The 60,948-nt window shown below is 40.7% G+C and overlaps 1 protein-coding gene and 1 long non-coding RNA gene across 7 annotated transcripts; one reads left to right on the forward strand and one right to left on the reverse strand.

The window, feature by feature from the left end:
* Positions 1 to 3,436: 3,436 nt before the first annotated feature.
* Positions 3,437 to 57,081, forward strand: LIFR (LIF receptor alpha). 6 transcript variants are annotated; one of them, XM_027634746.1, is made up of 22 exons: positions 3,442 to 3,552; positions 4,028 to 4,280; positions 11,818 to 11,924; positions 23,982 to 24,136; positions 24,843 to 24,963; positions 27,290 to 27,441; positions 29,175 to 29,338; positions 30,131 to 30,305; positions 30,578 to 30,847; positions 32,922 to 33,051; positions 34,871 to 35,034; positions 36,281 to 36,426; positions 38,986 to 39,151; positions 39,305 to 39,375; positions 39,816 to 40,029; positions 48,009 to 48,188; positions 49,781 to 49,882; positions 51,462 to 51,629; positions 52,289 to 52,450; positions 53,493 to 53,586; positions 54,120 to 54,198; positions 54,856 to 57,081. In XM_027634746.1, the coding sequence occupies exons 4-22, from the start codon at positions 24,055 to 24,057 to the stop codon at positions 55,492 to 55,494; spliced, it is 3,279 nt and encodes a 1,092-aa protein (XP_027490547.1). In that variant the 5' UTR covers positions 3,442 to 3,552; positions 4,028 to 4,280; positions 11,818 to 11,924; positions 23,982 to 24,054; the 3' UTR covers positions 55,495 to 57,081. The 6 variants fall into 6 exon arrangements, with proteins under 6 accessions (XP_027490548.1, XP_027490547.1, XP_027490546.1 ...); XM_027634747.1 differs by lacking the exon at positions 4,028 to 4,280 and having other exon boundaries at positions 3,437 to 3,552; XM_027634745.1 differs by lacking the exons at positions 3,442 to 3,552; positions 4,028 to 4,280 and adding an exon at positions 3,833 to 3,959.
* Positions 35,900 to 43,339, reverse strand: LOC113943235. Its single transcript, XR_003526253.1, has 3 exons — positions 43,217 to 43,339; positions 40,614 to 40,620; positions 35,900 to 35,909 (listed from the first exon to the last, which is right to left on the reverse strand). It is a non-coding gene; the product is annotated as an uncharacterized LOC113943235 (long non-coding RNA).
* Positions 57,082 to 60,948: the final 3,867 nt, after the last annotated feature.

A 60,948-nucleotide genomic window follows, 5' to 3' on the forward strand; every position in this document is an offset into this window, starting at 1 on the left:
TTCAAAGAAAAGCTCTGCACCAACTTGACAACACCGGGATGCTTCCACTGAGACTTTATAGGAAAGAACAGTTGTTTTTGCGAGTACCAAAATACTTGCACTATCCACAGTACTCAAGGTTATTCTTGGCACGAACAGAGGTTACTCCTGCGTTTATCACAGCCCATGTGAGTTTTGTTATTGGCTTTTTTGAATACATTCAGTCAGAACAAAATTTGCTTTGTTGATTCTATTATACAATCCTTTTTTTTCTAAGAAAACAGGAATAGATAGTCCATAAAATCAACCACTGGCAGACCTTTGTTGGCACTACTACATATTCAGAATCTCTGGCTTTTGTAAATGCTCGTAGAAGTACTACCTTTCACACTTCTGGCTAAACTGTATGGTTTGTAAAATGCAAGCACAACTTCTCAGTAAAGGAAGTTCTTTAATATTCTTTATTGCCTGGAGGAAAGTGGGTGCCAAATACAACTATGAAATGGGAAACAATGCACAAAGGAAAAGTTCCAGAACATCAACACATCCGTTCCTTTTCCCTGCCATAAATAACCAACACACCCTTAAATACAAGACTAAATGGCTCCAGGAAACTCTCATTAATGAAAATGTCCTAGCAGGGCTTCTCACTTTCATTTGGAATTTACGTGCCTCAAGAAGTTTTTTCTGACCTAGACAGCAGTTCTGTTGTTCTCTAAGTAATACTAAGCCCTGAGACAGACTAAGATAAACTCAAGCTAGCCTACTCTCCGCAGAGATTAAAACCTTCCTCTTTCACTGTCCAAAATATTAATGTTGAAAGGCACAGCCCTGCTGCTGTTGACATCAACAACAAGATCCTACACTGAGTATATAAAGACACAGTTGTGCATTACAGACTTCAGTTTTCTGGAAAACTGAGATAAGGCAGGAAGCACAATAAATGGCCTGCATATATGTCCTATGTGCAGATAAATTTCATAATAAAGTAGAGCAGCTATGATATTTTATGGGGAAGGTGTCATGATTAGATTGGATGCATGGATAGCATACTTTCTGCAGATTAGAAGTAGTGGTGTAACTAGGCCAGTCTTTTGCCTAGTCTAGGGGATATTTATATTAAAATTAGTATATTTCACTGTATAAAAAAGAGATAACTGATACCAACCACTTGTAGGCTTCTCACCTTGAAACTTGTGCTATATAATCTTGTTTTAAATAGTATCAAATCTAAAAAACTTCTTAACTTTCAACTGAGTCATTAAAAATTGAGTCATCAATACAATATCAAAATCTTTAAATAACTTCATGAACTACCCCTACCTCTGATTTCTCCTGGAAGCCTCTTCTAATTTCACAATCACATTTTCCTGCTTAAAAAAAATGCAAACACTCCCAAATCCTGTATGGGATGTCTGTAAATCACAGGGAAGCTACCTTACTATTTAAAAAGAGAAAAATAGTAAAAATGCTTGGGTTTATGATCTAGAAAATTTTCCAGATCTTCCACAACTACTGATGGCACCATATACATGATGGTACCATATATAGGGCTTTCTAACAAGTACAATGTCTGTGAGCCTTTACTAAAGTTGAAATAACAGGAGCTGCAGAAAAGAAAGGTGATACAATTTCATGTAATGTTTTCAATGCCTTTGAAAAAAAGTCCTTGTTTCATCTGTGGGTCTGTAATCCATGGCACACGTGCATTCTGCATGTCCTGAGCCTTGGCCGCAGACTCTAGGGAAGGCAACAGGTTTCAGTTAGTGAGATCTGGAAATGGAGAAAGGCAGAGGCAGTCCTCTCTTGGACAAGGGTGTACAACGCAACGTCCACCTTCTCTCCAAGCTTTATGGTGCCGTGAGTATTCCCAGTTTCATTGTGATCTGGCTGCTGTTGCATGGAAATAGGGTAGGAGGCCTTCTAGGCTTGAATGGGAACTAAAGAGAAAAATTTTCTTAGGTAACTGGTATATCAAACCTCTTTGTGCCTGGAGTGAAGTCTAGACCACAGAATTAGCCATCCAGCAGACCTTTTCAGGGGTGAGAGATTTGGCATTGTGAAAGGCTGACTGAGGTGCTGGAAAGGCAACTGCTTAAACCTACTAAATAGAAGATGCCTAATAGGAGTCTTCTCTTAAAGTCTGTCCATTGGCAGAATTAAGAGTGTTTCAATGTGCATCAAGAGAAGACACTACGTTGTGGTCAGGATTCACAGCCTAGGGCTTTTCTTCAAATCATGTTTAAAAAAATCCAAGAATGGTATGTGGATAAGGAGACTCAATCCCTCTTGAGGTCATGCAGGCCAACCCATGGACAAGTCTCAGCGTTCAAGGTCTGAAGTCATGAGTGTCCTTGAGTCAGAACAGATCTGAAGTCACATATCTTGATGCATGACCCAACCACAAGGTTCATAAGATGAAATTCTGTTTGCACAAGCAAAAATACTGGAAAGAGGAGGAAACGGGGGCAGATTTCTTCTCTACAAAATAAACTGTATTCACTTAGACCAGGTAAGCTATATGCAGGACAGCAGGACAATGTGGATTTGGGGACCTGAAATCATCTACTTATCCAAGATGGAACACAAGTCTGGCCCAGGATTTTCATACAATGCAGTTCCCTGTAATATGGGTTCTGAGACAATCAATCTGCAGCAACTTGGAAGCCACAGCAGGAAAACCTAGGCAGAAAAACACAAGGAAAATCCAGTAGTTACTTTTTCTCCCCATTCTCCTGTGGTTGACTCAGGCACAAGAGAGGAGCCACAAGCTTGCCAACTTTACTGATTTTATGGGTCTCGTGGTATTTTTTTCTTTTTTTTTAATTGCTAGACTCTTGAGACTGCGGGATTGTGAAAATTTCAAGTTTAATTTAAAAGAGAGGCTGGCATGCAACTGTTGTGGCTTCCATGAAATGCTGGAGGTCAAGCCCCAGACCTCAAAAACTAGAGGCAAATACAAAAATAAAAGGAGTCAAGAAGGGCCTGGGTCTGGAGGGCTAGGCCCACTGTGTCAAACCCTGGAGGGCTGGCAGCGCTGGAGGCATTCAAGACACTTTTCTAAGAATAATATCTGACCGTGTCACAGAGAGAACCTGAAAGGCTCAGATCATATCCGCGACTTCACCTTCCCCCGCAGGGCGCTCGCCACAGCCCGCCGGGGACCCAGCCACGCCACCGAGTGTCCCCAGCAGCTCAGTCCCCACCACACCCTGGCGACACGACTAACGGGGCCCTGCAGCCCTGGGCAGCTCCGACCCGGCAGCACCGGGGCTGCAGCAACGACAGGGCCGGGCCGGGCGGCGGGAGCCGGCGGTGCCCGGGGCAGGGCCGGGGGCGGTGGCGGGCGGTGCACAGCGCAGGCTCCGCCCGCGGGCAGCCCGCCAGCCCCGCTCCTCTATCCCTCACTCCCTCCCTCCTTCTCTTTCCCTCCCTCCCTCCCTCCGCGGCTGCATCCCTCCTTCCTGTCGGCGCTGCGCACTGCTGCCCGCCGGAGCTGGGCCGCCGGGAGCGCGCACAGCCCCCGCACCCCGCGGAATGCGGCCGCCACAGGGCACGGCGAGGCGGCGGCGGGTGAGTGCCAGGACCCACATGCACCTGGGAGGGGGCGGCCCGAGGGGCGCAGTGATGGATGTTCCCTCCATCCTTCCCTCCCTCTGCCCGCCCCGGGGAGGTGCCGGCCGGGAGGGGCGGAGGGGGGGTGTCTGGCGGCGGAGATTTTCGGAGACCCTGAGCTCGCCTTGCTGGTGTCCTGCGGCTCGGGACTCGGTCGGGGCTGGGGACAGGTGGGGGCGGGGGCGCGGCGCCGTCGGAGCCGGTGCGGGCGCGGAGCGGGGCAGAGCCTCCCCCGAGGGCGCGGGGGGAGACCGGCAGCTCCTCTCCGCCGCTGCCCGGAGCCTGCGACTTAAATAGAGGCTGTGTTTTGTCAACAGCTCATTCTGCTGGCCGGCAGGTTGGCTGGTTCAAGGACTGAGCGGCGGGTAAATACTATTTATACCTCTTTCTGTGATTTTATTTTATTCTGGTTTATTTTATTTTGAATAAGCAGCACCCTTTTGAAAAATGGGACCTTGGGAGGACAATCCAGAGTCCCTTCTGCGTTTGGGGAGCATCCAGACATGCTGGGCGCCTCGCTGCGCACTAGCTGTGCAAGGACTCCGATGCAGTGGAGACACAGCTTGCTGTGTCTGTTTTGGGTGATTGAATTTCTGATGTGTGCAGAGATCGTGTTTGAAAACGGATCTCTCAAAGCCTCTGAGGTAGTTCTGAAAAGGTTATTCCCTTGTTAAAATTCAACGTGTGTAAGTATATTTGGATGAGGCATATTGTGCTTGCATGCTGTGTTTTGCTTTGGTAGGAATTGGTTATATGCATGGTTTGTTTTTTAATTGTAGTCAGTGTTGAGTGTCTGGGAAGTTTGCTATCAGTGGGAGTAAAGCTCTGGATAGATATTATAATCATCTAGTACTGGGGAAACTTGGACCATGGGCTGTTGTTTAGGAGTTGTCACTTTGATTCTTTTCCACAGACTTTCACACTTAAAATCACCATTGAAAAAATAGTCAAATAGTCATACTCAATAATCAATCCATACCTTGACAAATTCCCTTCAGAGAAGCATGGGCGTGGGGTAGATTTCTGCTGTTTTGAAACCCAGCTTGACCTAAGTAAGGCAGTGTGACTTGCCTTTGACATCTCACCTGGCAGTCCGTTCTGCCTTTTCTCCTTAATGTAGAAGAATTCTTCAAATTCTTCTCAAACCCTTAGTTCAACCCCACAGCATGAATCCAGAGTGTTAATCAGACTTAGGAGGTTTAGTAGCTGTGGGAAAGATTAAAGGGTATGTCATGCCATGTTCCCTCTCAAATCAGCATGTGGCAATGCCAACTGAGACAGTATGTTGCTTGATGTAGATCCATCAGTGTCCACGTGCTTTATATATAAAGCTTTGCACATCCTGTAGGGAAGAATGCATGAATACCTTGATCTGCAAAAAGTCTGTGCTTGTACTTAGCTTGTCAACCATTGTATGCTGTATGCTTTTGGTGATAAAGATAAGCTTTGATTTCTGTTGAACTCTGTACATAAAGCTAAGCACAGACATAGAAGTCACTTGGATTTGACCACAATGTGAATCAAGGTCAAAACAAAAATCATTTATTTGATGAGGGGAAGGATTTGGATGTGGAGGAGGCAGAAGCAAATGCCGTAAGTTGACCCACAGAATGAGTAGCGCCATATCTGCAGTTGGTTGGTATTTCTTGGCATGAGTTGCCTGTCATTACCGGAGACAGGGCTGCAGATTACTCCTGAGAGGTCTAAGGAATGACAGTCTAGTGTCAGTAGACTGCAGGTCTATGATCTAAGCTGGAAAATGTTGCAGAAATTGAAGGCTTAAAAATCCCTGAGCTGGAGCTGATTTGGAGTATAACTTTTAGGGAGTCACCTTATTTTATTTTCTGTTTACCAAGTCTTTGCATCCTTTCATCTTATTGCTGTTTCACCTATTCAAACTTTAATCAGTGTTATTAACTGATAACAGTTTCCATTGTGCACTCTCCAAACACGCAGCTTTAGTCACCTAGAGCAACCCATGGCAAGCACTATCTGTGAGTAAGATTGTGCAAAATCCCTTTACAGGTGTGCTGTGGAAAGGGAGGTGAGGGCATTCTCAGAGAGTTGCCAAAGGCAAATAAGGAATACATGGGAACAGCAATTTGGGTGGAGATGCTCTTCTGAAAGAGAGGAAGACTTTTTCGCAGGTGGCAAAGCTGTTGCTGGTATTTTAGCAGGTATTCATAAGGCTTTAATTTTCAAGTGCTTGTTAAGTTACAGTCTATGGCTATAAGGTCACATCTGTTTCAACATCATGCAGCTCAGGGCTTTAGTAAATGTTCAAAAAATATCTGAATTTATTAGCATCCATAGGTAATGCTAGAACAGAGTTTCTCAATGTATTAGAAACAGCTCTCTTAGAGTATGAATGTTGGATTGTTTAATCCAGTGAGTGACTGACAGCAAATTTTGTGCCTTATGACGATGTGTTTAAACTTCATGCGTTGGTAAGAATTCCACCTGAAAGTTGAAACCTCCAGAAGACTGGCAGTTCTTAAGCGGTCTAGATGTGTGTAAATACCAACTCTGTCTTGCAGAGTGCAGTGCATCACAAGGCTGATGAAGATGGATTATTTTTCTGCAAATGACTTAGTCGATGATGTGACTGGGTGAATGAGGTTCTTTTCCAGTTAAGCTGTGTGCTAGTGCTCAAAGAAATGCAGAGAAAATTCAGCAGTCAGTATCAGTGTTGATACATTAGTTGGATGAAAGCAAAAATGATCTGATATAGTTTTAAATTATAGTAAGTATTACCTTGCAATGTTTTTATTTGAGCTGTTGAAAGACAGGTTTTGGACAACGGAAGGGAAATCTGAAAAAAGAAACCAGAAAACTTCTTGGAATTAGTTTTGTTTCATTTTCAGTAGTACATACTGATCTAGGATGCAGTACTAATTGAAACACTGGGATCTTAGATTCAGATGTGTTGAAATACAGAGAGGATTCAAGTGAAGGCATGTTAGCAGTAGAAGAAAAGGTCTGCTGAAGGAGATTTAAAGATACTTGAATAGGTGGGAGGGTTGAGAACGCCAACAGAATACTGATGGCTCTTTGAGAAGGGATGCTGTTCCTCTGAGTTAGCCACTGATTCATTTGCAGGAAGACATGGAGAATGGGTATGAAAGGCAGTTTTACTCTGTTTACCATAAGTAGCTAGAAATAATTGAAATTATTCATGTTTTGGTGTCTCTCCCCCTGAGATTCAGTTATGACTACTTTTTGACTGCCAGGCATCAAATTTCTGTCTAAAAATAAGAAAAATAAATTGCTTCTATGTACGACTTAAGAGGTGGTTGTGCTCTGTACTCCCAAGCTGTTGGATGCAATTTGTTCCATCACCAATTAAATGTAAAAGACCAAAATAATCCTTGGAAGCAGGACCTAGAGTCCGTAGTCCTTGACTTCCAGTGAGTGCCCTCTCACAAGGACATGGAGTCCTGCTCTGAGACAGTGGTTACTTAAGCCTCAGAGAGAAATGCCATTGACACTTTGAGTAGTCTCTGGAGGTGGTCAGAGGTGTTTGCCATACCCCAGGGAGTGCTGCAGTGGCTCAGTTGCCTTAGGAAAGGGAACACTCCTGCTGCTTTCTTTTTCTATGACTTAATACAAAAAGCTTCTCATTTTTCTGTGGAACCTGATTCTGTGGTCTGTGCACTTTTTGTCAGCAGATACAGGCAAGGAGTAATTTCTTTGTGAATCTTGAGTGTCTAAGCATCAGGCAGGTGGTGTGGCCCTGTCAAACATGAGAGCATGCGTCTGTGCATGCTGATGCCTACAAAATTTATCATCACCTCTCCTTTTGTTTTCTTTTTCCCCTCTCGAATACTTAGCTGCAGTTAAGTGGGATTTTTGAACATTTCTTTTGGTTGAAGCATCAAAAGTGTGGGGTTTATAGGTGCTTTAATGTCACCAGGGCTCATCTTCCAGGATCTTATAGATTTCTTCCAGAATTATTAGTATGGCAATGATGAGGGCCATAGAAGTTCCTAGATGAACAGATCTCTTTTCTTACCTACCCTTTGAGGGCTTTAGGGGCAGCTAGGATACAGAAAATGCAGAGGTTCCTTGTGTTCTTTGTTTTCCTTCCTTACTGACTTATTGTTTTAGAATGAAGGATGTCTGGAGGTTCTTATTGCTCTCTGAGAAAAATATCTGGGGACTGTTTTTCGTATGTACCATCAGGTTTTTGCTTATCATTGCTATCCTACTTTCTCTGGAAAATGTGCAGTGCCTATATTTACAGACTGCGGGAGCCCTCCTGTGCTGTGTCTGTAAGGTCCTTGCACCAGAAATTCTCAGCAGGGGGTTTTGCCACTTTGCTGCTGTCTGCCTTTCCCTTCTGCTGTCTCTTGGAATCACTCCTAGTAGCAGGTTTCACTGCAAGCAGAAAGTGCTTAAACTAAAAATAACTCCTAAGCCATTGGTATGAATGTTGGTCAGGGTGTAAGGTTTTGAAGGGCATATGTCTGCCCTCCTTTCCATGCACTGTCTGGAGCTGGCACTGGAGTGGGGTCAACTGTTGCTACAACAGAACCAGCTTTCCCTTATCCCACAGGCAGAGAACTGCTGAGTTGTCAGCTGTTGAGTCCAAATTATGCCTTTTACCTCAGGGAGCACAAGTTATAAAAGCACGTGTCATGGAAACAAGGACAGCACTGTAGCAATTCCCTGCTCCTTCTGCCTCACTTCCTACCTTGTGAAAAATCAGACTCTCAGCACAGCCCACAGCATAGGATGGACCACCTCTGTTGGCAGCTTGCTGTTAGTACCAGCTCCTCGCTCTCTTGGGCTATGTGTCGTCAGGGAGCAGAGTCTCCTTTCTCTCCTGTAAACCCAGCAATTCAGGGGCAGTTTCCTGCAAAACCAAAAGCACAGCCTTTCAGCCAGCCTCAGTCTCCTGGTGTTAGTCCTTTAATAGATAAAGTAGCACTTTCTTGAGGTTGATTTTTATGCTGCTGCATCTTCCTTGCCAGTTGGCTGCTTTTGGTTGAAATGTTATTGTGAGGGTTTTTTTATTTTTTTTTCTTTTGTGTTTGTTTGTTCATTTGGTTTGGGTTGGGTTGGGTTTTTTTGGGGGGAGGGCAGGGGATAAGGGAAATGATTCCATATTGATGAATAACGTTATACCCATGTTCTCTACCAGTATTGCTTACTACGTTTTGATCATCAGTCAAGAGTACTTTCTTTTGGAACATACACATATTCTAAAATTAGAGGTATATATTTTTGCTTTCTTTATACCTACAGCTGCACTGATAACAGCTTTGTAATATTGACTGAACCTTGACAGTTTCATCTCAAGGTTGCCTGGTAGTTCGTAGTGCCTAATCATGGAATTTAAATAAAGCAGTGTATTTAGGTGATAAACACTGTCTGAAAAGTATGCTGGAATGCTCCTTATGCTTGCATAATTTTGTCATTATTGCACAAGTTGCTTAAAGGTGTAATAAAAGTACGAGTAGCAGGGATGATTGAAGGTGGTTTACACTGTCAGTCTGGCTCAGAAATTGTCCCTATTTTACTTCTGGGCCACAGCCAGCCATTTAAGCTAGTTTTGCTCACTGAAGAAATCAGTTACTTCCCTCCAAGAGGAAATACAAGCTCAGTTCACTAGATAGCATAGTTAAGGATAGTTAAGCATTTATTCTGGATGGCGTGGATATGGCCTATGGCAAGCTTGGCTAGGGTGGTGAGCAGAGCGAGCCAGCTCTATTCAAGCTGGCTTTATGCCCTTGAATGCCCCCCACATTGAGGCCTTGGGCATGACACACATTTCAGCCAAAAGCTTTAAAAACTTCTTTCTTTTCACTTCAAGGGCTTTGAACTCAGAAGTGCAGGAAAAGCTCTTTTGGAGCCAGATGGTTACCCAGGCCGCTTGCTGCAAAGATGTCTAGTCCAGATTTGAACATGGTGGTCTCAAATAGTGTGAAGGTGAGCCCATCTACAGCATTTAGGCTGTGGGTGAAGACATCTCAACACTGCTGTCCTTCAGGGTGGTCTGAGCATCTTTAATGTTCATATTTTCTGTAACTTTGTAAGCTGCATTTCAAATTACTTGCATAATTGAGAGTTGTATCCCACATGCCTTGGAGAACCCAGATGAGAGGGAAATTTGGACAAGGGGAACAAGAGCCATGACTCTGCTCAGCATGTGGCTGGTCTGGACAGGCAGTTTCCTTTTGGGGTTGTTTGGTGGTGTCTGCCTTAGCCTGGCAACCCTTCTTCCTTCCAAACAGGACTTAACGTGGTCATCCAGAAGCTCTTGTACCAAGACAACAGTGCTGCTCATCCTGTTATGTAACTGTTTGGATGGCAGATCATGGTTTTGCACTTCTTGAACCGAGTGATCTAATGGCCTCTCTTAACTGTAAAATCGGTGAGGACAGAGCTTAAAAATATCTTTCTTAAATAATTGGTTTTAATATTACTGCTGGGTAAAAAGGCTTCTTAAATCAAATGAATTTCAGAAGAAAATTATAGTGGTCAGTATTACAGGTGGAGCTTCTGCAGATTCTGAAGCCCAAAGGTGAATGTGAGTTATAAGTGTTCCAATTGCAGCTAATTTTTACAATAATTCATGTTTTGGATCAAGTTCAGCACTTGCGGCAAAAGATATGTTTGACTTTTGAGGTTTTACAGCTAGTCTGGAGCTAAAACCAAGGAGATAAGCTTTCAAAGTTTAATTCTAGGCAGAAAAAAAGAGAGGAGAGAGAGAAAAAAACAAAACAAAAATGAGATTTATATTGTAGACGTCAGTGTTGTCTTGAGTTGTGTACAACAAGAACTGAAGTACTGTGTGTGTGAGGTGACTGTAAATGTCAAACTCTTTTACTCCTCATAGGGTTTCTTCTGGTTGTGAGGATAATAATATCTGTTCCCTGGAGTCTACCTGTTCCTCTTCCTTTTCCCCTTCTTCCCCCTGCTCCAAATGCTTCCCATGGCTCTGGGAAATCTTTTAGTGCACAGGTCTCAAGGCACGTAACTCATAATTCATCTGCTAGAACAGCATTGTCACAATTCCCAATATAGAACAGCCTTCTGCTCCAAGTTAAATGTGACTGGCCCGTCTCTTTTTCAAGATGATGGGAAATTTTTGGAAGAAAGTATTTTTGACCACATGTTGCCACATATTTCAAATGAATCAGAATCAGTCTGAATGTAAATCCAGCAAGGTGTCATGTGACCCTTATTTTAAATCTTACCTCAAAGTCTGTAGTTTGTCCCTTGTACATTGTATTTCTTCAGCATTAAGATGCATATTTATGTGAGATCTCTCCATGATTTCTGCTATTCTAGTCTGACATTGGTGTAATATGAACTAAAGGCTTTAATATAGGAAGCCCTATATTTGTAGTGAGCCCATATTTAGAAGATTTTTTAGGAATGCATCTAGTCTTATTTTTTGTTAATCAGTTCCCCCCTCCCTTGGAGAGTTTTGCCAATGCTTAATTAGTTTTACTTTTTACAATGTTCACTTTTCAGTGGAGGTCTACTATGTGGCATTTCCTCTGGTGTCTTAGGTGGTGGGTTAATTTAAATCCTTTCTCTGTGCACGTAATTGAGAGCTGTGACCAAGCAACCTCACTGAACTAAATAGTTGCATTGTTTTAGCCTTTGTAACAACAGATAATCTCTTAGACCCAAACTACTCAAAGTAATCATTTGATCCTTTGTATAAATCAACTTTGTACTGGATGAAACTACTTCCACTGCTGGTGAATGACTAGTTTTTCTCTTGTGCTGTTGGATCAAGTACTTTTGTAAGGTAACCTGATCCATACAGATTAAGTTGTGAGAACTTTTATTTTTGCTTGAGCTATGATAACTGATAGTTTGAAAATTGAATGTTTTCCGGTTGCTTCCTCGTATTTCAACTAATGAGTGGTGCAGCTGGTGTTAATATGTGAAGAACATATCCTAGAAAACATTAGATTCTTATCTGTTATCCTTTTGCCCTGCTGTATGCATGCTTGCTAATCAGTAGGTAACTCTGGGTTGGAATTTGGGCAGTGATTGCTGCAGACAAAAATGGGAGCAAACACTCAGCATCACAATAGCTGCCCACAGAATTAGGTCACTAACAGGCTTTCAGCAAAATAATGTTGATTTTTCTCTCCACACACTCAGACACTGAAGGTATATTTGTAATTCCACATCTTTTCTGAGTGATCCTCTAGTGTAGCATTCTTAGCAAGATATTATATATGAGTCTTTTAATTTCAGGTACCTCATGTGGCTGTCCAGTACAGCATTCAGCTCTCCCAAACTGAAGACTAAGGACTGAGCCTGTCACAGGCTCCTGCAGTTGGGCTCCTGCCAACAGTACAAATGTAAGTTTATGCATGCCTTTATTCATAAGCTAGAATTAGTCATCTACTTATGTGTTTGCAAATTCAAGAGCAATATGTGTGTATATGTGGTTACTGAGGCTTCTTATCTTGCTTAAATCTGCAGTAAGTCAGTCAGAGGCAGCACTCCATGGCTTTGAAATACCCTCTCATCAGAGGGCACAGGTGATCTCTGATGGCATTTAACTGCTTGTTTCATGGGGCTTAAGAATTAAGATGAGTAAGGTGCTGCAATATAAACCCAGCTATTTGATGAACTGGCACTTTAATAACGGTTTAGCAGGTATTGGTAATAATTGCCCCGAGTCTCTCTCTTCTTTTGAAATAATGTGCATTAATTTTCTGCCATTTTTAATGATAGTCAGTTGGTTTGGTTTTAGGGTTCTTTAATTCTCTTATTTGGAAAAAAAAGGATACTTGTTACTTGCATTCCTAGTACTTACATGTATCTCTGATCTTTTTAGGCCCTTCTTCTGTGGCTTGCAAATATTTCCTGCATATATATTGTTTTAAAGTTAAATACTTATGTCCCTGAGGCATATGCATTTTTACCTAAATATGTTTTGCATATATGATCCTTGTACAGATTTATTGAGTAGCACTTTAGTATGGAAAGTTGCAGAAATGGGAAAGCATAGAACTCTCCAAAGTTATCTTAGGTGGTGTTATTCTTATAATACTGTGTGAGTTCTAATGACTTGCTTCATGGTGAGATTGGCACAAGCTTGTGTAGAAGAGGTTTTCATAAAAGAAAGAAAAAGTAAGATGTTGGTGTTTCATACCATGAAATTTACATTAAAGGTTTTTCAGGTCTCTGGATTTAGACAGGTAAACTTGTAAGAATGTGCTTGGCCTTGTGCCTCATGTATTATGTATCTGGATGGGCCTGTTTTAGGTGCATGAAGAGCAGAATTTTTCCTAAGGAAATTCTGTTCCTACTGGAATAGAAGCTAAAAATAAACTGAAGCAGAACATGTCATTCATGTACTTACACCAAAAGGTTAGTTCTTCAGTTGATGTTCTCTTCAGGTTCCCCTTGCACCCATGTTCTCTCCCCCATGTCTGGGCACCTCAATCTGCAGCCACCAGAGAGACCATTGAGAATTGCTGCACGTCTCTCATTCCCACAGTTGAACTTGCTCAGCACTTTGGAAACAATAGCTGTTTCATTGCTGAGTTGTGAAACAAAAAAGTTAAACTTATCAGCAACAATGCATGAAAAATGTGATGAACAGCCTTCCACAGGAAGAGATTTTTCCATTCTGCTGTGTAGGTATACAGAATTTATTGGTGTCAGAAGCTAATAAGTAAGAAATCCTTCTTCTTTTGTACGTTATCTGCCAGCTCAGCGCTGAGAGAAGTAAACTGTAAGATTTACTAATAATAGCAGGAAGGAAGAACCCTGTTAAGCAAAGATAGAAAACTTGGACTGACTTGTGTGTGTAAAATCCAAGGTTGTTTTTTCCTCTCCTCAGCCTTTTTTTATAGTCAACCTTCAGAAGAGAAGCTAAAAAAAAAGAACTTCAGGAGGTGAGTCTCACTTTCAAGGGAGGATTGAGGGAGAAGGAGCAGATGCAAATTACAGATGCTGTAGTGATGGTCATGTGAAAGTGATGTGAAGATGTGAGATGTGACCCTGAAAATTTCTGGTTTGTTTTCTCATTCGAAATGTGAATCACCTCAAGAGACACTTGTGGAACTGAATCACTCTATGTTCTGTTAGTAGCAGTCTCAATTTTGTGTGAGCTGCTTTCAGTTTTAAATGGGGTGCAGCAGACACTGCTGTCTAAGCACTTGCTGGTGGATTATACACAGGTACTTGATTTACTGCTTTTCCTAAGCTCTAAAAGAGACAGCAAAACATTGGTTTATTTTACAGCAATAAAAATTATGGGTCCTAACCATCTTGCATATTATTTTAAAATGTTCATATCTTCATTGCTTTGTTTCTTTCACTGAGCATTATTTTAATGATTCAGAGTTTGCTCTAGCAGAGAACTTTTATAACAGTCCATTCTGAGACCCTCCATGAAACATCTAAAGAGCTTTGAGGAAAATAAAGAAACTTCCTAATATAAGAAAACTCCACCAGCAGACAAAACGTAAACTTTTCATTTAGATTATTCCGAATATACTTAGGAAGTTTTTTGCATCTCTTTTTTAGTGGAACTGAGAGATCTCAGTCTATGTTTGAATCTTATTTGAAATAATTTAGCAGAAATTGAAAAGAAAATTTGAACTTTATGTTTTCTTTTTATGCAATGCTCTTCCTAAACTGAATGATCGGTCTAATTTATTTGACATGGAAAGTCAGGTGTTAATTTAATTGTAAAACAACTACATCTTGTGCCTTTGGCATTGCAGTAAATTATTTATTTTGATTAGGGCAACACAGTTAAGGAAGTGCTGCATGTTTTTAGAGGGGATAACGTCAAGGAGCACACTAAAACTGAGATGAAATTCTCTGTTTTTTAGCAGCATCTGAGTGTATTAGAGGGATAGAAAGGATGAAATGAATGAATCAGTTTATATTGAGATACTGGGTTGCTAGCTGTGCTGCTAGAAGATACACAAGTGCACTATAAATCCTTTGCAGGGATCTGGGGACCCCTGTGAGAGGAGCAGAGTGGACAAGGAGGAGTAATATTAGCTTCAGACAGCTGAATTAGGTGTCCCTGCATGACTTTTGGGTCCATAGCTCCAGTGAAGGCTGTGAACAGCAAGAGAATGAGGGGGTACTGGTACTATGAGCAACTGTGCATTCTGAGTACTTAAGATTAATTTCTACAGTTTGATGCCTTAAAAGGAGGATATGCATGTATATGCATAAGAGAAAAACTCGAGGGGAGTAAGGTACAACTAAAACAGCCTGTAAAAGAAATAAAGAAGTTCAACTGCTGTCTAATTACACATGGACAGGCTTGTTCTGATAATGTCATACTATATTGTAGACCTTCCTTTTTTGTCTTTGAGAGTGGAATGGCAGCATTCAGGGCCACTTGGGAGCGGAGCAGAGAGTAAAGCATTTGCCCACCCTGGTGGAAGGCTAGTCTACACATAATAACATTCTGCAGTATGTCGTCATGTGATATGTCACATACTTACTAAGAGTGGAAATATAGCAGGGCATGAGAGCTTTAAAGTCTCAACAAAGATTAGTACAATGGGAATTTATCAGAAAATATAGATCTATAGTTTCAGGAATTGCCCATTTCCTTGATTAGTAAAAGAAATCAATTTATTTCTCGTAAGTGACTCTCATTCTTTGCATTCACTCTAAAAGGATATCACATAACTATTGTTCCTTTTTCTCAATATATTATTTAGTGTGAAAGCCACATTTCAGCATTCAGTCTATTTATATGCTGTTTGTACACGTGGAGCCAGACTTTCTTGGGATTTAGTTCATTGTACCTTAAAAATAATTTGAATACCACAGGTTTCATTGTAAACAATGAAGGATTGCAACCCTTGGGTCATTGCCAGTTGTTTAAAAAAAATCGCACTTGGAATTACTTCAATAATTATCGGTGTTCTCTTATAAAACTAATTAGGCTTTTCCTGCGATGGAAAGAAGATTAAAGGTCATAAAGTCCAAAATAAGTTTTTGAACATTGCCAGGTTAAGGAAAATAAATTCTTTCATTAATTAGGTCAATGTATTTAATGTTTTATTAGTTCATAAGGATGTATAAGCTGAAAAGAACTGGCAGGGACAGAGTTATGCAGATAACATGGCTGATAAGGAACAGCAATTTTATTCTGCAGTCCTCTTTGTAAAATCTGAGTGATATGATCTGGCCCTTGAACCTCACATGGAGTAAAGCGCGGTTGACATTGTGGACAAATGACATTTTCCTCTGAAGACTTGCTGTCTTGAGAACTACCTAGAGGCTAACAGTAAACACACCCCCAAAACTGAAATGTGCAGTAAGCACTGGAGAAGTGGGAAACATTCTCTGTGGGTTTTCTTTGGATTCTTGTTTTATATACTGCAAAAAAATGTGGATGCATTTGTTTCTATGCTCTGTACCTGTATTAAGTACTAAAAAGACAGAGTGAGTAGCCATTGCAGTCATGATAAGAGGCATTTTTTATGTATGCAAAGTCAGACTTGTGTGCCTTTGCTCACTGTGCTTATTCCGTGCTGTGTTGCAGAGCACAAGAATTCAAGGAAATGTGTCGACCGTGAGGTCACCAAATTCAAGCGTATCAGGAAATATGTGTAGCTGTATCAGATTTACACAAATACATCCTTCACCTCCAAGCAATATTAGTTTGTCAGTTTAGTAAGTATCAAGAAAATTTTTTTAATGGGTTAAAACGTGAGTGTGTAAATGACTCTGAGCCGTTTCCTTATTCTGCACAGCACAATAGCCTAGGAGATCAAAAGTCTTCTTTTGGCCAGTAGTGTCCCCTAACCTTCACCCTTTGTTTTGTTCTTTGTTGAGATGATTAGGTGGTTTCCATCTGCACCTCAGTGGGAGAAGAATCTGTGCTTGTTAATTTGAGCTGACTTCCTAAGGAAGTTGGACTTATCTGATCATGCGTTGTCTGTCCCTTTTACCCCTGCAATAACCTTTGGACACGCTGCTTAGGTTCAGTTCACTCAGGATGAGGAGATGAGGTCTCAGCATACCGTGTCCTAACAAGCTTGGTGAAACCCTGCAGCTGGATGGAGAAACCGTGCTGAGGAAATGGCTGCAGAGTGAAGTCAACCTTTACTGAACTGAAATCCAGACCTCTCTAGTGTGCCTTCTCTGATCTCTAATAAGCCTTAGGGGTAATCTATAATAACGTTGGCCTAATATGTAATAACAATAAATCACAAACAGGCTTGCAGATATCCCAAAACATATTTAGTCTATTTTTGGTAGTATTCGGATTCACTGTGTTTCTCAGAAGAGTTTGTTTTTTTGTTGTTACCATCTGGAGAGCAGTGGTTGTGTTCTTAGTGTAGTGATGGATATGCATGTACTTAACTACGTGCTTGATGGCTAATTGATATGGCAAGGACTTCCAGACTTGGGAGTTAGACACACAGTTTTCCTTTGAAAGTGCCTTTGTTCTTCTGAAAATCTCACACTAGGAGATCATGCAACATCTGGCTTGGAGACCGCTCTTCGTGGGATATGCTGAACAGTGCATGAAACAGTTACTCTGGTAGGACTAAGGGTTTCTAAATTAATATATCGTTTAATTGGAGACAGGCATAATTCAGTGAGACCACAAGGCAAAGTGTGAAAAATGTACCTTTTGCTTGAAAAAGAAAAAAAATGTCATCTGCTAAGTTAACTTTTAATTATGGTAAAAATAAACCATCAGTTCCTAGAGTGTCTCTTTGCTTGTTCTGCCCTTTCAGTCCCCTGCTCTGCCTGGCTGCTCCACATCTTGAGTGTCACTGTTTTTTTCTCTCCAGATCATCTGTTCCAGCAGGGAAATTCTTCCTAGTGGTCTCAGTCTTGTTTTTGTTTGGTGGGATTTTTGGTTTATGGGAGTAACCTGAAGGAGTCTTTCATTGTACTTTCTAAATCCTTCACAAAATTTTATCCATGGCTGTGATTAAACTATGTGGTATCTGCTTCTGCTACATATTTTCCTTTCTTTGAAAAGGCAGGTCCTAAGGTCTCAGTTTGTGTGTGTGTGTTGATGTTGTGCTGTCCAGCTGGTACTAAATGCTTTCAGAGAATCATCCTTGAGTTGTGGCACTTATTCATGGATTTGTTTTCTCATCTCCTAGCCAGGTGAGGGTGCTTCTCATGCTAATTGCTACCTGGAAGCAGCCAACAGCTCTCCCAGTCTGCAGCTTGCTTATTTGTATTTCCAGTGTCTAACTGTCCTGGGATCAGGTAAAAAAAGGAAGAACTGAAATTACTGGAAAGCAAGGGCAGCTGCAAGTTGGCCTTAGAACCTGAGAGTTGAAACACTTACTGCATCTGGGGTGCACCTTTACTCTTATTGCTAAAATTTCTTGCCGAAAGGCTTGCCTCTGTAGATGGTGCTTGTGACCAGGAAAATGAATTGCTGAAGTGTTGATCCTTATGCTGTGTGTTGTGTCACAACTTCTCACTTCACCTTGCAGAGCAGAGGCAGGCTGAGGTGGCTGCAAGATAACTGCAGTGGCTTCCCAGTATCTCAGAGGTGATGCTGCTGTTTGGCAGTTAGAGGAAGCAATGAGGAGGGAATTTTTCTCCTTGTGCTTGACGGGAAAAAAACCCGGCAAAACAAATGTCTCATATGACTGAAAATTTTGCCTTGTATACTCCTGCACATTTACTGAATAATATATTAACACCCTGTCTTTGTTTCCTTTCTTCCGCTGCAGATTAGGGGAGAGCATGCAGATAGGCGACTTGAATTATTTTATCAACTTTTAGATAGAGCAATAGCAGATTCTTACATTAATTCCTCAGAACTGGGGAAAGCCAGATTCCCAAATGGGATTCAGTTTTCATTTATAAACGAGTTTTAGTGATTCATGTCCTGTGAATCTTTTATAAAGTGGAATGGTGCCATGTTATAAAACAGAGAGGGAAAGCCTGCATTTAGATTACTGAAGATTTTTGTCTCAACTTCGGAAATTTTTTAAAGGATGTGGAAGAATGTACTCTGTTGAAAAACAGCCAAGCTCCCTCAAATAAATCTTATTAATTCTACTTTCATTTTTTTTTGTTACTCAGATAGCTTTAAAGTCAAAGGATGAAGACTGTGGGATCAGCAAAGCTGTTCTAAAGGAAACCAGTTCATCTTCTGTTTCTGTGTCCATTGCCTTTACTGTCAGCTGTATTGGCAGTTTGCTTGGTTTCCCAGAAATATGTATTTCTGGCATGGTTTTTCAGATAGGGGAATTTTTTTTTTGGAAGCTTTCTGTTGGCAAAAGTAGGATGTGTAATTTGATATATGCATTTTTATCTGCATGTAAGTGTGTTTTCTTTCACTTTGAATGTTGAATTAGTATCTTTGGGCAGACACAAGTAAAATGATCTTTCTCCACCTGCTAAACAGAGTAATATTTCTTCTAGCAATAAGGTTTGATCTAGGCATAGACTTAGCACCTGCATTTCTGCTTGATTATTTGAGATTATGGCTGCTCAATATTGCCAAAAATGCAGCCTCTCATCAGTCTCTACAACATTTTGGTGGTGTGCTATGTAATTTTCCTTGAGACTTTTTAATGTTCCACTTGGTGGCAAATTATTGTGATGGTACCTTTAATTGTGGAGAAAAAAAAAATGCAACTTGAGAAAATTTATGGACAAGCAGATCTCTTCTATTATGTTTAATACATATATTTTTACTGATTTTGACTAGTATTCTCCACTTACAGTTTCCCTAAACCTTTTGTATAAGGTGACTTTTTAATAATTTCTTTTCTAGTATCTGCTTGTGGAGCGCAAACATTTGTATGAAAAAACAGATCTGGAGGCTTGTGACTGTCAGATCGGACTGCAGGCAGAAAGAAGGCCAGAAAGTTTATTGATTTTTTTTTTGATTTTTTTTTTTTTAGCCCTTTTGTTTGTTTGTTTTCAAAGTGGTTTCCAAGCACTTGACAATGAAATACACTCAGAGACCAGAAAACTCAATAGTAGAACAAAACTTTGGAGAACTTTTGTGCTTAGAGAACTAATCTGTTGCAACTGACTAAAAACCACTTTTTTTTCCCTTTGAAGAGAATTGAGCATTTGGTTAGCTATGCTTTTAAAAAAGAAGATACTCAGAATCAGTTAAGCCAAGAAATATATAATAAGAAGCGCAGTCAGTAGGAGACATACCAGTTATTTTCTGGTTTTCCCTTTAAGAGGTTAAATCTAAAGGGGCTGGTAATGGCTTAAATGCTCCCCTTTTCTCAGGAAATCTTTAACCTTCTTTACAGCTGACAAGATTTTGAAGCAGAGCTGTCCACAGATATTTTCCTAGGCACACATTATTGTCTTGGAGTACTGTTTCCTCTCTTATCTATCTGATCACCAGTAGATGCACTGTCTGCATCAAAACATCTTTAAAAGTAATTTAAAAGTCCATGGTAGGTATTGAGCTGTTTTAAATATCAGCCATCAACTGTTGGCTTCAATGAATAGGAGTGTGAGTCTAATTGTTCCTTTGCTACCTTACCTGCATGAAAGGGAATTTAAAATTTCTTCTTTCCGACCTCAGGCACAAGGGTAGTTCCATAAAGCTCTGGGCAGAAGTCATGGCATCCCCACGTACTATAGCTTCCAACAGTTATTATGGAATCCTGCTTTTAGTAGATTCTCTCAAGTATGAGCAGTTATATACTGAAGCCTGTCAAGCCTTTGCTGTCAGTATGGCATGAATTTGCTTGTGAACACTTTTTGTAGACACACGTGGTATTGTTCCTTAGCATAGGTTTATGGGAGGCTCTTTCCTTATTTGAAAATTTCAAAAGTGAAAGACCATTTCAGGCAAGGCCATTGAGATGAATTTGCTGTGCAAATACACTCACGCTAAGTCAGGACATTTGCAGTCCATTTGAGGATGAGATTGGAGTCTGAAGTACTAAATAAATAGCTACGTGGCAGCTTTATACAGTATCTGGGGCTGGATCACACACTGAAATCAAGTCAACAAGGTCTGAATGTTGGGAGAAAGCAAACATGTCATGAGCTGTGTAAACACATACTACACATAGGTTTGCCATAGAAAAGTTCCTTCATTGTGCTTGGTAATGCTCAGGCCTCGGGGCACAGATATTTCAAGGCTGTGGATACAGCAGCTTTGATTCACAGAGGAATATTTGTTCCAGGAATGATCAGAAATATAGAAACTGAGACTGGGAAATGGTAAAAAAAAAATAAAAAAAATTTAAAATATGGAGTTTTTAAGGGAGATATTAGAGATCTGATATCAGTCATCTATTCTGTAAGATGTTGCTGCAAGGCAGAGGTTAAACTGTTCTTTGCTGGAGATAGGTTAAGGTAATGAGCTTAGAATGGAGCAAGAGATAGTTGTGGAGCACATTTGGAACACTGATGATAGTGCCAGTAAAGTGACACGAATATGTTGCCCAAGGAAATTAGATTGTTATGGGATGTGCTGTTGCTGGTATTATTTAAGATGAACAACTGTTTAAAGGTGGTTTAGTTGCAATTTAGTCTGGTGGAGACAATTGGCTAACCCCCTTGGTACCATTTTTTAAAAATAAAGGCTTGCAGTGTGAAGACGTTTGTGCTTAGTAGTAACTGCTCCGGTTGAGCTCCAGCCAGCCATGGTCAAGATTTTGCCTTCCTCTGACAATGTTGAGCTCTCTTGTCCTAAATAATATCCCTGACTCTTAGGAGATAAAGTCCTGTACATCCTAAGAGTACATCTGCCTAGAGGTTAACATACTTCTCATATCTTTTAGGCTAAGGAAAAACCTCTGTGCCTTGTTTGATTTACAGTTGAACTGATAGGAGGCAGCTTTCATCCAAAGAAAGTGAACTTCCTATTTTTAATGTAACTCAATTATTTTGTAAGTTTATAATTAAAACAAGACTATAAATGGAGATCTTTTTTCCTGACTAATGGCATTTAATTATGTGACACGAGGCTTTTATTTGCCGACTTTTCAACAAGTTATAAAATGTTTGTAAGAAAACAAGAGCCAGGGAGTCTACATTTCTTACGAAAGACTATGGTTTACAAGACACTCATCATGCCCTGCATAGGAGTACATAGGTTCCCTTCTGTACCTGACTCTGAAACAGAAATTAAAACTATGCTTGAGTTAGGAGAACTTGGTATGACTCAGATATCTTGTAATGCACTGCTGTGATGCACTCTTAAAACTTCTGCAGTCGGAGGGCCACTCCATGTATTGAAGGAGGTGCAAAAAACCAGAAGATTTTCTTAAAACACACACACACATAGTTGCTGAATGAACAGGTTTTGCATAAACCTACAAGGTTAATGTGTTTAGAGGGTTGAGATTAATGCTACAGGCTTGGTATTTAATTAGCATCACAGAGCAGTTTTTTCTCCTTCAAGTAGCATCTGTGGTTTCCTTTTTTTATCCTTTCCTTGACTGCCAGAAGGCTGGCTGATAGAGGATTGTCAGGTGATTGTGATATAGAACTTTAAATTTTAATTTTAGACTTTTCTGGAAACCAGAAATGGTCTTTGAAGAAGTCCTCAGAAACATAAAATTTACATTTATATCACAAATAGAAATTAGTTCTTTTATTCATGTAACTCCCAGGTCTGTCTGAGATGTCTTCAAATTTTTTATGAAGTTAGGGCTTTATGAGCAAGGTTCAAACCTGGAGGTAACATCTCATATTCTCATTAATAACATGGACAAATACATGAAGACCCCGAGATACACCAAAATATGGTAGGGGACTTCAGGCAAAGAGATTATTATATTTTATGTGCTGGTGGATTCTTGATTCATCTTTGCCTGGACATAGATTTGTCAACCTCTGCTCTTGTTTTGGCTTTTAACAAGTTTCACAGCGTGGATATTACAGATTACAAATATATAAAAGAAGAACTGAGTGCGTGTAGGGGAAGTGTAGCTTACATTAGTGTGTTTTTAGTGAGATTTTCAGGTGGTTTGAGGACATGATGAAATTAAAATAATTTTTAAGTTTTAGGTGTTTTTCTTCCCTCCAGACATAACAGTGGTCTTTACCATAGCATGTCTCATCTCTTGTGTTCCTGGGACTTGCCTTCAGCCTGGTTATTGCAGACCAAGAGAAAGAAGGGAAGTGGCCTCTTGTGAGCAGCTCTGGATTATTTGGTGTAGTTATGATATGTTTCTCCTCTCACAGTGCCAATTGGTGAGGGACAGAAGAACATTTCAGGCATCCCCAGCTGTCCCCTGCGGGAGGATTCCTTTAAAAAAATTAATAAAAAATACATGGTTTTACTGCAGGGATGAGGAAGCATACTCCTGGTAGCACAGGGGACTTCAGTGAATAGAGCTTTCTTTCAAAATTTCATAGGCTTTTAGGCAAAGTCTGTTATTTTGACGATGATGTACATCTAGCTTTGGAAGAGATTTCAGAGATAACATCAGAATCCTTTGAGCCTGGACAAAATGGGAACAAAACTGCTCTCCAGGACAGGCAGGCTTGGCCATGTTCTAACATGAAAATGGCCCAGCTCCTGCTGTTGGTTGCTGAGAGAAGGCCTCTTGTTACATGGGAGTTATGGTCTCTGGAAGGGTGCTCAAGTCTTCAGAGATTTCAGGTAGCAGGTAAATGATGTACCAGGAATTGACTAAGCTTTAGGATAGGTTTTCCTGCAGTTTTTCTTTTTGAGAACATAAACTGATGGTTGTTGATGTGTGGGTGGAACTAAATGTGTTCCCTGGGTCCCACTGAAGAGTTGAACTTCTCTTTATAAAACATGAAACCCCTTTATCTTCAAAGAGCACATTAAATATAATATTCTAGATAATTTTTTACCTTGAGGTGTCAGTTATAGTAACAAGTATCTCTTGATAGACAAATGCATTGCTCATATATTTTTTTTTCCATTATTTTTCCTCCAGGCATTTTTATTTAACACTGGATTGAACCAGTGATCCTTAGTGATCAGATCTGGTTCTGCAATCTCTCGGGCATCCCGTAGGTTTGAATGGTAGCAATATGAAAAATGAGAAGAGGAAAGAAGAAAACAGATGGTCTATCCTGTCCCCTTAAATGCGTAAATGAAGCAGGGGATGTTTCCATTCATGGTGTACAAGATCCTTTGTGAATGTGACATTTCATCTAAGTTGAAGAGGCTTGTTCCAGGGGATGCCATGTCTGTTCTGTTCTGATATCAGATGGTCCTGAATGATGCCTGTGGACCATTGAGTTTTACATGTCAATGATTCTTGAGGTTGTGTTTGAAATAGCTTACTGAAAATGTATGCATCAAGGAGTTGTTGGGACAGAGAAAAGGTTTGCATGACAGACAAAGGAAAAGGAGGTGCTACGCCTGGGAACAGTACTGAAGAAGAAAAGTAGATGGAACAAAATGTGGCATTTGTGGAGTACCAGCTCTACAATTTATATAGAGGTTTTTTTATTATTTTTGTGTTTAATTTTAGAACTGACCAGCTTGTTGGAAGATGACGTTTATTCCTGCTTAAAGCTGCTGTTCTGAAAACAAACAGTAGAAGAATGTGGAAGAATTCAAGCCTCCGCTGCCTTTTAGCACTAGCTATTTTATACCTAAGAAGCTTAGTATATAGCCAAGAGATAGGTGAGTTCATGGCAGTGTAATTCACTAATTACTTTTTTTTTGGAGCTTCTGTACTGATGCCTTGTAATTACGTTGCTTTCCTACTAAATGTATATTCAGAAACTGTCACCCCTGTGGCCCCACACCATGGGGAAGTAATGCCAGGCCTGGTCTCTTCTTTCCAGCACCCATCAGCATCTTGTAAACCAGTGCAAAACTGGGTGTTAAATTCTCCATAACGCAACTGATAGTCTGCATATGCAGTTGATGTAAATGCCTACATTGAAACCTTCTTGCTGTGTATGCCAGCTGTCTTCAATAATTTCACACGTTATCATTAACTACCCTTCTGTCATTGATTGCCTTCCATGTGTAACAGTGGAGAAGAGCAAAAAAACTCATTAAATTTATCATCAAAGATTGTGGTTTTGCCATTGGCCCAAAGCCTGCTTATTAGGCTAGGCAAGGAACAGATATTGTGGAAGGAGACAGCTGCCTGTGTTATGCACACGAGTACAAGCCCAGATCTTAGGTAATTCTAGAAAGCTGAGAGTCTGTGGCTTTCTAATCAGACACACAAATCATTCAACAGTTTTCAAATACTGGCCAGACAGGCATGCAATAAAACTGTAAAAAGAAAGGCTACAGATGTGAACAATAGCAGTAGTTTTACAGTTGCTCACTTTTGACCTGCAGTTTTGAGACTGTATTTCTTCTATGATTTCAGGTTCTCTAGGGCACCCCCAGAATTTGAAATGTGTAACGCACAATTTACACGAAATGATCTGTACTTGGGATGTGTCTCCTAGAAGAAAACATGGACAAATGGACTTTTGCTATGCTGCCAAGTAAGTCTCACATATACCTGGTTGAAAAATACCAAATTGTGATGAAAGTACAGTTTTTCCTTAGTCACTGCCCATGGAATTTGTGATGCTGTTTTTTCCCAGCATCTCCCCATCACTTTTCCTTGGGTGGTGCTCCCTCCAAGCCCTGTTAACTCAGGCAGTGGCAGGGTTTCTGGCAAAGTTATTCCACGCTAACAATTTGCCTGCCAAAATCTGCTTGCTCTTTACAAAGGACTGGAAGATGCTCTTATTTACTCAGACTTCTCTGTGTGTCTGAGGGATATCTTCAAAACAGGTTCAGTCCAAAAGGAAATGAGAGTTGGAAGCAGCAAATCCTGATGTTATGGGCCAAAGCGGTAGAATATGTGACATAAGCGTTGAGATTCACATGTGGAAAAACAAGAAAAATCTCTTGGTGGCTGCCTTACAATCTTTATAAATTTTGAATTGTCTGAAGAGCATTGCATTAGAAGAAACGTAAAAATTATTTCATAATTAAAATGGCTTTTGTGAAGTGAATGAGAGTGGAGAATTTTTAGAAAAGTTAAAAAACACCTTAAATCTTCTGTGTTTTTTTCACTAATGAGAACTACATGTTCAAATCCCCATGCAGTGGGTCTGCCAAATACTTATCATGTGCTAGGGATGAGTTCAAATCCATTCTGCATCTTGATCCTGCCTAGTCCAGATATTTATACAGTCTTTTTTCCTGTAAATTCTGCAGGCAGCTCAGACTTTTCCTTGGGGTCCCAGGGCTTGGCTGCACTTAGTCCACCTACATGCTTGATTCTCTGTGTCTCATTATTCCTGCTGCATTGCCAGCTATCATTTCTATTTAAAAAAAATAATCCATATATGTGACATTGTGGCCAGAGTTCAGGAGTGCAGAGTTCAGGAGGTACTGCCCTCTAAACAGGAACAATCATGTAGCTGCTGCTGTTTCTCCTTAGCAAAACAGAACAGGCTGGGGGCCGTGAAGCAAAGAGGATGAGAGCTGAGCTTAGTGCAGACATCCCTGAGGGAAAGAGGTTTTGTTTTTTGGTTGCCCAAACATCCTCTAATAATATCTCAGTACAGAAGAGGAATAGTCTTTCTGAGCACTCAAGTCTCAGCTGGCCTTCACTAGCCCAGAGTCTTGCATGAATCTTAAAGAGTTCAGCCCAAGCTCTTGACTCCAGCTGATGGGAGCTCTGGAGTACTGTTCCAGTTCATAAGTGAGTAACAGTCCCTCAGCAGGAAGTCTGGCATTGTTCTCTCTGCTTTCCTTCCTCCCATCATTGCCTCAAGAGGAAGGTCTGGATTTTTCCAAACTTTCTGCCTTTCTAGTTGCATATCAGTGATAATGAGCAAAGGGACTTGACCCATCCATTATTGTTTCCTCTATATATCTGCATCCCCAAGACAAAAGCCAGATCACATCGTGCTGAGCACTGCACAAACATTAAGCACAAGCTGTATTTTCACCTGGGATCTTAGCAGTCCTCTCCCCTGCCCTCTACTCTTTCCTCATGAGCTGAGCAGCAGAAGGAAGCTAAAAAATTTGTTCTAAGATGCAGACACAGGTGGTACATCTGCTCCCATATACCATTACTTTGAGAAGAAATGGAGGGAGAGGAAGTCAGGAAACATAAATGGTGGGGGAGATACTGTTAGGTTTGGGCTTTTGTTGGGTTTTTGGGGGTGTTCTTTGTTTATTATATTTATTTTAATATTTTAATTTTTATTTTATTTTGCTTATTTTTAAATATTGATTCATGATGACTGTAGGTTTCAAAAATGTATCTTTTACTGGCCTCAGGTTGTGCCAGAGGAGGTTAAGATTAGATATTAGGAAATTTTTTTCACAGAAAGGTTTGTAAAACATTGAAACAGACTATCCAGGGAAGTAAGGGAAGTCACAAGCCCTAGAAGTGTTCAAAAAACATGTGGATATAGCTTAGTGGACATGGTTTAGTGGTGCTGGTGCTAGGTTGACAGTTGCATTTGTGTTGAATAATCTTAAAGGTCTTTTCCAAACTTAACAATTCTGTGATTTTCAATAAAAGATCGGGTTTTCACTTTGAACTGTTCTCTTAACAACTGGTAGTTGCATTATGCAGCTAGTGCACAGCCTATGGCTACAATGAAAGTGACTTGAAAATGAGGAAATGCCTGTTAGTCTGATACTAACCAAAGCCCGTGCAAGTCTCACTCCTTCACAAACTTGATATGGAGCTCTCTGTTTATTAGAGGGAATTTGTGTTTTATTAGTGTCCAAGAATAGGACTTAACTTGGCTTAGCTGCCTGTCAGCTGAAATAACTGCTTAATCTTCTCTGTCTTTTCAGTGATCTCCCCACTCCAGTGTGTTTTAAAACTAAGGAGAAAAGGGTTGAGATTCCAGTCCCACACAGCTCCAGCACAGTGACAATAACTATAAACAGCATCTCTGGAACTGCTTTGGCTACCAAAGAATTTAAAATTCACAAGAAGGATATCTGTAAGTATCAGGTTTTATGTGTGTATACAAAGCCTTTACACTGTGTTTAACAATTCTCCAGATGTGTATATGTTTGCAGTTTTCTTTGACAGTATTCCTATAGGTAAAATGTTGATATACTGAGTCCATATGAAGCTACTGTGCATCATAGTTTTTTTTTTCTCTAATCCTTCAGAGGAAAGAAAACTCCTCTTACCCATAGCTCATAGCAGAGAAATCAAGGGCAGAATGTGACAAGGAAAGCAAAATACAACACTGTTACATCCCCAACTCTTTGCCCTTTTTTATCTTACTTATGAGTTAGGAAGGATTTGTAAACAAATTCCTAATCTACATACTGAGGTACCTACATGGGTTTTAAAGTGCTTTTGGTCAGACTTGGCTTGGGAAAGGCAGAATAAACTTCCTAGTGTCTCTTCTTCCATTTTGGATGCTACAGAATGAAGTAGCTTACTCCTGCAATTTCAGAATACTTCAAGGGAAATTATATCATATGTCACTCCTGACAGGATCATATTGTCCTAATATATGCCCAACTTACCCGTTCTGTTCAGCTGTATATGAAACTGAGAAAATACATTTATTCTTGGAAGATAGACTACTTCATGTTGGAGTCATAAGTAAGTCAGACTTTTTCCCACTTCTTTCCATACAAAGGAGGAAGTTGTAAACTGAAGATGGCACTGCCACCATCTTCCATGCTTGCTCTAGGCTTCAGTTTTGGTTTAATTCCGTAGTCCTTTAGTGTAGTCAGATTCTAATGTCAGTAATATTCCTTATCCGTGCTTCTATTTACAGTTGAGAGCAGCTCAAGAACTTTAACAAAATGCAACTCACAAATATTTGGGCAACGCACTGCATTCTCCAGGATATTGCTGACTCCAGGCAGGATGAGTCTCTCAGGTTCATCACAGGTTATCGTAGGCAGTGTTGAACTGTGCTGAATACTTTGCAGGCTCTCAGATCCGTGTTAAGAACTGAATTGGATGTATCACACATTTTAAAAATATATTTTATCCTGCAGCAGGCCAAATGAACTGCCATAACCCTTGTGTTACCATAATTCTTCCCTGCTTCTCAGTCTCTTGCTTCATCACTGCCCATTTGTAGAAGAGGTCTTCTGTTTAATCTCCCCATCCTGTCCACATCATGATGTCATGCCTTTAGTATTTCTTCTAGCTTAAAATCACTTTCCCCATGATCTTGTTCAGGCCCTCATGTGAGCTTCTTCCATCCTCTGCTTCTGCTGTCCTTTCTCCCTGCTATCATTTTTGTTGCAAATCCCCACTTCCTTACTGGTATCCAAAACTTACTTCTTTTGGGGATGGTTTCCGATCGTCTTCCCTAGAAGTGTTCTTATGCATGCTTCAAAGACTGTCACCATGTTTTCTTTGCCTCTGCAGTATTGAATGAATGTTGTAAAAGACAGAATACCTTTCCTCCTTAATATGCATTATGAAGAGTCGTATTCATGACCAGTTACTCGCATATCTGCATGCTGAGATATCCAAAGAAAATGCTACCTAGTGATTCATCAACACCTGTGCTTTCCTGAGAACTTTCATGCTCAAGTAATGACAGAGCCTATCTCATTCTAATTACAGAGATTGAGTTACATGTTTATATGGCTACTAGCCAGTTCAGAGCAGAGATGTGGCTGTTGAACACCTGTAGGGCTGGTGTTGCTGACTAATGACTTGAGTATGGGGTTTTTTCTCCCTCTCTTTTTCAAGTGTTTATTCCTGTCACTCCACGCATTCTTAGTTTAACACCTGACTTTTCAACTTCCACATTAAATCTGAAGTGGAGTGATAATGGATCGGTCTTCCCAGATGGACTGGGTGCTGTTTGGCAGATTCAGATACTCCGAAAAGAAACAATGGAAAAAGTCACACAAGTAAGTCCTTTTCTTCCCTTATGAAAAATACATATGCAATTTTTGCCCTTGGTAATATTCTGAGGTCATTTGAAGAAAGCTGAGAATGATGAAGATTGTAGAGCTTTGTAGAACCTTCTAGTCATGCTTCTAGTATGTAATTTCTTTTTAAGTTTCAAAGTTATGAGAAGACTGGCTACTATACTGTCAGTACTGAGTCACACCATTTTATTTTTTTTTAATCTAGTACAGGGATTTTTTAATTAGAACTTGCTTGTAAATTTGGCAGATATTTTACACCATTGTCTCTACTTCTCCAACAGTATGTCAAGTCTTGGTCTCTGAATGCTCAGCTTGCTTTTTTCTTTTTTTTGTAACCACAGTTCTTCCAAGCCAATTAGTAGCTCTGTTCTAAGCATTTAAGTAATGGAGAAAAGACAAAATGTGCAGGCTGGGACATTTTAGAAAATTTGGAACATTTCACTGTCTGGGAGAGACCCAGGATACTGGGATGCAGTATATACCTATTTAAATGCTTGGTGAGCTTCCTGCTCTCTCTCAAATGTCTGCCCTCTGGTATTTCTTGCAGACAGTCTACCTGGCTGGTGGGCTTTTTAGTAAGTTAGGCTTTTGTCCAAGTAAATTCACTGTGCAACTGAAAGTTAGGTGGGACACTCCAGTAATCTCTCGGGATATTATGCTTTAATTCATTTAATTTGCCATTCTGTTGACACTTAGGAGATTATAAGTCATTTTGAGCAGGTGTTTATAAGCTCTGTCTTTGTTATTTTTTTGCATGTGAAAACTCTGCAGGTTACTTACCACTCAAAACTGACTCATGAAGACATCATTCTTTCTTGGAACTGGACATCAGATATGCCTTTGGAGTGCGCATCGCACTATGTGAAGATTCGCTGTTATATTAATGTAACAGAGTTTGTTGGCCTCAAGGAGTGGAGTGACTGGAGCCCAGTAGAAGTGATCCTTGGTATGTTTGCTCCCTTGCCACCACAGGGACTTTGATTTCTTTGTAAGAAGTGAGCCAAAATCAGAGAAAAAGCATTAGGCATTAATGGGCTGATGGCTTTGAGGATGTTTTGATTGGAGAAATAATGCAATCACTAGTTAATGAAACCTAGTAAACATTTATTTGTATGCATTGGAGTGCTTCTCAGTCACATTTTAGCTGATCAGCACCATATTTATAGCAAATTGTTCATGTGGGATTTTTGTTTGTTTGTTTTCTTCCTTCTCTACTAGGAAAAGATACCGATCCCAGTGAGAGTGGAGTGTTTCCTCTGGATACTGTGGTGGCAGTAGGTTCAGATGTGACATTTTGTTGTATCCATGAAGAAGGTCAGAACATAACAAATATGAGTTATGGATCAAAGCCCTACCCAATGATACAGCTGAGCAGTCGGAGCCATGCAATCAGAGTACTAAATGCCAGTGCCTCAGATTCCAGTGGAACAAATGTTGTGTGCAGACTCAACGATGGAATGATGGAGGGAACTGTCCTGTTTGTAGGATGTATGTATCATTATGTTTACTAACCTCAGGAAAATCAAAATAATTTTGAGACTCTTAGAGTTCTGCTAGGAAACAAATACTACTGTGGCTTTCCTCCCACCCCCGGCCTTTGGTTTTGAGCATGAACTGGGATTGTACTTGTTTCACTGTGGAAATCCCAGCTCATGGAGAAGACACCAAGTCTGGGAGGATGAGAAGGTACCCATATAAGCCCTTTTCTTTTAGAACCTGACCCAGTGCTTCTTTCATTGATCTCTTGTTCTAAGGTACTTTTTCATGATCTGGAATACTCAGTAGTTTATTGCCATATGAATATTCATCCCCCGTCTATATCACTGTAGGCTTACATCTGTTCTGGTTTAGTCCATGGCAAGGTGAGAGTAAGAGCAAGAATTGTAAATGCAAACATTTGTTTACCAGTCAGTCAAATGAAGACAATAAAACAGTTAGACTTGCAACAAAACATACTCATCCAGGGCAGTAGCTCCTTGGAAGCTAATTACAGCAGAGGAAACCAACCGACAATTCCTTTTTCCTGGACGCTCTTCTAAAACACCCTTTCAGTATTTTCTTTAAAGGTGCTGAATCACTGTGCATCTTCTCTGCCAGGATCAGAAATCTGTTCCAGAAACAGATACCTGTTAAAACAAATGACTGAAGGTACCTCGTGGTTTTTTTCTCGTAATTGGTCATTTTAGAGCTTTGTGTGTTTTCTCCACGTGGATTTTGAGAGTTATAATCTTCCGATAGCTGTTCATTATAATCCCATTCCCCATTACAAATGCCTGCCTTGAAACTTAGAATCCTTGGGGTTGAGGAAAGGGATAGGTGAAACTGGACTCATTTTGAAAGTGTACTCCCATCTCCAAGCTGTGCATGCTCTCATTGACTTTGTCTATTAAGTTTGTGATAGCAAATGCAAAACAGAATTCAGCCGTTGATGTTTTCTCAGTGATATGTCATTTTTACATTAATTGCACTCTATTCACTTTTGTGGGAGAATCATCCAGGTAATTAAGTCAGTGATTCAAGAAAGAATGCCCTGACAATCCCATAGGTTTCTCCTATGCAGTGGTTTTCAAAGAGATGGGATTCCAAGTCTTGTTTCTTGTCAATATTTCTTCTAGTGTGTCTACAGGGAGGGGACTTGTGATGGTCCTCTTGCTGGTGAGAGACATTTGGGGAAGAAAAGGTAGAGGAAGGAAAAATAATGCCTTGGTTAAGCCTAGGTCTGTGTTCCTTTTTGGCCCGCTGCTCATAATCGAAACTAAGCCTACCACTGTCACCTCTTGCGTTAGTGCCCCTTCTCTAGGGCAGCTATGTGGATATTATTGTGCTACCTTTGGCACATCTTTCCAGTCTCATCCATCTCAAGTGTATGAGACCTGAAACAAGTGCTCTACTTACTCTCAAGTTAGCATGGTTGCCCTCTCTGTTGGGAACACTGCCCATCTTTTCCAGGAAGGTACTCAACCCTGCCCTAGTAGGTCAGCAAAAAACAAGATTTAAAAGAAAAAGATTGGCACTTCCAAAGTCATGGGAAAGGGGATGAGCCATTCAGGCCTTGCTTTAACTTTCAGATTCAGTGTGGAATTCCTGCCAAAGGGACCATCTCCTTGACATGACTTGTTTGGAGAATTCAAAACAGTGTTGGGGCTGGCATGTTAGAAAATGTGACGCACAGCCGACAGCTTTCCTGCATTGCTCATCGGCTAAGCTGATGCTAAGAATTTCAGAAAAGTCTTGGCAGAGTTTCAGTGAAACACTTCCAGGTCAGAGCCTGGAGCTTGTGAACATGTTTGCATGTGATTTACCAGGTTACCCACCCACTTAGAATCCTCAAGTCAAGTGTTAGTCAGATGGGCCTGATAATAATTATCCATCTGTTTTATTGTGACTTTTTAAAGGCGTATTTTTGTATGGTTGGAGTGTAACTGTTGCCATGTATTTGTGAAGCACGCAGTCCAGACCCAGAAAAACCAAATGGTGATGTTTTCAGGAAACCAGTGACCCAAATGTCATACTAGAATGGCAGAACATCAGCTAACTCTTCTGGTTTCCTTTCATGCTACAGATGCTCCTGATATTCCCCAAAACCTGAGCTGTGAAACACCCAATTTCCAGATAATAAAATGCACCTGGAAACCAGGCAGACCCAGTGGACTGTATGGAAAACGAAGAACAAAGTACAATTTATTTGAAAGGTAAAATTAATCAGCGCTAAAAGGAGTAAAAGGGTACAACTGGAATACCTACGTTGCTGCCTGTGACTTACTGCTCCATGCATACTTAAATGTGATAGTTTTCGTTGTTTAGAGCCTAAAATACTTTCCAGGAGTTTCTAGAAGTTGTAACTAAACTTGGAAAACCCTTGTCTAGCCCTGCAAAATTCCAGTGGAAATTAAGGATGACTTTTCCCAGAGGTTTATGCCATTATGAACTCACAAGTAAATAAAGGGCATAGAGTATGAGGCTGCTGCCAACATACAGATAAGACCAATATGAAAATATAGGTACATAATAAGTCAATCACTAATTTTTCATTTTTTTTTTTTTTAATATGAAACCTGGGCAGATTGTATGTTAGATGTTTACTGAACTTCTACTAGGCAAGATGGCAAGAAGCCCACTGAGAAAGAATTATAAAACAGGTCATGGTGCATTTCCCATGCCACTAGGAAAAACAGCAATGGGCCTACAGCCATTCTCCTCTCAGCATTAAGGATTAGATAGTGTCGAGCAGGCAAAGTATACGTATTACCTGTATAATGTTGAAAGGGAAGAAAGCACTGATGTCATCCATGGAAAGTAGTCGAGTGATGTCCCACCACATTGTCTAACGGAGTAGGCCATGTAAAGCCTTAAAAGTGAGGAATCATTGGTTGGAATAGCACTTGCAGTTGGGATTCCTTGGTAGTTGTGATTAGAAGTTAGTGAGGAGTTAACAAAATTCACGTGGCGAGGAGGCTCCCATGTAATGCCAGAGGAGCAGTCAGGAAAAAGAGCCAGGAGAGGCCTGAGTCACACAAACTGATGAGAAATGGAGTCTTGTGGTGGCTTTGAAGCAAGTCAGAGGCCGTGAGGATCGAGTTACTGCCACAGATATCACCGAGGGTGCTAATGCTAAAGAAGTCATTGGGTAGAGTGCAAAGAGGTGGACAAAAGAGAGCAAGTGTTCAAAGGAAAGGAGCTCTAGTCACTCGCTGCTGATATTCAACTTATAAACAAGGATGTTGTCCAGTGTTGTTATGTTCAGCCCAAAGCTGTAAGATTGATGTGATGCATTTCAGGGTAAATATTCTCATTCTTGTTCTCAGCCCACACTGAACTATTGAAATAGAGAGTATGATGTGGAGAGAGCTCAGAGCTCAGCTAGAACACAATAAAAATGCCTGAAGGAAGAAGTTAATTAAATTTGTGCTACTGAATGAGAGGCTTACACAGATTGTAATTAAAGCAAATATACATACATATATACAGATACACGCTCTAGATTTTACCCCCAGAGATGTACCACTGGTGTTGTCTGTTACCAGACTGCCTCTCCTGCTGTTGATTAAAAAATAACTGGGAATAGCGGATGTATTCCAGGTAACAAACTTTAGTTCAGGCTTTTAGAAGGACAATATATGTAGCATCTTACTAGTTCAGAAAACAATTAAAAGAATTCTTTAAATGTAAATGTATGCTGATCTGAACAAAGATACTTTAAGTCAGAATCTTAGTGGTAACTTGTGAGGTGGTTTTACAGGACCTACCTGTTTTCAAGGCTTTTGAGAAGTGAGTGAATGGAAATGTTATGCTAGTAGAAGAGGAGAGTTTCACGTGAGAACAGGGCAAGTCATGACTGTTGCCACTTTAACCTGCGTTGTGGTGTTATGCCTCTGCAATCAAATCATTCTGTAAGCTGTGTGAACTGAACCCATCATTCTGTACTGTGTTTTCAGTCTAGAGTTCTAACTGTTGCTAGAAATTAACTTATTCAAAAATTAACCTTTTCCCCTTTCCTTTTTTACTTTTTAGAACATCTGGTAAAAATGTTTCATGCGAAGTCAATGAAATGAACAGAGAGCGTGTCTGTGTCTTTCCAGTACTGCCTGATCAAAAAACCTATGATTTCATATTAGGTGTCTCCAATCCTATTGGGCAAGCAGAGTCATCTCTTTTGGTTGATATAACTCAAAGAGGTAATAGTAATGACTTAAAAAGGCAAAAAGATGTGTTTACTACATGCTAACCATTTGTTTGTTTGGTGTTTGAAGAACTCTGACATGGTATACTTTTCATTATTTTGCTTTATTGTCACCAGCTTTTTGCTGTATTTAATAATTTGGACTTGAAAATAACTCAAGACCTGTTTTGAGGCAGTGATGTGTACAGGGAGATGACAGTTCTCAATAGAAATGCTACCAGATTGTGCACACTGCTAGTGTTGATATAAATGCTACTGGTGACCTAATAATTAGCTGGCTGCTGTTTATTGGGAATCATAGAATGGCTGCAGTTGGAAGGGACCTTAAAAATCATTTCGTTCCAACACACCACACACACTCCTCACACCTCACTTCCTGCCATATCCCACCTGTTAGATTAGGTTGCCCAGAGCCCCATCCAATCTGGCCTTGAACACTTCCAGGGATGGGGCCTTCACAGCTTCTCTAGGCAAGTTTATTTATTGCTTCATATTTTATTACACATCAATAATTTAAATTTAGGTGTAACTCTATGAACTGTGGATGACCTTGTATTTCAGTCTGTGTTTATAGGGCAAAATACCATACAGTTTTGCAGCATCAGCGTTTGGAGCATAAAAAAAGTAGCACAAACAGATAAAAGGTAATATCGGGACTATTACATGCTGTTGGTAATAGCCATGATCATCTGCTGTCATAGTTTGGAGAAAGAAATAACTTCTTTCATTAGACTTTAAGTTTAAACAAGGAAAGTGAGATGACCACCTTTTTAGCACTGTCTTCCTCACCCTTTTCCTTCTGTCTCCTCAACCACAGCTGAGATTTCAGACGTTCCTATTGGTTACAATATTCTGCCATCCCCCAAAAAACTGAATTTAAACATGAAGTTGGTGCATTTTTTTTTAATCCAGGTCCCAGATCAACTATCTTAAGATTAGAATTCTCAAAGTACTTTTTTCATAAGGTCAGTAAGACGGAAAATATTTATCTGTGTCTCCAAGTTTTTATCTCATGTGCTGGTACACTCAGTCTTAAGTAAATCTATTTCCATGTTTGACAGCTGAGAAGAGTGTCAGGAATGAGACTGCTCACAGGTGCCTTCCAGCACCAGTTTTCCCAGTTGCTGATTGGATCACTTATCCTTCTGATTCTCTTTGGTCTTTTAAAGTCAGATTTTTCTGAACTGAAATGAATATGGTTTTTTGACTTGGAACTGAAGGTTTTTTCTTTATTTTTTTAGTTCATCCAAAAACCCCGGAGAAGTTGACTGTTTCTGAAAACAACTCTACAAGCATTCATCTGCGTTGGTTTATAAATGGCAGCTTTGCTGAGATCAGGCTTCTGTGTCAAATTGAAATTAGCAGTGGTCACTCTGAGCAAAAACTAGTAAGTGTTGCTTTTAAGGGATTATTTTTTGGCACAGATGTCAATCTTTTTCACTGAACTAATCACATTTCAAATTCTTTTCTCATGCTAAGAGCTTCATTCTGATAATCTTATTAAATGATTAATGTAGTAATGAGTAGAGGTTCATTTACTAAAATCAGAAAACTTCCTGTTCATCTCTGTTGTTGCCTGGTTTCTCTCTCTTTTTCTTTCTTCTTTTTTTTTGGGGGGGGGGGGGGGGGGGCTTAGGGTTTTTTTGTTTGGTTTTTTGTTTTGTTTTAAACTGTTTAGAACAAAGTCAAATTACACACCATGTTATTTGTTGCTTGGAGACTGTCCATAGTGCTTTATGCTAATTCTTTAGGTAACAGTCCTTGTGCTTTGTCCTTCCAGGTGCAAACTTAACATTAACTATTAATACATAGCTGTTCCAGGATGCACTGCTGCCTTGAAGACTTCCATGGTGGTTATTTCAGATCTTGTAGTCTGCAGCTGAATTTCTCTTTTCTTTTCTTTCCCCTTGGAGAATAGTTCATTTGTTTACTGTCAGCAGTTGACATGCATGTGGCCATAACAGGCAGCTACTAAACCTGCTTGTATGTCGGTGATGTAGAGACAGGATAGGGAAGGATTTTCCCACTGGGTGTATCAGTAGGTAATCTCCCACTGAGGAGAGAAGGTGGTATTTGTGGACTGGGTTCAGATTTTCAGCCATTCAGGCTCCCAGCTGCTGCCCAGCTTGGTGCTCTGTGTCCCTGACTGGAGCTGCATATTTACTCTGCTGACTGTCAGAGGAGCTTAGGATACTAATTTAGACACCAGCATCAGACACTGACTGTAGGTGGTGGGAATATATCCTCTTCTTAACTGCTTAACTTAGTGTGGTGTGACCTGTGTCACTGGGGAAGCCTAATGGCAGCTGCCTGTTCAGTTGGCTTGAGATTTACCCCCAATTTCTTTGTGCATTCAGATCTCTGAGCATTTTGGGTAGGCACATGCTGAATTGTCAGGTCTTGCTGCACCGAGTCTGAATTTGTAATTTTAGCACATTAACCTCAGAGGCTGTTTTTTACAGTACTTGTTTGATTTTTAGCAGAGTTCTGTTACCCTCTGTATTTAGTTGCTAGTTGGGCACAGCCTTGAATAACTTAGGTCAAACCACAGAAATTATACAGCTTAGACTGAAGATAATCATTATGTACGTGCCTCTAAAATAATAGGGTAGTAGTTAATGCATACTCTGTAAGACTATTTTTAAAATACTTTCAAAGCTCTTAATGAGTGTGTAAGCCTTAAGCTTTTATATTTTCTCTGTAATGACATGTGTTAACTAATACCAGAGATAAAGTACTGCAAAGGAACTCATAAGTATTTTTGGAATACGAAGCTCAAAGCCTCGGGCGTGCACTCATTTGTGAACTCTGCTAGCAAAGCAATCATCTGGGGCAGTGGGAGATAGTCAGGTCTTACACTTGCACAGAAGTTTGATTCCCAGCACCTGTATCAGAGCCCACAGCTGCAGATATTTTGTAATGCAGCAAAGAGCTCCCTAGAAGCTTTCAGAACTTGTTACATTGTTGCTGGTTGCTTAATAAAAACTCCAGGAGTTCTCCCTAACAAACAAAAGTAGCTGTGAAATTGTTATGGAGTTTTACATGGCATTTTGCGGATGTTTTCAGAAGCTTTTCCATCCGTATGAGAGATTGCTGGCTTTTCCAGTATTTTTGAAGTTGTCATTTGGCTTTAGCAGTGCACAATTAGTTGCATCTTAAAGTCACTTGGAATCCAGTTTTTGGCAGCTGTGGTGCACATGTGTTATAATTAGATTCAGTGAAAAATATTCCCAGGCTTAGGATTTCCTTAAGTAATCATGCAACTGAAACGCTTCCTAGACTCACATCATTTTAAGAATAATAGGGGAGACTAGTCCTCTCATAAGAGCTGTGAACTGAGGTCACCTAGGTTAGATTTGGATACTATCTTTTGAAGGAAAAATGGTGGAAGCAAACTATATGATAAATATCTTGCTCTAACAAGCTGTCTTTAGTGTACTTCTGTGCATGTCTCTTAGGAAAAAAGCCTCTGTGCTGGCAGTCTGATGTGCATGTGCTCAGGGGAAGTGCAGGTTCTGAATACCAGAGGTGAAATCCTGGCCTGCCTCATGTGAGCAGTTTTACTGCATGTAGGAGAGCAGGGGACTGGATGGGATAGATAGGAAGCAACAGCCTGCTACTGTGTGCAGAGCTCCTCCTGTTGAAGGCTCATCAGTGTTCCCTCTCCTTTTCATGCTTTACAGCTCAAAGGTGCTACCTACTGTCATATTTCAATTTCTGTGCTATATATGACTTTATTTGGGTGGACCTCTGAAAATTTTTTCTTTGTTTAGGGTGACTGCATAGGAAATATTTTTCTTTTTCATTATTTTCTTCATAGGGCTTGACTGCAGCTTTCACACTGTGAGCATTCTTGGGGAAAAATATCACGTTTTTAGGTGCTGACTTGCAGCATAATCTAGGAGGAAAAAAATATATCATGTCAATTTCTGTAAATTTTTAACAGCACAATATCTCCATGCCTGGTGGGAAATCCTCAGCTTACACAGCTCATCTGAATGCATTGCACCCATATACCAAATACCAGCTCAGGGTGCGCTGTTCAGCTGCTGACCACTTCTGGAGGTGGAGTGACTGGAGCCGGGTAGAGGAGTACACAACATCAGAAGCCCGTAAGTTTATCTGACTCTTTGGTGAGAAAATGTTGGACTTGTGAGGCCATATATTTTAAAATTAGTCGTCTAAAAACCTAACTTTTCAATAGATGGTAAATTGTCTACTGTGCAACTTGGGAAAATAAACTACCACTCTTATGTTTTTCTAAGCTCCTGCAAGAGGACCAGACATCTGGAGAGAGAGAAGTCCTTCTGGAGAAAGTCTAAAAATCTTCTGGAAGGTAGATAGGACACTTGAACTTTTAAATATTATGTATATTATTTAAAATATTATGTAATGTAACTGTATAAAAAATATTTTCTTACACATTTATAAATTAGTGAACTGTATAGTCAGTAAACCAGACTGCTTTTCTTAGCCTTTTTTTTTGGAATCATCCATTGAGACAAATATTTTTCCCAAATGAAAATATTATTGAAATTTTATAATTTAAACATTGCATTGAGAAGCATTTCACAGGAAGAATTAAACTTTTTATACATCCTAGTTGAAAAGTAAAAACTTGGAAACTTATATGCTAATTCTTACTTGCATGACTTTTTTGGCTCATACTCTTATACAGACATCAGACTAGATCAGGAACATTAAATTCATATTTTCCTGTGTCTTCTTTTGTATATTGCATTTTGGTTTTAATGGTTTTTCTTTGTCTGTTCATAGCCCTTACCCCTTTCTGAAGCCAATGGGAGAATAATGTCTCATGAAGTGTCCTGCTACCTGCTAGAGACACCACTGGAGCATAAAGTAGTCACTGAACCCACAAACAGCACAGAGATAAAACTTGGAAAAAATGACTGTATAATTAGCGTTGTAGCCAAAAACCAAGCAGGCTCATCTCCTCCTTCAAGGATAACAAGCGTGGAACTTCCAAGTGGTGAGTGCTCTCAACCATGAGTTAAACACCTTCAAAGCCAGAACGAGTTTGTTGATTGAAAAATAATGCTTTGTTTGTTTGTGTTTATTTCCCCACCCAAATCTACTGGGTAGGGGAAAAAAATGCTTTTCTTTCAGTGTAGTGTCTTTCCAATCAATCGTACTCTCTACGTAAAGGAAGGGTGATAGTGTGCACTCTTTGCAGCTATTTGCACTTTCTGGAGACCTCCCAGGAACAAAATGAATGAGACTTCAGAGCATTGGTGTGGATATTTAGGGAGCTGAGTTTATTTCTGTGTGTTCTTTTTGAGACACTGAGAAGTGTTACATGCTAAAGAGAATCAGAATAAAGTTTTGGAGGTGTTGTGTGCCTTTTTGAGGAGAGAATTGTCAGTTCAATGCCTGTGAGCTCTGCAGGAGAATATTAATTGGGCTGGTTGGTAAAGTGTTGGCATCCTTGTGCTAGGCAGACAGTGTTTGAAAAGGAGGTAGGGCTTTAGCTTCCCAATTAAAGCACTGTTGCTCTTGCTGAGGGCTTTTGTAAAGGGAAATAGCTGAGCCAGATAATGATTTTCTGCTCATAACACTGAACCTGGGGAGAAGATAATATTGCACAAGGTTTTTGAGAGTCCATGTTTCCCTGGCTGCTAGGAAGAGTATAATCTCCCAAAGCCCAAACATCTGCCTCCAGATCTGGCTGATAAGCTCTGCAGGGTGTACAGATTTACACAGCAAGACCTCTCTGTGCTTGTTTGCCAGGAGCATGCGTGGATCTGCTTCTCCTTGCCCACCTCATCATCATGGCTGGGCTTCACGAACGAAGATTTAGGAAGGCTCTATCCATGTTTGTTACAGGCATGCTGGTGGCTTATGAGGCCAATACGAGATAGACATGTCCAATTGCAAAAGGGACAGCAGAAAGACTCCTTAGGTGGTGTATTCAGCAAGACACGATTCTTTCTACATTGTCTTTTCTCCTCAAGGGTGATCCTGTGTGCTTTCTCAAAAGCATCAGCAACATTATAGATGGTGTGTCTCCAGACCTCCCGACTGGAGGCCAGAGTAGACCAATGATGTCGATCAATGTGGCCAAGGCTGAGATGTTGTTTCAGGGAGTCCTTGTATCTTTTCTTCGGGGCTCCTCTCTTGCGGCAGCCAGTGGCAAGTTCACCATAGAGCAAGATCTTAGGGAGGTGGTGGTCCTTCATCCTTGAGACGTGCCCTGCCCAGTGCAGCTGTGTTCTCAGTAACATGGCCTCAATACTTGTGACTGCTGCTTGTTCTAGAACAGACGTATTAGTCACATAATCTGACCAGTGGATGTTTAGGATTGTACGGAGGCAGCGTTGATGGAAGCGTTCTAGGAGTCACAGGTGGTGGCGGTAGACAACCCATGCTTCGGAACCATATAAGAGAGTAGACAGCACAATGGCTTTGTAAACACTGATCTTGGTGCTTTTCTTCAAGTGTTTATTACACCATACTCTTTTATGGAGTTTTCCAAAAGCACTGTATGCCTTTGCTAACCTGTTGTCCATCTCCCCATCAATCTTACCATCTGAGGAGATGAGGCTGCCTAGGTAGGTAAACTGCTGGACTGATTTAAGCTCTGACTGGCCAATGGTGATGTGGGGATGATGGAAGACTTCCTGAAGTGCAGGTTGATAGAGAACTTCTGTCTTCTTTAAGCTGACTTCCAGCCCAAAGAGCTCAGCAGCGTCTGCAAAGCAGGATGTTAAACGCTACAGAGCTACTTCCGTGTGGGCAACAAGGGCGGCATCATCAGCATAAAGCAGCTCCCGGACAAGATGGTTTAAGGTCTTAGTGTGGGCCTTCAGTCGCCTTAGATTGAAAAGGCTTTCATCAGTACGGTATCGAATGTAGATACTGTCCTGATCCTCGAGGTCTGCCATGGCCCTTTGGAACATCATGCTGAAAAAGATTGTGAATAGGGTTGTTGCAAGAACGCAGCCTTGTTTCACACCATTCTTTATTAGAAAGGACTCAGAAAGTGCATTGCCATATCTGACTTGGCCGTGCTGATCCTCATGGAGTGAGATGATCATTTTAAGCAACCTGGGGGGACAACCTAAACTTTCCAAAATCTGCCATAGACCTTTTCTGCTCACAGTATTGAAAGCCTTGGTGAGATCAACAAAGGTTACACAGAGACCTTTGTTCTGTTCCCTACACTTCTCTTGCAATTGTCTGAGGACAAATACCATGTCTGTGGTACTCCTGTTGGCTCTGAAACCGCACTGACTTCCAAGAAGAATTCCTTCTGCAATAGCAGGTATTAGTCTGTTCAAAAGTATTCTTGCCAGAATTTTGCCAGCAATGGAGAGCAGAGTAATACCACGGTAATTTGAGCAATCAGATTTAATTCCTTTCTTCTTATACAAAGTGATGATGACTGCATCTCAAAGGTCTAGTGGTAGCTCGCCTAGTTCCCAGCAGCACACCAGAAACTCATGAAATTTAGCATGGAGTGCAAGGCCCCCATGTTTCCAGGCTTTGGGTGGAATTCCATCAACCCCACCTGTCTTGCCAATTTTCACCTGCTGTATGACCTTGAGGGTTTCTCGCAAAGTGGGGGCAGTATCCAATTCATATTTCACCGGTTGTTGTGTGATGGACTGAATTGCTGAGTCTTGGACTACATGGTTGGTACTGAAAAGAGTCTGAAAGTGTTCAGACCATCGATTCAGAATGGAGGTTTTATCTGTTTGAAGCGTTTGACCATCAGCGCTGAGTAAAGGGCTTTGGACTTGGTATGTAGGCCCATATGCTGTTTTCAGGGCCTCATAGAATCCTTTGTGATCTCCCGAATCTGCGCATGGTTGAGTTTTTACAGCTAGATCAATCCACCACTTGTTCTGGATGTCACGGAGTTTCTGCTGGAGCTTGCTGCATGCAAGACGAAAGGCTGTTTTTCTTGCGTGACAGGATGGCAGTGCAAGGTGTGCTTGGTGGGTGGTTCTCTTCTTCCTCAAAAAATCCTGGATTTCTTGATTATTTTCATCAAACAAGTCCTTGTTCTTCTTGAGGGAGAACCTTAAGGATTCTTCAGAGGATTGCAGGATGCTGTTTTTAATATGGTGCCAAATTGTTTCAGGAGAGGAATCTGCAGAATCTGTGGAATGGTTTTTGAGCCTCGTTTGAAGGTTTGCCTGGAATCTATCTCTTACTGTGGCTGATTGGAGATTGTTAACTTGGAGTCTTCTCCTTGGGATGCTACCCCTTTTGGGTTTGAATTTGATATTGAAGTTGAGTTTACAGCACGCGAGCCAGTGGTCTGTTTGGCATTCTGCGCTGGGCATCACGCGGGTATGGTGGACATCACGGACATCTCTCCATCGCACCAAGACGTAATCGATGAGGTGCCAATGCTTAGATCTGGGGTGCATCCAGGTTGTCTTCAGACTATCTTTCTGCTGAAAGATAGTATTAGTGATGGTGAGCTGTTGCTCCGCACAGAATTCTAGCAGAAGTCGACCATTATCGTTGCAGTTTCCAACACCGTGCTTGCCTAATACTCCTTTCCATGCTTCAGAATTCTTACCTACTGTGGCGTTGAAATCACCAAGGATAATGATCTTATCATCTGCAGGCACCTTTTGGGTAAGGAGGCGCAGGTCAGTGTAAAATTTATCTTTTTCAGCAGGGTCAGCTTGGAGAGTTGGAGCATATATACTAAAGAGGACAGCATGTTGCTTGTTGTTTAGTGGAAGGCGTAGGGAGATAATGTGGTCAGAGTGACCTGTTGGCAGATTTTCGAGTTTAGGAACAATAGAGTTTTTGATCACGAAGCCGACTCCTGAGAGATGTTTTTAGGTTCTGGGCTTACCTGACCAAAAGAGTGTGTAACCAGCACCATGTTCTCTGAGGCTACCTTCTTCACGAAGGCGAACTTCACTGAGAGCGGCAATGTTTATGTTGAGATGAGCCAGTTCATGGGCAGTTAGAGCAGACCGACACTCAGGATGTCCGCTATCCGCAGAATCGAACATGGTTCTGATGTTCCAGCATGCTAGAGTTAGTTTAGGTACACCTTTGGAGGCAGGTGCATGCCTTTGTCTTTTGATCTTTGTGCGACTGCATTGGAAGAAGATGCCCGTTGGCCTGCGGTTAACCAACCAGGTGAAGGTGGAGATGAGCTTTGTTTAGGCCACCTTTTGTAGGCCCCTCTCCGAGTGGAGCAGGCAGTGCTGTCCTTGGAAAGGCTGCTTGGTTGTTCAGGGTGCTACCCCAAGAGACTGTCATCTCAGGTCAGTCTCAAATGACCAATATCCTGAACCACCTGCATACAGGGTTGGGTCTGCAGCTTCCAGTGCACCTTTCACCTGCCATTTCGACCCTCGCCTGTCGCTACAGGGCTTTTTGCACGTGGGTGAAGCCTTCAAACCTGTGCAATGGTTTTTTTAGGTGAGATACAGTATGTGCTGAACTGAACCCACCCTTTAATCCTAAGGTTCATCTGCCAGGGCCAAGCAAGCTTGGACGGTGGCAGTGAGGTCCTCAGGATGTAGGTTTGATTAGAGTGTCCTTCTCTTAGATGGATGGCCTTACAGGGCTAAGCGAGCTCCATCTGCCCGGGTTTGGGATTAGAGTTGTCCTTCCCCTAGGATGACTACCAGAAGGCTAACGAGCTCATCCTGCCCAAGAATGTATTAAATCTGGCCCTATGGTTTTGTCCTGTCTGGCATGGGCAACCCTACCGAAGGCATGTACCATCGCCAGCGTAGCTCGCAACCGCATAGGGGTACACAGGCTACATTCCTGTTAGAACGATTTGGGCGAGTCTTTCATTTCCTATTTTCCTATCACCTATCTATAAACAATCTGAATGGAGATAGCCAGGAACAACCCTTTGTCCTGTCCACCATTCCAGGATGTAACAGAGCAAAGCAAATATATCCAGAACACACCGAACCTGGGCAGTAGCCACAGGTGAACCAAAAACAAACAAACAAACAAAGCAACCGTTCTGACCCCAGTACCCATCCAAGGCGGGGGTGCCTTTCAAGGCCCCAGCCTGGCCGGGACCCCCATTATTCCAGAAGAACCTACTATCCACCCTGACCTTATCCTTCCCCCACTGTGTTACCACATATCTTCAGGTGCACTGCTCACCTGCGACATTTCATACGGGATTGTCCTGCTCTCCCTCCTGCCAGTCGGAGGACCCCCTCGACCCACTCAACACCCTACCCTAATCTCCCCGCCCCCTCCTTTTTCCCCCAAACCTGGAATGGCAAACTTCTGTGTGCTCCGAAGCTCCCCTCTCCTCTTTCATGGGGGCGCAGTACCCACCGGCAAGGCTCCCCTTCTCTCTCCTTTCTCCTGCCACGGCCGCACCCAGGGGCTGAACCACATGGCGCGGGAAGGTCCCGGCAACCCGTTGCCCACCTAGAGAACAGGTATAACAGCTACTGTCTTGCAACTGAGTTTCTGATAAAACAGGGCCATCTCTCACATGAAGAAAAGGGGGTTGGGTGAGATTCAGAGTGAGATGAAAAAACAAATTTTTTTTCTATGTGAAGGAAAACCGTTGTACAAAATGTTTCTTGAGCTTCTCCGAAGAACGAGTCACAGAATCACAGAATGGGTCAGGTTGGAAGAGACCACAATGGGTCAGCGGGTCCAACCTCCCTGCTCAGTCAGGGTCATCCCAGAGCACATGGCACAGGATTCTGTCCCTGATGGTTCTTGAATATCACTGGTGAGAAAAGGAGACTCCACAGCCTTTCTGGGCAGCATGTGGAGTAAAGAAGGTCTTCATCATATTGAGATGGAACTTCCTGTGCTCCAGTTTCTACCCATTGCCTCTTGTCCTATTGCTTGGCACCACTAGGCAAAGCCTGGCTCCATCCTATGGGCACCCTCTCTTCAGATATTGATAGACATTGATGAAGTCCCCTCTCAGTCTTCTATTCTTGAGTCTGAACAGGCCCAGCTCTCTCAGTTTTTCCTTCATAAGAGAGATACTCCATTTCCTTAATCATCTTCGTTACCCCCCAATGTACCCGCTCCAGAACCTCCACATCTTTCTTCTCCTGAGGAGCCCAGAACTGGACATGGCACCAACACCAGTACCTTAGAGTATATTCTTAGTCTGCTTGTTGGAGGAAAAAGTAATTATATGGGACAGTTGATTGGAAGTGCTTGTAGAGCTCTCCTTCAGCAGTAAAAGAACAAAACCCTGGGAATCAGAGAGGTCTTGTAATAGGTTTGTGCTGTGGGATAGCTGATGGCAGCTAGAGGTTTGCATTCATTTATAGCTTTCACTCAAATATCTGAGGTCCCCTTTGGTGTTACCCAACTTGTACTCATTAAAGATTTGCTCCCAAGTTGGTATAAGAATTATCTGAGTCACTGACTGGAGTCATGAAAGATGACTCATTCACTGAACTGGATGACATTTTTGCCCAAACATCTTTTCTGTCTGCTTCCTGTGTACAGTCTGTAAGTGCTTTTAATGTCCATAAGAGAGCAGTGGCTCTGAAGCTGGAGATCTACTGAGGTTGTCTGAAAACTGAAAACACAAACAAAGGATATTCTGCCTTAATTAATTTGTCACTGTCTCTGCAAAGTGCTCTGAAGAGAGTCGGGGCATATAATCTGGTTGTTCCAGGCTCTCCTACCACAGTAGTACTCTAGTGCTAGTAGGTGGTTTCTCCTAGTCTACTTTGTAGCTATAAATGCATCAAAATGAGCAGTACTGCCCATGGTGAATTTCTAGTCATCCAGCTCAGGAAATGAAATTGAGTGTCGTGTATTTAAGCAATTTTTAGAGCATGTGGTCACAGTCAGTAAAACCTCTTTTCTGTAAATAGGAAAATTAAAGCCAGCTAATTAGAAATATTGTCTTTTCCAGCATCGTAGAAGTGTAGTTTCACTGGATACATAGTAGTTTTTTTGGAAAAAATATGGAACCACTTGTGGAGTTGACTTGGTTTTTTAATCGTATGTCTTTTTCTTGCCATGAGCAAGCTAGAAAAGGATTGTACACTTAGCTGTATGTTAAGATTATTTAAAAATAGACATTCTTCAACATTCACAGCATGTCTGTGAGAGTAAAGTTTTCATAGCACTGATTCCTAAAAGCTGTCCTTGCCCTTCAGCCTTCCATAGTTTATAGCTTTAATAAAATGAAATAATAGACTCAATAGGGAGCGTAAATGAGAACACTGAAAAAGGAAAACTAAAACCTTGAGATTGTTTTTGCAGATCTGTCGTGGGGCCACTGCTTTTGTGGTGGCCTTTAGAAACCATCCCTTAGCTCTGCAGGGTTCCGGCTGATGGACAGCCATGGAGGGAAGCTGCAGGAATCAGAAGCTGTTCCCAGATCTGATCACTTCAAGGGAAGCTAAACCTTTGGTAATCAGAAACAAGAAAAATAGACAAAAGGCAAAGTTTACTTGCTTTTGTTTTGTTTTGTCTGTTTGTTCATTTAATTTACCCTTGGTAGACTGAAACCTCCATAAAGATTGCCAGGGATGTGATTATTGCTGTTGATTCTTGGTGAAAAATGGTTGTCTGTGGTTGAGCGAGTGACAGCAAGACACTCTGAAAGAAACACAAAGCAAACCATTTGATGAAATGACAGCAGGAATTTATAGCTGGAGGCTCCTGCCAAATTGGTGTCAATTCATATTTGAATCTGACATCCGCTGTAAATCCTTATCTTGAAAAAGTGGTTTTTAAGCCAGTCCTGAGTTGCTGCATTTCTCGTCACCATACTTAAGGCTGGCTGAAGGATTTGCTGCAGGCTATGTCTGATTTTGAGCACTCCAGAAAGCACAGCTGAGTGCAACACAGTTGCACAGTTGTTGGATTTCACAGTTCATGCACACCTCTCGTTCTTAGAAATGACTGCCGTTTATAAAGCCATTGTGCTGTGTCTGGAAGGCTTTCTTCATCTTGGCCTATAGACAAGTGTCTGCCCTCTGATTGATTTTTGTGTCACCTTTGTTGCAGACAATATCGTAACAGGACAGGCCATGGCAATGGGGAATGGAATTAATGTTTCTTGGGATTCTTACCCCAACATGACCTGTGGCTACGTAGTAAAATGGTGTCATTCGTCTGGATCTGAACCTTGTAGTGTGGACTGGCAGAAATTTCCTTCAAACACAACAAATGCAGTGATAAAATCTGGTAAGTCAAAAATAATTTCTTAGTAGTCTTTCTGGAGAACCTGAGGAGCGAGTGGAGTGAGAGCAGCACCAATGCTATAGGTCGAAGATTGTTTCATTGCTGCATACTTGTGTAAATAAAATCCTTCTTGGTACTGTGTTTATTTTAATTTTTTTACACAGTCTTGCCAAATCCAAATACCAGTCTTGACTTAACTTTTATCATCCTGTGTTTATTAACTGTTTTGAAATTACCTCTTCTAGCGATACCCAACAATTTCCTAACTCAGCCTAATGCATAATGGTTAATCTAGGGTTTGGGGTTTTATTTGGATTCCAAACATAAACAGTGCTACTCAGGATGGGGGAAGACTAATCCGTTGTTTTTACATGAGGCAGATTTTTTTAAGTGTGACCTCCATGTGTTGGCTTGCTGTCAACAATTGAAATTTCCTGGAACAGGGCACATTCCAGGTCTCTAGATGCTGGTGGGCAGATCAGGGAAATGAAACTCAGCTGTGGTGGGACTAGGAGGAGCAGAAGAGGAAAGAGAGGACCCATGAAAGATATAGGATTTTTTCTCTGCTGTCTCAAACGGTGTATATTTGCTTTTTAGAAGAGTTTAGTATAAAAGTCTCCATTCAGGAAAACAACTTGGAACTGTGTACATATGAAAGCTGAGGGGGAATGAGACCCAGGAGGGTGGGGGCAATATGCTTTTCTGTCTGTAATTACAACACTGTGTCCATGTTATTTTGTTTCATGCTATCTAGAGCTTGCTTTTTTCAAGCAGACAATACAATGTCTGTCCAACGATGCGCTGCCCTACTCCCGAGCTTTTCCCTGGAATGGTTCTTGCAGCGCATTGTGGGAATTACCAAGCTGCTAGGGCTGGGCTCAAGTGGGCAAATCCACCTCTGTGCTTAATCCAGTCAGGAGAATCTCTCAGGCTGGACCTGGATGCTTACAAGACCCACTTTACTTCTGTATAGTTTCACAGTGGCATCTTGTTTAGAAAAAATCTTGAAAGTAGTGTACAGGCCTGACTTGAGAAAAGCCCAGAAAGTGGTAAATTATTTACATGTTGTAGCATCAAACACCTATGTCTTCATCAAACACATGTGAAGCGTATTTAAGACTGTTTTTTAAAGTCAGTTCAGGACTGAAGTTCATTGCTAGGGTGCTTCACTATCACTTTTGAGAGTTATTTCCATATCTTTCATACTGTTGCTCCAATAAGACTGGTTATTTCAAATTGTATTTGTATTTCTGAGGAGGAGGCAGGATCTACATGGTTGCTGTGGGAGGAAAGGAAGGGGATTATTTCTGGTAACTTCAGTTTGTGTTTACCTATGGAAAGAGCAATTTATGCAATTTGAGTAGCTTGTTTTGAATCCTCTTTGTTTAGTACTAAATTTTCTCTGGGAGCCAGATTAGGTTACTGCTTCTAAACCACATCTGATGGCATGGCTTTTGTAGGAATTACAAGTAGAGATGGTATTTATGCCATTACACTTTGTAATTTTTTAATACATATTTATTTAATAATCATATGAAACTTAAAAGCATAATTCTTCAGAAGTGAAATATTCTTACAGCAATTTTCTCTTGCAGCTGTGTTTAAACCTGGCGTGAGATACAACTTTTCAGTGTATGGCTGCAAATCCACTGGATATCAGTTGTTGAAAAACATAACTGGCTATATGAAAGAGCTGCGTAAGTGCGCTTTATCATTCAGGATCTCTACAGAGTGAATTTAGACTATTTTTAGCTCAGTGTTGGCAGAAGAAGATTAAGACCAGAATCACCATGTGGTACTACTGACTTGTGTTTATTCTCTGTGTATAACTGTAATATATTTCTCCAGCCAGTTCCAAGCATGCAATAACCTCATGTTCTCCAGCTTGTGTGGTGGCACAGAGGTTCACTCTGAAGACAGTGGTCTTCACAATTGGAGGCACAGGCATAATTTGAAACACATGGCTGACATCACTTCTGCAGGAGAGGAGGCAACTTCTTTGATTCATCAAGTCAGAGTAAACTTCTGAGCACATTTGGTACAGCTCAGCAAATATAAAAAGTGTCCATAACATTTCTGTTTGAAAACACTTCTTAGACCAAAACTAGAACTCAGAGCACAAGCCACTTTGGGAATTGTACTTGTATTCTGTCCCATACCAATCCTGTCTGGGTAACTGGGGTTTGACCCAGGGCTGAACTTTGCTGGTCTGGAGATACATCAGTGTCTGAATGCTTTCTGTTCCCAGGTGTCTGAACATGACTTTATCCTTTAAGACCACAGCTGTATTGTATTGTATTGTAACTACAACACCCATTTTGCTTTGAAGTTCAATGTGTGATCTGCCAGAATAGTTTGCCTGGAAAACTGAATTGCTGACATAATCTGAGCCCTTGGAAAGGCAGTTGTTTATTTCATTGCTAAGGTTGAAGGTGAGGTTAAGGCAATATTTCCAGAAACTCAACTTTCAATCATCTGTATATCTGTAAAAATTCTGAACAGTTTCCCAGAAGAGTTTTCCATATCTGTTCTGACCAGATCAGGAGTTTTCAAGGTATAAAGAGTTTGGGGGACTAAAAATGCGTTGAACATGCAGAAGAAACTTATTAGGAACTGAGAATGTATTCACCTTGCACAAGAGCACAGATTCGTTGTAAAACTTCAGATTTGCTTTTGGACAGATAACCAAGAGAAAAATTGATGCATTCTTAAACATGATTTTAGCACTGGTAGATCAAAACCAAGTGTCAAACTTAAGTCTTGGTGCATGTGACCTTTCAGTAGGCTTCAGTTATTGGAATAAGGACTTACAAAGACTGCTAAGAGTAGCTCTTTTAAGCTAAGATAGATTTCCATGATAGGAATGTGGAGTTTGTTTAATTTTAGGAAAAGCTATGAAGTTAGAGTTAAAGCCTTTAAAAGCTAAGTAATTTGTATCCTCTGAATGTTTATAGAATCTTTCAGGGCTTGTTGCAGGAAGAATGGTATTTACATGTATGAGTCTGTAAGAAGGCTGACTGAAGAGAAATTTTTATTTCAGCATCTGTTAGTAGATAATACTGGAGTAAATAATAACAATGAGACCAAGGTAGTTGGACTTCTGTAGCATTACCTACTAAGTCTTTTCACATGTTCTTAACAGCGAGGGAAAAAGTGTTGAGGAAACGGTTGGAAGTGCTAACCCTGAAATAAAACTGAATAAACACTTACATGGTTTCAGCGTTTAATGTTAAGGTGATTTCTTACTAGTTTCTTTCTTCATAATTCTCCCTACAGCTCCAAAAAGTGCACCAAATTTTACTGTCGAAGAAACTTCTTCAGATTCTATATTGGTAAGATGGGAAGACATTCCTATTGAAGAATGCCGAGGGTTTTTAAAAGGATATCTTCTTTCCTTTGCAAAAGGTGAAAAAGATGCTTTAAAGCCTAGACTTTCAGAATCAGGTAAATGGATTGTATAGATTACAACTTCCTGGCTTATTCTGTCTTCCTTTTTTTCTTTTTTTTTTCCTTTTTTTATTAAAGTGAAATTATTTAAAAAAAAAAGATGCTTTAATAATAATTCACTTGCATTACTCATTGGCATAACTGGCCCCTGATATGTGACAAAGGCATTTAAAATAATCAGCTCCTTGTGTGGTTAGCATGGTTGTTTTTCAATAGAAAGCAAAAGTTGGAGAAAACCCTGGCTCAGTGAGGCCATAAAGTTGTGCAGTGACTAAGCAGCAATGTGTCACACTGTCCTGTGCACAGATACCCTGAGTATATGAGACAGGGGGAGGTTACATGGCTGTATTTAATAGGGTATATTCTTTCAGTGCCCATCTTGTACAGAACTGAAGCCTGACTCACACTGACATAAGAGGACAAGCAGGAGTGTAAGGAAATGAGGTCACTCTACAGTGGCAACACCACACTCCTGTGCTGTTTGGTGCTGTATAAGCAAGCACCATTGATAGGATTCTTTATTTCAGTTTTCCTTTACACAGACTGTTCTTCAGGTTTCATATGCTGGCTTCAAGAAAGTTTTGCTAAAGCTCAGGCTGTCTTTGTGAATCCTTTCTTACACAGTTATGCTTTTCTTACTGCTTCCAAAAAAACAGGGAATCCAGAACTTAAAGTTAACAACATCACTAACTTAACACAGAAGTCTATGAAAATACTTGATCTTCAAGGCAAAACAAGTTACCAGCTGGAGCTACAAGCCTACACTGCTGGTGGGTTAAGCCCTCCAAACAGCCTCTATGTGGTGACAAAGGAGGACTGTAAGTTGATTATCCCTGTTCATTAATAGCCTTAAGTACAGGAGCTGTACAATGTATATAAAGCTGAGCTTATTTTGTTGGATTTTTTCTGGTCTCCCTAGGTAGTTTGAGCCTATAGTCTGATTTTTCCTTTATTTAGTTGGTTATTTATAAATACAAAAATTGATACAGTTCAGGGTGAGGGAAAGATCCTTTCTTATTGCAGCTACTTTGTAGTTCATGGTAACGTATGCAAGAAAAATAACTTCTAAGCTATTACTAAATATAGTGGACTCTGAGCTTAGTCTTCTCAAGCAGCTAGTTGTTTTTGTCAGGTTTCCCATGATGAATATATGCTAATAGATGGTGGGAAGAAAGACATTGTGGAAATATTTATCAGTTTCAGAATTGTAAACAGATGCCTCTCTGCTTTGAATTCAGTTTTATTGATCCCCTGACAGAAACAAACACAAAAAGGCAATTAGAAAAAAAAGAGATTGACTTTGGGGAATGAGAGAAAAAAAAAAGTATTTCTAATGAAAGACACTGTGGTGCAACTGAAATACATGAAAAATCAAATTTGGGACACTTAATATCAACGGAGGAAGGCAGTGGGAATGTGTTGGAGCTAAAACCTGGGGATAGGAAGCCTTGTAAACCATATAAGAGACAGTGCAGTTAGTGCAATGAGTTGTTGACCTATAAGAGCCATTACCAAAGGCTTGGCCAGCTCAGGTAGCATGAAAGTGCAATTCCAGTGCTTAGTGAGAATAGAATCACAGTGGGATTGGTCTTGTGCAGCACATGAAGCCTTTTGCAATTAATCAATCAGATAGAAGTATCTGCTGATTCCTGTAGTTGTCACTGAATCAACTCTGTTTATTGGGTGGACTTTTGCCCTTCCAGCCCAGAGGAAGGGTAATGATATAGGTCACACTTCGCAGGCCACTGTTACATGAGTTTGATGAAATGGTCTTTAATCACCGTGGATATTGCAAAAGGCCTAAAACTTGCTGATAACTTTGGATATATATTTACTGTCCTTCCCTTTTTTATCCCCCAGCTGTAGGATTAATCATTGCAATTCTCATCCCCGTGGCAGTAGTGGTGCTGCTAGGTGTGGTGGCCAGCATCTTCTGCTACCGAAAGAGGGAATGGTGAGTGCCTGCATTCAGTTCTCGTCTTTTCCTGGAAGTGTTGGTTTCAGTGCTAGGGTATTCCACCATTGTAGTCATTCTTTGTTGTCTCTTAAGTACCCAAAGATGTCAGTAGGTTTTGTTCAAAGTTGGATGGCAAAAAGACCTTGTAGAAGGAGACACATTAGAGAGAGGTCAGAGTGAGGAATGCAAAAAGGTTTTACAGGAGCCTGTCTCCCAGTGAGCACTGTTTATAAATGGTTCCCAGATGGAAATAAACTGGCAACATACTGTAATTTGTGCCATCCACAAACACTCAGGTAGACATCCCATCTTTGACTTTTAGTAAATGTGACATATCAAGTTCCGTACTTAAAAAAAAAAAAAGTTGCTGTTTTTTCCATTATGCTCAGGGAAAGTTCAATGCACTGAATCTTTGCACCAGATGTCTTCAGTATTCTGAATTAAAGAGAAACGTCCTGACTCCTTTTGTGTATTTGCAATCTGTTTCAAGCCTTGCTAACTTATAGAAGTTTATTCTTTCATCTTTAAAGGATTAAAGAAACATTTTATCCAGAGATCCCGAATCCTGAGAACAGTAAGGCACTGCAGTTTCAGAGGAACATCTGTGAGGTAACTCTGATTTTAAATCTAGTATTTTAAACTTCTGAAAGATATTGCAAGTTAAAGAATTCTTTTGCAAACCTTGACTCATCTGTTCCAATTGCAGAAAAAACCCTGTGGCAGGGGGAAACAAGCCAGTTTACTGAGTAACTTTGGTCAGGCTGTTGTTAGTGTAGTTATTTGTAATGTTTGCACTAGGAAAGGACTGCTGCATTTCTCTTTTCCTGAACTAATGAGAAGTGTCAGTACGTGATAACGATGTGGGAGTAAGACACCAGTCTTCGTGACAGTGTTAGCAGAACGAGAAAGTATGGGGATGTGTATATGCCATATCCTAACCTCCTGGTAATTACAGGAGATGGAAGTGGGCATTTAAACAGCCTTCTGGAACGGGTTATACAAAGCTGAGATTTGAGGAAAGAGTTCTCAAACACTTACTGCAAGATCTCAAGTCTCTTTAGTTTGTGTAAAATACTTTTAACATTAACATGAATATATGAAGAGCCAAAAAATCATAACCAGTTTTTGTGGTTATAGTGTATTAACGGCTGTGGGATGAGTACAATCCACAAGTGACATACTGGTGTAATTTGGGCAAGTTGTTGCTTTCATGTTTTCCAGATTTTTTAGCTAAGTCTCTCCCCCTTCTCCTTTTTCTCACTTCAGGGGAATAAGACACTTAAAACACTGGAAATGAACCCATGCACACCCAATAGTGTTGAAGTGGTGGAAACACAGTCTACAGCTCCCAAGATTGAAGACACGGAGATGATGTCCCCAGCAGCAGACACCACCGTGCCTGAAGATGGCTCTGACTCAGAAATGGAGAACCATGTTGTTGTGTCCTACTGCCCCCCTATCATTGAGGAGGAGATCTCAAATCCCCCTACGGATGAACCTGGGGGGTCATCTCAGGTGGTTTACATTGACATCCAATCCATGTATCAGCCTCAGATTAAATCAGAGGAGGAGCCAGAAATAGACGTAGTGACTACAGCAGGCTATAAGCCACAAATGCAGCTGTCCGTCAGTGCTATGAATACAGAGAGTCGCTCACCTGTGGAGGAAGAATTGGATAAAACTGCAGGTTACAGACCTCAAGCAAACACAAATGCCTGGAACATGGACACTCCGGACTCTCCTGGATCGGTTGAAAGCAACAATGAAAATGCATCCTTTGGGAGCCCGTGCTCCATTAATTCCCGACAGTTTCTTCTTCCCCCAAAGGATGATGAAGACTCTCCTAAACCCATTAATATAGGGTGGTCCTTCACACATTTTTTTCAGAACAAACCAAATGATTAACAGTGAGTCCTTGTTGCTCCTGAACCTGCCTTCTAAATAAGCTTTTATTCCCAATGTTGTAAAGAAAGCAAGAAGAAAAGTGCAAAAAGCATGAATTATTCTTGGAGTCAGTCAACAGAAGTTCTAGTGAGCTGAACATTACCATGTTTGAGTTAGTGAAAGTGTTAATATTCCATTGTAATAGAGGCCAAAAGGCAAAAATTATAGCAATTTAGTTATTACTCTAGTAACATATATTGGATATACGGGGTACTGAGTTTAGAGCCCCTATAATCATAGTCAAAGAACTCTGCCTACCTTCACATAGTGCTCCAAGATTAACATAGTCTTATGCAACTTATAACTTGGAAAGATTGCTTTGCTTTGTCGTAGTTGTTCTCAACCATGCAGACTCAAATGATGCAGCCCCAACAGGTTTCCTTACTGAAGGTTTCATTTATCACAAATGTCAGCCTAATACACGGAAACAATGTGGTTGGAAACTGTTGAGATCTTTTACCTAGTTATAACCTAAGAGCAAATGAGAGTGCTATTTTTTCCTTCTCTCATATGGAGGGTTATTGTCACTGTTTAACACTTCTGAAGCAATGGCCATTCAAACTTGTTGCTTTTTAACTAGACACTAGTTTCTGTACCTGCTGTACAATGTTTATTCAATGTTTGACTCAGGGGTACAAACTTGGGGGAAAAAGGTGTAACACTGATTGAAACCTCAATAAGAACTGCATAAAGTTTAAAACTTTACTTTTTTTTTTTTAACTTAGAATGCTCTATATTTTTTCTATCCTTTGGTTAAGGAGTTAATCTTTCCTAAGGTATTGCACTAATGCATTTTGTATTTAATAGCTTCTGCTCCAGACTTCCTGCTTCAAAGTGGTACAGTACTCCATTCACCCTTAGTGTCCAGCAGTCTTTGCACTATGCAGTAATTTAAGCCATGAGGAAATCTCTGTCTGCTCACATTAGCTGTCCAAGCAGTTTGGCATGCAAAATTAGAGGTAGTAGTACTAGCTCCTTGAGAAGAAATTGCTCTTTGGATGGTCTTTACTGTATTAGCTTTGTATTACCTGCTGCCTGGCTGATCTCAAGTGTCTACCCCACAGGACCTTCTATACAAATCCTACCTGGGACTACAAGGTAGGATTTCTCTAGTGGCAGGGAGAAACCCAAGGAGGTTTTAGTGTGGCTATTTCTACCTCTCCTTTACCAGATATGCGATGCAAAGAAAGCTTAAATTATGTACATTTTTGTGCTTAAAGGAGTGTTCAGAACAATCATCTTTTAACATGCTTGTTTTCACTTATGCATCTCTAGATGACTGTAACTGTAATATTTCACTGTGTAAACTTCAGACTGTGGCATACATGGATTTCACTAGCGTACAGGAGAAACTTTCTAACTTACCTGTTTGTTACTGTAAAACACAGTGGTGAGGTGTCAGATGTTAAACAGCTTGATCAAAAAGGGTCTCCATAAACCTAACCATTTTTTTTTTAAACCTCCATTTTGTTAGTTACTTTGTGAGTAATTGCAGCAATGGATGGTGCAGTTTCAACTGTTGGCATGTCTCTGCCTTCTCTGTAGAATGAAAATACAAAGGTATTTCAAAACTGACAAAAACGCACAACACTAAATAGTATCCAAGTCATCATCAGTAACAACTACTCGTGTGTGCCTTCTGGAAGAGTGAACTGTGAAGAAGTGAAAAATAGTTCAGTCTGCAGATCTGGCAGGGGTGGCAAAGTGTCTCTGAAAAGATGTAAAGCACAGATAGGATTCGGCTTTTGAGGTTGAGTCTTGGAGTATTAGGGCTGTGAATGAAAAGAGAGGTAGTGAGAAGAGTGATGTCCATTTGTCATCAGACATCAGCACAAGAGAAAGTTTCATGGCCTCTTATTCAGAACACTAAACTAATACATGAAAGGAAGCAGTTCTACCCATTGTGCTTAATAGTTGACAAGTGGCTAAATTCTGATAGTAACAAACCTTTTTCACAATACCTCTTTATTAGAGCATTTCTTTTCGCTAGTTTAGATTTGGCCTAATGTGTTTATCTCCTAAGAGGAATTTTAGCTTGTGCTGCCATATGCTTTTAATTGAAAGCAGAAGATGTCTTGGACAGTGTATGAGTAGTGGTTTGCATTTTTTCATAGAGCAGTTTCTCAATGCAGAGGAGCAATCAGTATTGTATGGTGATCCAAATGAAAAAACCCTCTGTAACAGAACAACTGATTATGAACAATAACTGTGCTTTTCATATGCCTGTGTATTGCAAGAAACAAAATCAAACTGAAGTTTGAGAGTACTAGCAATTTTTAATTGAGCAGACTGGAAGTCAGGGCGGCTGCAGAGGACACACTGAGCTCACAGGCAGCAGCCTGAGACCATTTGCAGTTCTCCCATGGTGAATCACTTACACACAAGCATCACATACTCAGGTTTCTCCGTGTGCTGCTCTTCATGTTCAGTAAAGGCAACAACATTTTAAATTAGTCCATTTCTAAGTGATTAGGTAGGGGAAAGCTCCACAAATACATGGTTTGCCTTGATGCTCTCTCATCTAATTATTCATCTCTTTTTTTTTTTTTTTTTAAACTCTGACCATACCTTTTATTTGACTGATGTTCTTACTTCCAGGATGCAGGGCAGAAGAGTCCTGTTGACAGCAACAGCTTCAGTGAGAGAAGAGTGGGGCAAATGCAGGAGAGACACAGGCTTGTGCAGTATCTGTAGCATCATTATTGCTTAATAGTTATGAACAGCAAGCAGTTGTCATTCCAGCACTTGGAAGCTCAGCTGCTTCCCGTCTGTGGTTTCCTTTGAGCCTATTCAGTGCTACCAGTGTCTATCTTAGATTTTCAGCAGTGAATCCAAATGCTAAATGGGTAGTGAGAGGTTGAGTGCTAATGTTGTGATCATGTGAAGACACCTCTAGGTACATGGAGCAGTAAGGAGGAATGACAAGGACTGTCAGGGAATGGACTTGCTTTCTGAGCCCAAGTGCCATGTTAAACTAGTAAAACATCTTTAGGAATGTCTTTGTACCAAATTCACTTTCAAAGCATGGTGCTCTTTAGCCTCTAAATGCTTTGATAACAATTGTAAGCTTCAGAGGGGATCAGACTTCTTGTACTAGTGCCTTTGGGCTTCCTGGTGAGCCTCTTCAGACAATTTTTTTCTGAAAAATACCTTAGGAAGCTTGAAGTACTGCATTTCCTTACCATCACTTTCTGAAAGGTCTTGTTCCTTTATAGATCATTTATTTTGTTTTACTTCTTTTGGTTTTTTGTCTCTCTTTCTAGAAGAATAGAAAGTGCAGCTTTTAAAAAATTTAAAAAAGGAAAAAAACTAACAAAAAACACAAACCAACCAACAAACAAACAAAAAAACCAACAAAAAAACAAACAAACAAAACAAAACAAAACAAAAAAAACCAGCAAACTTCCAGAAGGGATATGACCAAAACACTATTATGCCTAACTCCGTGCATCAATCCTCAAGTTGGATCAGCATTCAGAGATTTAGGGTATTAATGCCAAGCAGTTGCTTTCTGAAGAAAATCATCAGTTCTGCTGCTTTTTATTTTTGAGCCATGCCTGTCATATGTGACAATTTGGGGTTTGTAATGGGTTTTTTGTGCTGTTCACTGTATGCATGGAACATCAGTCACATTTGATGTTGTGCACTCTCCTGTTTGTGCACACTCCACATTCATTATTTTTGTTGTTCTGACATGCAGTGAGATCTGGGATCTCAGGTTTGTGTGTTAAATTTTGGGATGGTAGATCTGCATGTGATATACCTCACAGAATTACTAGTTAATATATCAACAAAATAGTAAGCTAATATTACAGGCAGGCAGTGAATTACCTCCCCTGCTATGCAGTGGCTGTATTGGCAGACTTCAAACCTGAAAACTGATGTTTGCTGTGGTAAGCTGTCTTTATTATCCCTAGCTGCTGCTTTCATGGGTAAACCATTTCCAAAGGGAACCAGTGGCCATGTTGTCTGTCATGGCACAATTGGCAAATGCGCCGTGTTTCTTCGTCTTGGATTGATGTGGGGGATCAGAACTTTCCTTGGCTAAGAACACGGCAGCAGCACACTCCTGCTGACCTCAAGTTTTAGGCTGCTCTGAAAAGGCATATTCAAGCTGCCTTTTTGTTGTTGTTGTTGTTGTTGTTGTTGACAGGTTCAGCAGGGTAAAGCTTAGGGCTGTGGTGTTTCCTGTGATTGTGTCCTCCAGGACACTCAGTTGAACATGACTAGTAACAAAAATGAAGGCAATTGGATGCATTGGAGAGAGAAGGCATTTAGACATCACTCTGAAAAGGCAATGAGAAATTGTGTGCTCTGTTTTTAAATAAATACTGCTTTGCAAATAGAATACTTGTATCCCTACAACTAGATAGAAATATAGTGAAAGAATTTTGAATAGATAAGGAAAATGTTACATTCAGAGAATTGGGTTGTTGCCAAGGCTCTGTGTACCATGAATCTATGGAGAGCTTCCCATGTAAATACCATCTTCAGTTCCACCACAGACTTTGATGAAGATTTCAGTGCAAAAGACATTAATATTTTTAACACTACGTCCTAACCCCTTGTGGACATGTGTGCCTGCATCGTTATGTACCTAGGTGCATATGGCAGAGGAATTTGGCTTGCAATTACCAGAGTGATTTTTTTTTGGAGCCCTGTGCGTGAATATATGCCTTCTGAGATGCAGTTTCATCTAGAGGAAGCAGCTGCCGTCTGCACTCCTCCCAACACACTACACAGTGCTCGTGATGCTGTACATTAAGTGGTGCCCTCTGTGGCTGATGCTCAGAGATACTGTTGGCACTTCACAATATTTGTTGTTTGCTTTTTCTATGCCTTTTCCTTAGCAAGCCTGGAAACACAGTCCAAGAGCCCAAATGCTAGACAAGGATTCAGAAATGCTGGAGTGTTTAAAAACTAATTTAATTATGTTTAGAACTGTCTTAAATTCTTAAATATCTCCTTAGAAGCTGGAAAAGTTTATTCCATAAAGATTTTCTTTCCCCTCCCCCATTTATATAACTTTGGATTTTCCCCAGTGTTTCTAGGATAGCCAGTGTTTGTTTCCTTTCTACATGTTATGCAAAAAAACCTCAGATAGTATTGGCAGGGTTTCTGTAACTTTACAAGTTGTCCCAGGGTGCATGACAATACTTTTCCCCTACAGAAATTCTATTAATTCCTTCTGCTTTTACAATAAAAACATCTCAGAGAACTTCTGCATTTTTGAGGGCAGGGATCCAGCGTCCCCGTGCAGGTGAGCTGTTCTGGCAGAGTGTTTCATGACAGGACAGGAATAATCCCTCTCTCTTCTTGAGACATCACTGCCCAGGTGACTTTTTGCAGCAGAACAGATGAAATCCTTATTTTTTAATGTGATATCTAACAAAATCTCTAGGTAGGTTTTTGGAC

The sequence above is a fragment of the Corapipo altera genome, unplaced genomic scaffold (assembly GCF_003945725.1).
Source record: "Corapipo altera isolate COAL_440 unplaced genomic scaffold, ASM394572v1 61411, whole genome shotgun sequence".
Taxonomy (NCBI): domain Eukaryota; kingdom Metazoa; phylum Chordata; class Aves; order Passeriformes; family Pipridae; genus Corapipo; species Corapipo altera.

What these genes read in the sequence shown, in the direction of transcription:
- LIFR (XM_027634747.1), top strand. Translation starts at nt 24,055, where the DNA reads ATGTGGAAGAATTCAAGCCTCCGCTGCCTTTTAGCACTAGCTATTTTA. An exon ending in TGGCTATATGAAAGAGCTGC is followed by an intron (nt 49,883 to 51,461) that starts GTAAGTGCGCTT and finishes TTCTCCCTACAG; the next exon opens with CTCCAAAAAGTGCACCAAAT. An exon ending in TTCAGAGGAACATCTGTGAG is followed by an intron (nt 54,199 to 54,855) that starts GTAACTCTGATT and finishes TTCTCACTTCAG; the next exon opens with GGGAATAAGACACTTAAAAC.